General features: G+C 44.1%; 1 protein-coding gene across 1 annotated transcript; it reads right to left on the reverse strand.

The window, feature by feature from the left end:
* Positions 1-12,431: 12,431 nt before the first annotated feature.
* Positions 12,432-45,274, reverse strand: ADTRP (androgen dependent TFPI regulating protein). The gene is made up of 6 exons (XM_050891274.1): positions 45,122-45,274; positions 37,503-37,637; positions 35,937-36,038; positions 23,794-23,909; positions 18,751-18,902; positions 12,432-12,475 (listed from the first exon to the last, which is right to left on the reverse strand). The coding sequence occupies exons 1-6, from the start codon at positions 45,272-45,274 to the stop codon at positions 12,432-12,434; spliced, it is 702 nt and encodes a 233-aa protein (XP_050747231.1).
* Positions 45,275-71,838: the final 26,564 nt, after the last annotated feature.

Below are 71,838 nucleotides of genomic sequence, written 5' to 3' on the forward strand. Positions count from 1 at the left end.
GTGGTGGAAGTTAAAGAACAAAAGCTGGTGTCTGGGAAGAGGCTGTTGTTCCAGAAAGACACCAGTACTCTCTGTGTAGCACCTTTGGGTCACCTGGTTTAATTCCCTTCCAGAGATGCTCAAGGGCTTTAACAACTGCCCTGTGTCACCTGAGTACCCAACCACGCGTGTAGTCTTAGCCTGCCACTAAACTAAGGTCAAACGTGGGCTTACACATCCTTGACTGTGCAAGCATGAGAGCTGATTGCGGGCTGTGTACCAGACTGTTTTTATGGAGTACAACAGCAGTGTTGCAAGCCCCTACTTTTTTTGCTGTGAATCGTGGTGGCAGCTTGGTTTAGGCTCCGCTGTTCTACTGTCACCTAATTATGAGAAAATCTCATTTTTCATAAATAGAGCACAAAAGGCAGAAAAAGAGATTCCAGTCTTCATTTTGCTTCTGAGAAAAGCATAGGACTTAATGGGTCGCTGGGCAGAATACAAACAAAAAGAACCCCGGTTGAAGTACTCTTAATGTCATGGTTTTTCAACATGGCATTTAAAGACAGTGAAAAGCAGAGTGGGGTGGCAAACTACACTTATCAGTAAGCTGAATCTCTAAGAGGCATAATTAAACTGAACCAAGCAAGGCATAAATAGGTAAGATTATCCATACAAAAGTTTCCAGGTATTGAATTAAATCAATTAATAAGCCATTTTAAACTAACCTATTGTAAATTTTGAATATCAGCGTTCATCGCAGTGATCCAAACATAACTACCTCATGCTAATTCCTAAGAACCAAAAAATGACAGGCTGAATATAAAAGTAAAATGGACTCACTCAATGACACAGTCAAGATGGGTGAAATGTAAAAAAGAAAACAGCCATATGGAGTGATGTATCAGGTAATAATCACTTTACGTAGATTATCAGACATAACCTTTTTTACCAGTAGAAGATGAAAGTTCTGTTAAATTGGAGGGGCCAAAATTTTGATGTAGTTTGCACTGGTAATAGTCACGTGTAACTAAGAACAGAATTTGTTCCACAATTTCAGTCTTCTATGTGCACTTTCATTTCAAAATACCTGATTGCGTGCATGTGTGATGAAGCTGTTTGTTTCTTTAGAGTTTGGATGAGAGTGAAAGGGGAAGGACGTCCAAATCCTTTTTTTATCTCTCATTATTGTTTTGGCACAGGAAGAACCCTCAATCAATTACGGTATTTGAATCCACTGGCTAAGAGCAGCCTGGCTTGAGCTTGAAATCAATGCAGCACAGCTACAATGTGCTTTTGTCCATTCAAATGGTGTCTCTTTGCTGTAACATCGTTTACTGCCGTGTCCTTGCCAAGGCACACCCATGTCGCCCCTGTCAAAATGTCAGTTTAGATCAGTACAGTGATAGGACTTAATTCAGCTGTCTACATGATGCAGGGTCACTGCTCACAACAAAGCAATGATACTGCTCCAAGCTGTAAGCTGGCAGTAGGGCTCAGGAGAAGGGAGGGCAGGAGAGGAAGGTGCGTGTGCATGAATAAAACAAATAGGGAGCTGTAATTGCAAAAAATGTGCTTAGCTTGATTATTTGATAACCTTGGTTTTGAGCTCAGTATGACCATGTGAACTTTGTGGCCAAAACTTTACTGAAACAATAGATATAGCTGTGTAACCTTTACTAATTAAAACCATAATAATAGCATGTGACTGTACGGGAATGCATAGTTGAGTGGATGGCCAAAGTTAAAGCCCAGTGGAAACATTTTTTGCATGCATTGATCCAAAGCCCAGTAAAGACAAAGGGAATGAAATGAGGGTCTTGTGCCAGGAGCCAGAAGACCCAGATCCTCTTCTGATAAGTCTGGAGCGTTCTGGCCAGGCCTTTTAGCTTGATGTGTTTTAAAAACAGCTTTTGGTTTATGTGTTTTTTCTATTTGAGGGTAATCCAGTATGAGACCCCTACGACCTGGCCATCAAAAGTACTGTCAGGCAACCATTTCCCCTGACTTCTGTTGTGCTGAACTGTACTGAAAATCCAGTCTAGATGCATTTTCACGTGCACCCAGCCAGAAGCAGTGGATATCATGGATTACCTGGGTCTTGTCTTCTCAAGACTCAGTTTCCCTGCTTGTAAATATGGTATTAAAGTATTTATCCTATTTTTAGGCTTAATTAATATTTTTGGGATACTTAGATTTTCTTAGATGAAAGAGCCACAATACAGTTACGTTATGCCAGGTCAGCAACTCCAGACTTAAACTGACATGATGCCACTAACTTCAGATAGAGCTATTCTGACACTCAACTGAAGTTCCTACCCAAAGTACCTAGAGATCTGTTCAAACAAAAGATTGTTTGACCTTCCTCCTAAGAGGATATTAATCTGCTGAAACAGAATTTCTAATTATTATCCTCTGATATTCACTTTTGCTTAAAGCTACAAGGAAGCCATGGCCCTGGGATATCAAAAACTCTATTAATATATAGCAAACTATGGACCTTTTCCTGAATACCTCTTCAGTATCTGGGGTTAATAATGTTTTATAAAGTTTCCATGTCTGCCTCGGATCAGAAGTTTGGAACAGGAGAATGGAGAGGAACAGTGCTTCTGGGATGCCCTGAGGGGAAGAAGGAGGGAAACTTTGAGAGGGAATATGGCTTTTTGTAGAGGGTGGGTGATTGGCGCCTGCTACGGAGTCAAGTCTGGGATAGAGGAGGAGGAAAGGAGAGAAAAAAGAGGTAGGAAGGCTTCTGTTAACTCAATGTGTTTAAGACAGACATGGAAAATTCGAATGACAGGAGAGAATAGAGGTGGTCCTAATGTTTCCAACCCCTCCAGGGGACAAGGGCATGCCTTGGAGTAGAAATTGAGAACCAGTTACAAAGGCAAAACTTGGATTCAAATTTAAGTGCTTTCTTTAATATTTGGCTTTTAGAAATGCTTTCATGAATGGGCAGAGGGATAGATTGGGTGACAGAGGTTGAAGTGGTGGCAGTGACCTGTCCTTGGACATCAGCAGCCTTGTCATGGAAGAAATTATGAAGTTTCTCATGTAGGAAAGCTGGGGGAACAGAATGGAGAAAAACAAAGTGGAGCAGCTGGAAGCAGATTGTAATACTAATTGGTGACTATTCTGTGTTATATGAAATGTTGTCATACATTTTGAGGTCTAGTAAGGTAAAGGGAATTTTAGCAGGGCATACTTTGGTACAAATATGAGGGGAAAAACAGATGGAGAGGTTTGAGAACAGAACAAAGCTTTTTAGGAGTGAGGATCAGAAAAAGAGAAAAACAGCAGTCATCCTTGGGGTGGCTATACCCATCAAATCGCAAGGCAAAGACCACTCAGATGTATTCTTGTGGCGTGGAACTGGAGCATCATCTGAGATGTCAGAAACTTAGTGGTAGTGAACTGTTACGAAAATCATCCTATGAATAGAAAATATTAAAAAAAAAAAAAAAAAAAAAAGACAAAAAAGAATTGGTTCTCCTGCAAAGAGCGGGTTTCTCCCAGGCAGAAAGCAAGGCCAGTGCTTGCACAGGGGAATGCTATGCAAAATCAATATAAAGTGTGTGCAGAAATAAAAACTATATGCAAGCATGGCGAGGCATTACGGCAGACTGATAGCTGCATTGTAGGAAAGTACAATGCATTTCAGACTTGAAAATTTGAAATAACACACTTCTAAAGCAAGGGACACAAATGGCACCTACTAAATTTCTTTCGCAAGCAAATGCAAGCTGGGTGAAGAACTGCATCCTTTGCGTTATTTTCTCTCCCCTTTAGCAGTCACTGCTGGTGGAGCGCACCCGAGGTGCACAGATCCGCTCCCCATCAGACGGGTGAGCCGTTATTCCTCAAAGCCACGTGCCCAGCCGGGAGTCCGGCGCATAGCAGCACGCTCGTGTCACTTTGGCAGGGATGGAGCAAGCCGCTCTCCTTCCACCTCCACCCCCCCAACTCCGTCCTCTCCTCGCACAGGAATACTCTAATCAGGGAAGTATGCATGGGCTGTTTAGCGAGGGGTCAAATCCATTTGGATGAAATTCCAGGGCTGCAGGGATAACAATGGCAGGAAAAGAGGTCCTTGAGCTGGCCCACGCTGCCCGCCTGTAGCAGCACGTTGTTGACAGATGTGGCTTGCCGCCTGCCGCCCCGTGCTGCCTGCCCTTGGAAAGCCCTGGCTGCTCCCGACACCGCGGAGAACCGAAAGCTCACCACAAGTGGAGTTAAATGGAGGAACTCCTCCGTTAATTATGAAATTATTCTATGACCGTGCCGCTTGCCCAAACCTAAATCTCCTGTTCAACCCTTTGGGAGTTTTAGGTGTTGCGTGGGATGGTATGTTAGCAAGCGGCGAATTCCCCTTTGCCCCTCGCTTCTTTCCCACAGGAAAACCCTCCCATACGAACCCCAGCGTGAGCATGCTTTGCATTACAAGCCCAGGTCTCAGATATTTTCAGTCTGTCTGAGGGAAATCATGCTTTACTGATTGCTCCTCAAAGCGTATGAGGCAATACACAAGTAAGATACAGCGCGTGGGTTTCACGAGCTTGTTACTGATGTTTGATACAATGGCTTATTTTTCATTCCTTCGGCTACTGTTTTTTCTGCTTCGTTGGAACTCCCCATCAGTTAAGGCAGGTGTGCAAATGGACCAGGCCCAGGGCACGAGACCGCATCTGGCATTTGCTACAGCAATGCAAGTGCTGTAGCCTGGGAGATGTTTCTTTATCTGGCTCTGACCCTGAGACGAGGAGGGAGGAGGAGGAACCGGAGGGCTAGTCCAAGTTAGAAAGAGCGTAAGCACATTTTTTCATTTCTAACATGCCATACAGTGCTCCGATTGCCTGATAGCGACTGTATGGGAAAATTCCATCTTATCAATTTGTTAAAAATGTCTTTCTCATCGGGGAATAGGAGACGGCACTCAGGCACAGAGAATGTAAGAGTGCTTTGCGAGTGCTCTGATAATTGGGAATTGAGTAATTAAGCAAAACAAACCAGAAACTCCTAAAAGGCACCACCACCACTAAAAGGAAATGCATTTTTTTTGTCAGCGTAATGACCAGATCAACCTCATTTCCGTTGCGACTGTTTTGTTTGGGGTTTTTTTTCCAGCTGATGACAACAGCGCACTCATGGAACGATGTCCTGCACCATTTCCTCCAGGTTGTTTCCTTTCCTTCAGCTCTGGAAGCAGCTTGCACCGTGTGGACTCGGGTGGTCAGACCTGGACCCACGTGCTTGTTTTTCTAGATGTATAGATGCCAGCTCCCCCGAGGAGGAAGTCTCTACAGCTGTACGTTCAGTGGAACATACTTTTACGATGAGTACATAGACACGCCACTAGGGACAGAGCTTGGGGGATGCATCTCAATGACACATGCTTTGCCTACAGACTGTGCTTTACATTGGTAGTGTTTTTCTCCCTTATAAGGGATGGTCATATTTAAAGAGAGCATAACTAAGTCTCTCCCACAGTCTGGCCTTGCTGGCCACTTGGGGTTTGGGGTTTTTTTCCTTTCTTTTTCACCCCCAGTATTCTTCTGTGACCTTCTAACACCGCAGATCATTTATCAAATAGCCAGTAATGGCTAAACAGAGGCCCATTATAGCAGGCATTTGCAACATTTTGTTAGCAATAAATATGCTGTGGTTAGCAAATATGTTGTAATTGGATAGCATTACATAGAAATACCAGCTTCAGTATTTGCCAGAAATTCAAACTGAACTTTAAAAAATTTTTTTTTTTAGAAATTAGCTTTCATCTGAAATAGTTAAGGTGACTTTTCTTGGCCTGCTTTGTTTTTTCTACACCTGTGATTCAGGACTTAGGTCAAAGTTGAGCTCTAAATTTGTGTCAGTCTAAAACTGAGAGTTAGGATGACTAAGTAACTGATGACGAGAAGTAGAAATGTGAAGGAAAAATTGAAAGTCAAACTTTCATACAATGTACAGTGTGCATGTGGGTTTGTCCTTTCTTTCAAGGCTTTCTTTATCGATAAGATAAATGTACTACTGATGGAAGATGAATGATCTTTATTTTATATCAGGAAATGTACAGCACAGACAACAACAATACGAAGTTCCACTGGTTGACCAAGATACCTCTGCTGTGGCCTGTACTATTGATAGCAGAAAAGCTAGGCTGATCATTCACTGGTATTTTTTGAACTACACATAGGAAATAAATTCAGTTATTATGAAGGCATTTTGAAATAACTCCCTCTTTTCTTTTTTCCTTTTTTTTTTCACTTGTATGCTTTTCTGCAAAGTTTTGAATTCAGTACAGACTGCCCACAAGCCACAGGCTATGTATATTTAGCTGTGTGTCTGTGATCCCTATGATTTCCAGATATTTCAAATAATGTTTTTTTCCCCAGCCAGGAGGGGTAGCCATTTTATGTTCCCTCACAAATAGTCATTCAAACTGGTGTTTTTGTCTTGAGAACCAACACTGGCAAAGTTGTAGTAAAACTTGAAGAAAGGGGAAAAAAAGCTAAAAGAGAAAACTACTTCAGCCTTCTGTACCTTTTTCTCTCTTTGCAACTCATTTTCTTTATAAAATCAGAGCGACGAAAAAGCACCATTTAAGGTGCAATCGCACAACCACCCCACTCAAGAATAATATGCAAGTTTTAGTGCTATGAGTACATGGACAGAGTACTTAAATATTTGTGTTTTGTTTTCACTTACACAACAACATAAAAACAGCTGCTTAAGTTAAACACTTCACCATCTTTAATATAAACTCTTCCTCATAATGTTTTTTTTCTCTTCCATCCGCTACCACTTTCTTATTCCTACTCCACCCACTTCCAATGTTTCTACATGCTTTTCAAGTTGTTCTGCTCCTTTTGGGTTTATTTGTGCTGTAGACCATCCATAAAGTCATCTCTGGAACTTATAAGTACTTTTGAAAAGACAACAGTGGGAAGGCAGTTGCACATCATATTATTTTTGGCTAGATCCTACAGGAACAATGGCTATTGTTTGGCAGCTAGCAACAAGGAGGCTGCTTTAGGGATGTAGCGGTTTAGAGCCTGGGGGTTGTTCCTCAAAAGGTTGTGAGCCATTTTAAGGTATGTGTGATTCAAGGTCAAAACTATTTGGCAACATCTGTTGTTGTTTTTTTTTTTTTTTTTTTTTTTTTTTTTTTAAAAAAAGGCAAAACATCCCCAAACCTGAGACTATGGATAAAAATAATGTGCTCTATTAACTTTTGTTTCTTTCCTCTTCCACGCATTGTTACATGTGTTGACCAAAATGACCAGCTCTCCCTGTGATTTTGACTTAATAACATGGCGTTGGTTGGCTGTGAGATGACACCGTGGGACAGAACGTGGGTTTCCTTTCGGGCTGGTTTGGGCTCGCAGATGCGCAAGCGAAATGATGCCTGTGCCGTAAGTCTCCACCGGTGCTTGAGGAGTAAATGTGAGCATGTCTGTGGCAGGCTCAGGTGGCGCGTCTTGTAATGAAACGTTAATTAGAACTGTTCATAATGTTGAAGCGACCCCCAGTTGCAGCATCCCTGAACGTCAAAGGTAATGTGGAAATAACCCACAACTGCAGCTTTTTCCACAACTGCAGCTTTTTCCACAACTGCAGCTTTTTCCACAACTGCATATAACGCTGCAACGACCTGAAGGGGGGGTGGGGGTGGGGGGGGCGGCTTTCCGGAATGAGACACGGCCCCCCTTGGCGCTCAGGGGCGGGCGAGCAGCCTCGGGACTTTGCCTGGGAGCTCCCACGCCCGTGTGCGCTCCGCGGGGACGCGGGCGGCGGCGGCGGCGGCGCCGGCGCGCCCCGCCAGGTGGCGCTGTGGCGCCTCGGGAGCGCCGGGGCCGGGGCCGCCCTCCGCACCCCCCCGCCCCGCCCTCGGGAAATTAAAAAATTAAAAGGACCAAAATGTCAGAACCTTCGCTCATCGAAGGTTCTGAATTTTGGTCCATTTGTCTGGAGCGTGAGAGCCCGGCGGTAGCGACACCCCCACTTTAAAGCGTATTTCTTCCCTTTCAAAGGCACGCTTCCAAAACTGTCCTCCTCTCTGTCAGCATCCAGAAAAGCCTGACAGAAACAAACGCTGAAGCATGGAGCTCCTCTTCTTATATACACGTGTCCTCGTTTCCCGCTTCGGCACCGATGCTCGGGCCGGCCGAACCCTGCTGCGGCGCACGTGGTAGCCACCCATCACGTCCTCGCAAGGGTGAGAGCTCCGTCAGCGAGGCAGAGGGACGCATGCTGCCCGCTCAGTTGCCTCCGCCATGGGAACGGTCACCTCCGAGCGGGTAAGGCAGGTGCCTGGGGACAGTCGCCCCTCTCTGCGGCACTCAGTTCGTAAACTGGGGGCCTGAACTCTTCACGGATGGACCCTTTCCCTGTGCGCAGGTATGGTGCAGTGTGCCTGTGTGCTGCGTCGGAGCCAGGGGATGCTGCTACCAGAGCTTTTGATCCTGATGTGGAAGAAAAGCAGCAGAAGGAAAAACTGGTGTTTCCAAACACAGGTAGAAGTGGCGGTGCGTTGTAGCACGTGAACTTTTAGTAGACTAGGTGACGAATGTGTCTTTCACCTGCTATCTGGCAATGGCATTGTTGCCAGGTGGTTCCATGCCACAAACTTGAATGAACACCTCAAAACGAAAAGCAGGTATGTGTTGGTATATGCAGGTTTCCATCCCTCCTCCTTGAGGAACATAGTTCTTACCGACAGTGAAACCAGATCGTCCTGCATACTCGGAGGATGTAGTTCTGTTTGTCTCAGGTGTAGAAAAAAGCGATATTTTCTTATGTGTGTGCTGCTCGTCGGGTAGTGAGGGAAATTACACTCTCAAGGTGAAAGGAACTTGAAGGTTTGCTTAAATGTTTTGAGAGTGTTTGATAGAAGGTGACATTTGAAACACCAAGTATTATTATTAAATTTTATAGCTCAGAACTATTATTGGGCCGTATCCTAGAGGTTTTACTCAAACTCATGTTTTTAAACACCGATGTCTGGAAGTTAAACTAAAGTGTATTTACATCAAACAACTTAGGTATTTGGTTAGCTTTTCAGAAACATTGAACTCCTTGCAGTGTAGGGTCTCTGGAGACTTTAAAAAGGCAAAAATTTCACTTTGGAGCTTTCGAGCACTTTTTACAAGGTCTGACCTATTGTAATTGTGTTTGGTTTTTACTTGCTGTTTTTTCCAAATGGTTAATTCAATCACAGACAGTTCTTAGCTGTAAGCAGTAGCTTTAGTTCAAGAGCAGAACTTGATATTGGCGTTATTCATATGAATCTACACAGCCAATAATCTCTTCCTCTGAGGTAACCAGATTATCAGTAAGGTTAAATACTAACAAAAATTATTATGAACCCATCTATGAATGCAATGATTTTTTTCCAATATTTACTGAATAACTTGCCTGAGAAATGGGTCTTAGTTTGGCTCCCATGGTTGATTCTAAGCCTCCACTTACCAATACCCATGAGACTCTCTGGTTAATTTTGTGGCACAAAATATTTAATTATGTGTTCTGCCAAGTGAATACAAGGTCTCAAATTGAATTTCAGCCTCCCTGGGCAACTATTTTAGACACTTTGGTAGAATGTAAATGCATATTTTCTGCATGCCAGATCCTGGCCCCATATCCATCAAAGTAAATCTTCAGTAGTTCCACTGAAGGCTTGGAAAAATCCTAAGTTATGTTATTGAGGTCAGATTGTGACCCTGAAGCTCTGGCAGAGACCCAAACCAAGAAATTTGTGTGGGAAATTGGGGAGGGAATAAATTAGCACTTGCCTATGCTTTTTGTGGGAGTAAACTATTACAAAGGTGTGAACTAAGATGAAAGCTCCTAATCGTGGTGGGTATTGCTTTCCAGCTCTTTCTGCTGGAGATAGCTCTCTGTGTGTGTATGGGATGCGTCCTTATTTTCTGATGGTGCTCTGTCTCAAATAACAACCAATTTTTACTTCCCCTGACTGCTCCCATACCCCTCACTTCCTCCAGGGAAAAAAATCACTTCATCTTGTAAAAAGAAAGTGCAGGGGTAGGTTCTAGTTTGGGGTTTTTTTCTCTGGTGAATTTAAACCTTCATTTTCTCTCTCTGCCAAACAAAAGTGGCAGGTCTAAATAGTATTAGGTAATTGTGGTTGTCATACTGCACATTGTGCTGTGGAAAAAATTAATTGCTGTTTTTTCGCCTGAGGGTTTAAGCAGCAGTCCCTTCGTCTGACTGGGAGCATGTCATTTTCCTCCCGATTGAGACTGCGTACCGTGGAGGAGCATGAAAGGATTCCTGTACAGCTGCGCTGGGTGAGTGGGCGGGCATCTCATTCAGTAATAACATCTAATTTATACAGCCATGAAAATCTACAGCTATAAATAAACAGTTCTGACTGACTTTGCATACTTACTCAAAATAAAATGAGAGAGAGAAACAGACTGGAAAGAGAAATCTAGTGTAAATGTCGTAAAGGCCAGATCCTTACTCGGAGTACCTCAGTAAAGCCTTTTTGAAATCACAGGGAAAATGTTGATTTGTGAACAACGACGCACGCTTTCTTCCTTACAGGGCTTCATGTGCATCAGAGAAAGGAGCAAAGCAAACCCAAGATCACAACAGTTGTGTTTTGGGGACAGGCATTCCTGATTGCTTTCCCAAAGTGCATGACTGGGATCCAGCCTCTCCGTGCAGGATGTAGCAGAGAGCAGTGCCTCTTCTGAGCCCTTTCCAAAGAAAGAAACAATCCCCCCACCACAATTCTCCTCAAACCCCTGTAGTCCAGCAGCACAGTCACCACGCCAGATCCCGAAGGTAATCCCAGCGCAAGCAGGAGCTGAGGATGAGATCTGCTGTTCAGCTCCTCTGGTTGGATGTGGAAAGCACTATCCCTCTGTGTCAGGGCCCAGGCTTTGTTTTGAGTTTCTGACATTTAAACTGTTTGCACTGGACTATCAGTACAAAATAAAATAATAAAAAAAAAAAAAGAGAGAAAGAAAAATACTCAACAAACCTGTACAGGGAGTCTCCTGAACTTTCTCCTCTTCCCTAATTCCCTTCATGGTTATTATTCTGTCTGTCTATCTGAAATATTTCCTTTGACCAGCATCTTTCAGCTGAATTCTTTCCATGTTCTCCTTTAGCTTCAGCAGAAAAGGAGGGAGAGGAGTGTGGGTGTGTAATTGCTTACATTCCCCTTGCAAAGTTAGTTGGAGCAAGTTATCTAGATAAGCTGGGAATTATTGAATGCATGCACGTCTTTCATTGAGTTAACTTAGTTTACAGTCTAGCCCTAGTATGTTAACTTCCCAGACTGGAATTTTATCAGGTGCTTAACACATCAGAAGAACAATCTTATGTATACATGTTATTTTTTTATTGCTCACAGGCAGTTTACAATGTGTTTCGTTTTTACTAAGCTCCAGCAGCACTTGAAAGATGAAAATAACACCCCGGTGAACTGCGTACGCAGTAGCTTTAAGCTAGGGGTTTTGGCAATGAAGACAGAGTTAGACATTTAAGTACGGCAACTAGTTTCAAATCCTCATTTAAATGCAAGGCTAATAACAGAGATCTTTCTTTTTCATGTTGACCATTAAGGAACACTTACACTACTGTTGGTTTTGCCTGTTTATTGGAGTTTGCAAAGCAGATCTCCAGTGTTTTAGATGTTAACAAAATGTTGAGGCTAATAACAGAAATCAACTATATTGAGCAAGATTAGTAAACATGTGAATGGAGTGTAATTATACGGCAGGCAGCTTTATGTTAAACAGTGCTTTAAATTAACATGCTTTCTGTCAAAGCAATCATACAGTCAGTATAATTAGGTTACTTTTGCTGCAAGATTAACTGAAACCAAGAAAAAGGAAGAAAGTGTTGCATTCAGATTTCCTGTTAAAATGGAGGGGAGCTATTATGCATATTAATATTCCAGAAAGTTTCTCATTAGAAGAACTTGGCTTCATGGTGAACTTTCTGAGCAGACATTCCTAATTACAGTCCTTGTTAGCCCAATTTGTTATCTAGCTAGCTTGGAAGTCACAGCACTGTTAAAATTATCCCTCCTCTTAATTTTTTCCAGACTTGATGAAGGGCAATCCAAACAAGAGCTGGCTTGCTTTCACAGGTCTTTTACAGAGTGGTGCCAAGCTCATGAGGGAGTTCGTTTACCAGTGACAAGTTTTAACCATGGACACATCCTCACGTACATTGTGCAAGAGATGAGATATCTGTGTGAACAGATGAACACAATTTTCTTATTCATAACTGTTGCAGAGTTATCATGTAAGAGGCAAATATTTCATATTTTCCACCAGTTTTCCATATGTCTCATGACATAATGGCTTCACCAGAAGCTGCAATGCATTGGAGAAAGGATTTATCACAGCTGCATTTATTTTCCTCTACTTCATCGCTTCAGCATTCATGGAGAGATTGTTTGGCTTGAAGAGGAGGATTCACTTGCCTTTCCGCCTATAGTCCAGTATTACTATTGAATCTCCTGTTGGAGGCAGAGGAGAAGAGATTATTGTGGGGGGGAGGCACAATAGAGAAGTCCTCTCACAGATGAAGCACGCTGTTGGGAGGAGGATGTGAACCTGGCCCCAACCTCCCAACATCCCTGGGGAGCCGAACCTGTCTGGGAGTGGGAGTAAGCCATGAGTGAAGGGCTTGGACCAGTTGCTAATACCGAAGTGCTGCAGAAGTTGAATGAGCCTGGGATGTCCCTAGCACGGAAGGGGTTACTTGACTGCTGAGGAATGATTTGAAATCTACCATGGGCCACATCCCTTGAAAATAATGGTGCTTTGCTAGTGGGGGAAAAAGTATCTGCCACCAAACAAGCCTAGCTTGGTGCAAGAATAAGTGAAAAGCTTTAAAAATAAAGCTCATCTAAAAAGGCAGCAGGTGATTAATCCTGCAGCTAAGATATCTGGAGCATCCTCACGTGTCTGGCCAGGACGGCAGAGGACCTACCAAAGACCCACAGCTTTCTGAAGCACCAGCTAGAGACCAGATGTGCTACCACAGGGCACCAAGTGTGGCAGTCATCAAATATATTTGAGTACCCTTGTCTAAAGCACTGTCTCAGCCTCTCTTCTTCCCTGTTGATGATCATTTACTCACAGAGAACCCTCTTCTAAAGGTGCTTTCCTTGTCCATAGACCTCAGAGGCTCTGAAACACTAATTGCTGAATTTTATTTATCTCCAGCCTGCACAGCATTTAGCAATTGACCTGATATGGAAAAAAATCCTGGCATTTCTTCCTTCCCATATGACTCTAAATATTTTGTACTGACCAAACAGAAATTTTAAAGATGAGGGAGAAAAAACTCCACCAAAAAAAGGACTAGCCTATTAGGCCAGGGACAGCATATTAGCAAGCACCTGTTAACGTCTGGCCTCCAGTGATGAAATCGTAAGCCCTGGGTTGCCAGAGCTTCCGATCCGGTCTGCCTCCAGTGGATCATCAGATAAACTTGTCAGCAAGAGTAGGGCGTGTGACAGATGGTGCAGGTTTCCTTTAAATAGCTAGACTGCTCTACCCGAGGGGTAAACTGCAGCTTGGGGGAGTGACAAATATGAAGGCTATAAATATGCCATCACAGGTTTGTGGCACAACTAGGATGAATGGATGAGACAAAAGTAAATATTCGTATTTAGTTTGCAAACTCTGGGCTGTAAATCCTCTTAAATTTGAGTTCCATTCGTCACTGGCAATATAGTGAAATTGTAGATATAAACATTATTTGTTCACTGAAAGAAATAGATTTAGCCTGGACTCTTATTCTTTGCTCTTAAAGGCATGACAGAACAAATGAAGATATCTTCTAGACAGGAGGCTCAGTTCAAAAATCCCTCTCAGACACTAAAGAAGTAAGAGGGCTGTAATAACGAAGGGTGGAACCTGTGTCTGAATCCATAATTACCTGCAGAACATGAGCATTTTAACATTCATACAAAAACTGCTGTTCACGAGACTGTACCAGTACAACGGTAGAATGACTTTGTACCCCACACAGATGCCCTTTGCACCCCTTCATTTGCCACTCTGGCTTCTGCAATCTCAATAGCTGCCCCAGAGAATGAGAGCATCGAGAATTCAATCATATTACAGTATTGCTTTGTATTGCACAGATTCATGCGCTGTCACATAGGCTGGGTTTCCCAATAGCTGACTACAGGGTATTAAGGGAGCTTGGTTTCACAAGCACATAAATACAGAAATAAAACCTGGGGAAAAAAATCCGTTCCTAAAACATGTTTTACATTTCTGGAAAATGCATTTAACGCAAAAGTACTCCAAAAAGAAGAGGAAAAATACGTTAAAGAGAAGACTGCCGTCTAACTTTAGCTCAGCCTTAGGTGAATACGTTTCAGCAATGTCTTCGCAGGATATTCAAGAGCTTGTGGAAGATCTGGAGGAGCACATCCATCCATGCACTGGGCACGAGGAAGATACTGCACCATAAGTTTCCTCTTTTTCCTGAGAGCAACGGCTCTTATTGTTGCTGCAATGCCTTATCCCTTGCTTTAGAGTATCTTTAATTCTGGCTTTGCCCCCGCAGTGTTCCTCAGCCGCCTGCTGACCACAGCTTTCCCTTCTGGAGGACAGCAAGCATTCAGGCATGGGTCTGTTGGAGCTGCTGCCCGCTCCAACAGCCAGCCTCCCCTTCTGCCCTGTTTCTCTCCCGAAGGACAGTTGCACCACCTGGGGATGAGCATTTCTCTGGACTTGGCAGAGGCCTTATGGCTGTAAAATCTCGCAAGTAGTTTGCCCAGCGTCCCTCGGCAGGCATTTAAATCACTGGTGGAGCAGGTATCTGTTGCTAGCTATAGCTCCTATCCACTTGCATTTCAAAGTATTGAAATGAAGCAGCTGATGAATGTTGGTTTGGGTTTTTTTTCAGGTGTGTTAGATGGAAGACAAATTAATCTGCTCCATCTTCAAATGCTGGTGCCAGAGAAGAGACCTCACCTGAAATGTTACTCTGTCTGATGTGGAGAACTTTGATCTGAATTTCTCCTGAGGATCTGGTTGTCTCACCAGGAGCAAAACCCGAGGGAAAACTGCTTTGCTTTATTTTTGAGGGTTCTAGTTTGGCTGGTCAAAGTAACACGAGATCAGTTGCCTGCGTGATGTTTTCTACCCATTGGGAATGGGAGAAGCTATCGCACGGTTCATCTTTGGTACTCGAACCCTGCAGCCAAATTCTTGGCTGAGGTAAATTTATGGCAGTAAAAGAATCAGCCCATTGTTTCCAATTATCCTCTTTGGAGTCTCTGTATTGCTCAACATTGTCTAGTACTCTAGAAACTCTGGGATTTAAAACAAAAAAAAAGTCATTACTGGTACTATTTTCTGTGCCTCTCCGGCTGTGCAGCTGGGTTGCCTTAGTTACCACCAATCCAACTGTGCAAGGGGAGGGAGAGGCACATGAGAGATAATACATTTTTAAAACCTCCAATACTGTATGAAACAGTTTGTCTATAAATAATAAAACAAATTTAGGGTCTGGCATCTTTTGGTTGTTCTGAAAAGGAAAAACAAGGTTTATTATTCGACAGCCTGGATTTTCCAGCTCTCAGAAATGATACTGCATCTTTTTGGTCAAGCACAGGACATAGCTTTAAAAATTACTTGCTTGAAGCTGAAAGCTGCCGTCCACAGACTTTTGAATAAGTTGGAACTGAACATACCTTTAAGGGTGAAAAAGATTAAATACTTATGTAGCTGGTTTTAGGAAAAGTGATAGTGGCCTGAAGCTACAAAGGAACATGGAAGACAGCCCATATGAAGCATGGTATGCTGTGGGACAAGCTTCATTTGCGACCTACAGTCTGCCACAGGATGTAAGTCCAGAAGGAAACCAGGCTTGCCACTCGTGGGGAGCTGTTTGTTAACCAATTCTTGCACCTTCGAATAAACACAACTTATCTGGGCACAAACTCAGCAAGCTTTCTTCCTTCAAGTGGGAAAGTAAGAAAAAGAAGCAGCTGCCCTGGAGCCTTTCCCTTTGGGGGGAAGCCTGGTCGCAGCAGCCCAGGCAGGGCTCGCTGCCTTGGCAGATGCTGCCAGGATCAGGTCTAATTGCTTGGTGGCTACAGGTGTTATTGGAGAAGTCGTTTCCAGATGTGCCTATAGGAACCCAGTGGACAATCGCATTACTCTGTAACTCAAACTGTGCCTTTAGGGGACTGAGCAGGAAGCAAAAAAAAGGGCAGAAGTGCCCTTCCACGTACCCTTTCTTTTGGGGTAGGGAGGATGTGGGCAGGGTGGAGGATACGGAGAGATGAAGAAGTCTGTCCTCTACCACCACAGATTGTTTTGCTTTGTGTGTGGTTTTTTTTTTTCTGCAGGGTTATTTTAACTGCATCATCTCCCTTATTGTGATGGGAAGGTGAGACAGGAAAGGGTAGGGTGAAAAAAAGTATGTGGAGCCATTATTGCTATGAGAAGAAATGTATCTTGGAATCACGTCTTCATTGAGTTTGCAGCTCTTTTTACTCTTGCAATGCTGAGCCAAAGATTTGTCTCAGTCAGGAACATATTAAGACTCTGGCACACTGTAATTTGGAATAGCTTCCCTCTGGCTGTGTTTCAATGCTTATTGGGACCTTGTTATCAATACTAGCTTAAGGAAGTCCTACCCTTCTCTTGGGTGGACGCAGCTGGAAAATGGATCAGGAAAATGATCTGAGTTGAAAACAGCCCCTGCTTGCAAGAAATGGGTGTGTGTGGTGGAGTAGGAAGGAGTGAGGGGCGGTGGGCGGGAGCTTATTGAGAAGTTATTGCTGCCAAAGGCCCCGTATTATCAAACTGCAGCCTCAGATACCACAGAGTTGCCAGCTATTGGGGTGCAGCTTGCAGCTGCTTTTATCGGTGTACAGCAAATCCCGGGAATGCTGCCAGTCCTGGGGGTGAAAAGCTGAGGATGCACGTGAAGTAGCAAGAGCGTGCACAAACGTGGGGGACTGTAACTCAAGGGGAGTGTCCTGCACGTGGATGAAAATACCATGTAAGTGTTAAGGCCATGAATTTGTGGCTCCTTTGAAAAATACCAAGTATGCATGGAGGGGCAGACCCACCACACACAGGAGGCCTCCATGGATTGCAAGAGCACACTAGATATCAACGGAGGATATTGTGTATGACGTGTTTATATATGTTCTCTGAGGTTACATTCATCCTATCGCAACTGGGGGTGCTTTTCAGCCTTTCTGTTTGCACAGAAAAGAAAGTTGAGTGCTTGCCCCAGTTTCTTTAGAAATCTCTTAAATTAACATCTCTTAAGTGAGTATATTTAGTCAGCTGTTCAAAATGCTTCTAATTTTTGCAGTTAATTTGATCTCTGCTTGGCACGACCTTTCATCTGATCAATTAACACCTTGGAAATCAAATTATTTTAATTCTGATTATCTCCAACTTATGTATCGGGCATACTCTAGGCCTGAAATTACTAATATGTACTCAGTGATGAAAAAATCTGATACCTAGATGTATCAGATATCAGATCGCATATAAAGACCTATACTGTCTTGTAGTGACGATGTGGTCTTTGATTAGTAATAGTTACTATTTATGTGATGCCTCTTAAACCAGAGCTAGTGCAGAAAGGCTGCAGATCTGTTTTCATTTACCAGCAATTCTCATCTCGTATCATGTTTATGCAAGAATAGAATTGGGCCAAAATTTCCAACCATGGACATATAGAGCAGGCATCTTATTTGCAAAGGTATCAAGCGGTGAAGTCGGTTATTCAGCAGATTTGAAAGTCAATCTGCTGCTTTTAGGTAGCTGAGCACGGATGGTGAGAGACTAGCTACAGACACTCTACTTTGGCTTGACAGGCATGTGAGACTTCACAAAATGGATCAGGCATCAAATGTTCCCTGAGAACAGAGGGAGGTTGTCTTATTTATTTTCAGAGGTGTTTTTGCAGCGTTTTTTCTTTCATCAGAAAGCTAGTTTAAGAAATTGCAAATGTTCACACATTTGTCCTAAATAAAATACACACGTTTTCCTGACAGAAACACTTTCATCCTCAAAAACTTAATCTTGAATGAAAACGGAGAGAGGAAACCAGAAGGGAAAATGATAATAATGATAACAATGATATCCCATGCCAAACCCCCAAAGCTGCTTCATCAGCTCGTTCTTTCTTCCACCTGTTGAATGTGTCCTCCTAAACGACACTTTTTTTTTTTTTCTTAACTGCCCATTTGTCCAAGGAAGTTGCCTTTCATTTTCTTTAAATCACTACTGATCATACCACTACCAAAGCAGAAGGGAGGTGTTCTCAACAGTTTGTAAAACTTTCTGAAGTGCTGTTTTACTCACGGAGCTGCTGCGATGCTTTCACTTGGATACACTAATGCCTTCCTATAAATTGTCAGTGCCATTCCCTAGTCTGACAAGCACCACATGACGCAGGTGGAAGAGTTTTAGCCAGAGAGATTTGACGTCTCTGGACCCTTGTTTGAGAAGGAATTCAAAAGCCAGTGATTATGCTGGTAAGAGGTGCTTCCCGAAGCCACATTAGAGAAACCTGGCCCAGTCTTCTCTCTGGTAGGGTTGGGATTCTTGCTCTGATTTGTTCTCTGTTTGTTAGTAACTGGTTAGGACCTGGCAATCTCTATCAGACACCCAAATGCCACCCCCTGGTGTACAAGGGCCCCCTTCCTCTCCCCACCTGCTTCGGCAATCACAGGAATTCATTCTAGATAATTTTTTTTTCATATGGATAGAAGTGAAAAACAAAACTTGGACTGACCCCATATCATACGGTTGAGGAACTCCCCGAAGTTGTAGAAAGAGATGATGACGGCAAGGCTACCGGCGAAAAGGGCTGCTAGCCCGGCCGGGCTGAACAAAGCAAAGAGAGGATATACCCACTCTCCCGTTACAGAATAAATCCACAGGACCCTAGGCAAGGAGAGAAAAGACCTTTGGTTAGGACCATTCAGTTAGAAGAACCACTTCATGATTTCTAACTCCTGAAGGGCCAAGTTATCAAAACAATCTTGATACAGAGAAAATTAGCTCAGCTGTTGACACATCTCCTCGGCATTTGGGCTATTTGCTGTGAAGCATACTTGAGCCACTGCTAAATTAGATGGGTTTCAGCGCAGGTTGAAATGCACACAATGTTCTGCTGTCACCCTGGTGGCATTGGCTATTAACGGCAGTAAAATAACAGTAAAACAGCAAAATGCTCAGAAATAGGGATGTGCACTTGGCTACTCTAAGTGAAACTTATTCAAATAAGCTCTCACATATGTGTTTGCTCTTTAGACCCTATCCAGATCTCGAGGGTCTGTGGAGACAAAGTGCTGTTTCTCACTGTCTCTATCCTGCTGCTGTTAACCACTGTTTTGGGGAGTGGAAAGAAGTTTTCAGGAGGCGAAACAGCAAGGGGAATTCTCCAGCACCTTTTCTCTTGGTCTAAGAGGAGGAGAGGAGGAGCAGGTAGGTAGGAAACAGATATAGCTGCTTTGCTCCTTTGTGCCAGAACCATTTGCGGGGCACTGTTTGGAAAAGGGAAAGAAGGAAAAGGAAGAGGATGAATATGCCTGCTTTATGGGGCTTCTTTTCTTCTACTTAGGCCCTCTCTTTCTGCCTTTTTCTTCTCTCAAAAAAATCTTGTAGTCGCTGTCAGTTCACTGATGTTATTTTCATTGTTTACGGCTCGTAAGAGTGGCTGGTAGCAAATGCCTGGACTTAAGAATATAAAAATAGTCTTTATATGTTAAATATAGGAAAAAATAAATTTTTATGGATAAAATTATATATATTTGTATTGAATATGTAAATAATATAAAAAATAGGGCAGGCCTCCAGTGATCGTTATGGGGATGTGCCATTCTAACAATGGGCAGCACTTCCCTAAAAAGAACCTTTGGGTCCAAAGACTCCTAAAAGGTTTAATTCTGGATTAAAAAAACCCACATCTGAGGAGTATGTGATACTTTCCACCACCAGTGCTAACATGGGAATGCAATCCCACTCTCTCTGATGGCACCCAGCCCGCCACCTTACACTGAGCATCATGTCTCAAAGAGAAGTGACAAACAGGCTGCCCCACCAGCCTGAAACTGTGTCACGAAACTGAGGAATGGGAGAGTGCTAAGGAAAAGGAGGGGGGGGGGGAAGTCTGAAAAGATGATTTCTCCTTTCTCCAGTTAGAGAAGGAAGGGGTAGGGCATAAAAAAGGCGGGTTTTTACCTTGCCTATAAAGAGAGATTCACTAATCCCCACCTAAGGGGTAGAGTGGAGAAACGGAGGGGGTTGGTAGTGGAGCTGTCTGGGCTGAGCATGGAAATGTTAAGGGTAGAGACTCATTGTCATGATTTAAGGTTCTTTCATCAAACAAACAGGGCTGTGAAACAGCTAAGTAATTAAAAAAAAAAAAAAAAAAAAAAAAGGCCACAGAGAGGCTGAGCAGAAATACTGAACCCCGGGTGCTAACTGGAGCCTGTGCAAACGCCAGCATGTGTTCTTCACTGCACAGAGCTACTATTTTCTTAATGTGTCTCAAACAGTAAAACAGAGAGTGACAACCGCCTTTATTTTATATAATGAGGAACTAGATTATCTTGATGCAGTGTGGCCAGCTGGCATGCCTTGTATGAAGCACTCCAACCCATATTTTCAAACCTAAACAAATGACTATGCAGGAGCACTAAAGCACTTTCAGCTTTCTGACTTGGTGGGAGCTGGGTGTTGCCAGGTTTTTTATCTTGGGGCATACCTCCAGATTCCTGAACTTACTCATTTTGATCACAGAATGGTTGACAGTTTTTGGTTTTAGTTTTCTGGTGGGTTTTTTTGCTAGGGATTTCAGAAAATGCACCCCACAACTTGCAAATACATATTGCTCATTTCTCATGGGTAATCACCTGTTAAGTATACATGCAGGATTCAGAGGCTTATTATTCTGAAGATTTCATTTTACCAAATTTCAATTTTTACCAAGATTTTACCTTGGATATGAGTGAGTGAGTCAGAAGCAGACAATGCCCAGAATTATGGGGAGGATAGATTAAGATAACAGCCCTGGGTATAACCAAAGTTGCCAAACTGCTATAGGATAGAGGACAGTATATAGATACCAGGGAGAGGTGATGTGCTGTCATAGTACAGCTGGATGCAACTAGGGGATTTATCCTGTCCTCTTATTACCTGTCCATTAATGTTAATGGGACCACCGCATCCACTGAAGGGAAAAATAAGTATCTCTAGGGAATTATTAAATGGGAAGATCCAGAAAGGAGAAAAGAACATATTGGCCACATATGAGCGCTCTGAGACTGTGGTTAATTCAAAATTAAAAGGTTGTGAACTGAAAATGAGCATGCAGTGAAGGAAAAATACTTTGATTCCTAACAGAGGTGGAATATGGACATATTACAAGAAAGCCATCAGTCTCTAGATTTAATTAATTTTGGGTTTTTTTGTACTTTAGTTTTTTATACAGAGTGCAATCTATAATGATTCATATTCCCTTACAAAGATAGTTTGAACTTTTCTCCGAAGACACATGAAAAATTGTGAAGATTAAGATTTATTTTATACTGATCTATCACCACTGAAATGGGAAAGGGCTATCTATTGTTACCTCCTTTTTAAGGTTTAAAATGCCAGTTCTAAAATTATATATGCTTCACTGTTTTCAATGTGAAGACTCCAGGACTAAGGCGTTACTTAACGCAACCAGGAGATGCCAGATCCATCCTTGCAAGAACTGACTAACATGCCTAACGGTTCTCTTCGCCCTGGTGTCCCGCAGCTGAAAGCTACCTTTCCTTTTTGAACACTATGGGTATTCAAAGCTATAGTGAAGCCCGGCTCAGAGGCAGGCACCTGGTGCAAAGCGTCACTGGCTGCTCGGTTTCTCTACTGCCTTGCAGGGACCAGTCCGTTCTCAGCCCATCGACACTGGGGAAGGGGAAGCGTAGCGATGACAGTGACAGTTCACGGAGAGGCTTTTAGGAAGGACCCTGTTGCTTGTGAAACGTAAGGTGCCCAAACAAATTGCAGCACCAACAGTAAAATGTGTATACCTGTTAAGATTTCAGTGCACAGGTTAAAAAAATTTTCTGTTAGTTGAAAGTTGTTGTCTGTGGTTGCAGGGAACCAAGATAAGGAGGCAAAAAGAAAGCAGACAGGAGGTTCCTTGCTGCCTTGGGAGGAGAGAAAGCAACAGTATTGAAATCCTAATATCTTTTATCCAGTTATCAGGGCCCTGGGACACAGGGGACAGGTGCTCTAAGGGACTACCTTCCACTCAGGACCCTGGCAGCACCATGCAACATCAATTCAGAGAAGATACTGGGAGGGCTCAAATGTGTTGATGCTTGTGTTGATCCTTATCCTTTGATGAGGATTCAGGTCCTGGCATGAGCCATGTCTCCTGTGGGGTGAAATTGCTCAGCTGATAGGGGCTTTAGGGGAAAGCATGGCACACACGACTGCAATAGTTGCCTGGAGAGCCGTCTGGTCTCAAAGACAGTAAAACCACATGCTGTCAGAAGACAAGCAGAACAAAGCTGGCGTTAAGCAACTGGGTGAACCAGAACATTGAAAAGGAATTCAGGAAGCCGTGGTCATAATCCTATTGGGCTCTGGGCTGGATTAGGTTAAATGGCTCCTAACTTGGTTATGTAACATAGCACTGAAGTCCATTGCTTCCACAGCCACTCTGATGGGTTTCAAGTCACAAGAGCGTCTCATCCATGCAGTTTATTTTCTATTCCAGATTCTCATTTGGTGGGCTATAGGTAGTCTCTAGCTGAGAGTGAGAACTGGTGGGTAGGAATGGGAAGGATGGGTTCCCTCATAGTCCCGGTGACTTCTCAGAAATCTTTGCATGAGGATGCAAACCTCCCTGCTGACCAGTTGTTCTGTATCCTCCACCCTAGGGCCCGGGTGTTTCCTGAGCTCTGGAAAGTGATATGGCAGCGTAGCCTGAAACTATACGGACCCATTCCTGAGCTGAGTCTCAACGTAAGGCATCCTCAGAGTGGTTTGAAGAGTTGGCAGCTGCCCATAGTTAGATGGAGCGGGCAGTGCCTCCAGACCCTGGCACTGCAGCTGGGATGCAATGAGCAGGAGCGGATGCAAACCCAGCTCCAGGGGTGCATGACACACACACAAAGGAGGTGGGTGGATGGCTATGGGCTGGGGGGGGGGCCTGGTTAGATATAGTTTATTCTCTCAGGATCACCCTCCAACAGGTTGGAGATAAACTGTGGTACATTGCTGGAAATGTAGGTGGTGTCCACCGGTGGAGTGGGAGGTGGTAGTGGGGCAGATGCCTCCTTGCTACCCGTCAGTTTGCACCTGGCTCTGAGTATCATTTTCTATCTCAAGTTTCTAAACCCAGCCATGTGTCCCTGCCAAATACCAAACTGAGTTTTACTCCTCTTCTGCTCCTGTGACCCCCAGACCTTTGAGATCTGGCGTTTTTGCAGTGAGCAAGACAGCGAGCGGAGGTAAATTTGAGGGTACTGGGAGAAACAAAAACTCCAGCCCAGCAGAAATAACTCAAAGTACCCTGGAGCTTATGGCTATTTAGTTGCTTTTCTATAAGAGGCCTTAGAAGAGCAGGAGATACTATGTATGGTCTCAGGACCTGTACTGTGTTTGAAGAAATCTGCTCTGCCTACGTCTGGAAATAGTTTTCATGGGTCTCAGCCGAAGTTTAAATGACTTCTCCACAGAACAGCCTGCTGTCTCCCAGAACTTAGATTTAAGTATTTGACCTTGTTTTACAAAGTAGATCACTTGAAAATGTTTTAAAGTACATAGTTCTTACCAACTGATATACAGAAAAGCGACAAATCCTAATAGGATCAATCCCTTCTTCTTTGCTGGGTAGCGGTGCGGCGTGGCAAGGATTTCCAGGACAGCAAATGGCAATACAGCCGTGTGCTGAGGAGAAAAGAGAGTCCGTCACTGACCGGTCACAGTGCCTCGCCTTCGGTCATTGCTGCTCATGAAGCTCAAGAGCCTGCCCATGAGCAAAGGATTATTTAACAATCCTGAATGTAATTGTATACAAATGCGCATACTTCATTTTTTTTGTAGCGAAGAAGTACTGCTCTGCAGTAACGAGCATGGAAATTTTCTTGTTAGTATGCTGTAGAAAGTACTGTAATGAGGTCTGCCTGTAGAATGATCTGCGTTATTTTATCATAGGTGAGCTTTCCTTTTACATTTGGTAATTCCCATTAGAGTACAACAGATACTGAAGTCTATCGCTATGTGCGCTTGAGGATGTCAAAAGTCTTCTCCTTGAACTCATTAAGCAATTGCTGAATTGCCTTCATGTTTTCTTCAAGCCGTTACTGTATTTTATATATTGTCATTTACTATTTACTCCAGTGCAATGCAGTGTGTTGTGATTCTCTTTGTAAACTGAAAAATGTGGTGGCAAACATAGGGAGGACTTAAGTTAGCTGTGATTCAAGATGATGAACAACTTCAAACAAGCTTAACCAAGGGTTAGTAAAGAGTTAGCTTGCTGGAGAAGTTTTTTTTTCTTCTCTCTTTTTGTCAAAGGGTTTGAATTGTATTAAGCAGCTTCAGTTTCAAGGACTTTTATGATGATAACTGTCTGAGCACAGAGGATTTTCAGCACAGGGCAGACAGCTTGGTGGCACTGACTGCTTTGTGGTAGGGAGCTGCCTCCAAGAGGGATGCTCCTCACTGTGGCGAGGTTGGGAGCACAGCAGAAGCCCTTCCGGGCTCGGATGTTAAACGGGCAACGCAGGGCTCTTGGGATGCTAACGCCTCAACTTGTTGGCTGATTTGTGGCAACTTCAGAAAATAACTTGTTGGGGTGAAATTTCCCCACTAAGAGTTTTGTAATATTCCCTGTCCAAGCAAATGATAGTTTTAAGTTGCAATACCTAGGACAGAAGGCCTAAACATCGCTGGGGAACAACACAGCAAAAACAGTCAATGAGGTGCAACAGGAGAAAACCATAGCAACAACTGTAGCTGACTGGTTGGTTAAATTCCTATTAATTAAGCAAATAGTTTAACGGGTAGATGGGGGAGGAAGGGAGGGAGGGCAGCAGAGAAAGATAGATAGACTTTTAAACAGAAAAACCCACCAAATTAATGATTTTTTTTGTTTTTCCCTAAAGGCAAAACCTGCTGGGTATATGGTATGAAGTTTCCTCTTGTCCCAAGGAAGCGGTTCTAGTACCTTCAATGTACATATTTGTCAGAAGCTGTGCTGAGTATCTGATATGGTAGTATGGTGTCAAAGTTTTATTGCTGTATATTTATAGTATAAGTTGCCACAAATAAACATGAAATTCTTTAAATGCATATTGAGCTACATACAGCATGCATGAAAACATTCTTTACCTATTTGTTTAAGAGGCAGACATCCATTTTTGTGGGCCGCTGCCAAGTGAAAGCTCACTAGAAGCTGCATGTCCTCCCTCAGGCTGCCCAGTGCACCCCAGGAGCTGCTATTCATACCTGGCTGTCCTACTACCAAAACAACCCTTCCATCCCAGTTATCATTTTTCAGAGGAAAGAGATAAAAAAGATTCATTTGATGTTCCAGTTCTTCTCACTCATTGGCACTGAGATTTTCCTCTGTTCTGTTTTACAAAGATATTCTTCAGCTCTACAACCCACTTGGTTGATAGCAGAGGTCTTGTTGTATTAGTACAAGTAATTCCTGGATTCATTTAACCAGAAAAATGTCTTTGGTGCACACAGTTGTCAGATATAATCCCTGTAACTGTCTTCTGGTCAGAAATCTATGTGTTAAGCTGCTTTTAGAATGATTTTTAAAAAGTTTATTTTCCATAGGTGGTCAATAGTTTGAATAAAACCAAAATGCTCATGCAAGACAGCAATGATGGAAAACTTGCACTTTGTCCTCACTTTTAGGCTTTAGACTTTCGCAGTGGATTTGTCCATTATGCGAAGTGGATATAAATCCTGGTTTTCATCTGACATCCAGTGGGCTACAGAAGTCCTTTGGGATACATGAAACGTCCTTGCTAGCCTTTTAATTAATTTAAACACTTTTAACAACTCTAAGCTGTTTCTTCCAGCTGTATTATTGCTGTCCTAAGAGGGATTTAGTAGGTGAAATACCTGGTGAAATAATCCTTTGTTGAAGTGAACAGTTTTTAGGTGGGGGTTATTTTATATACTTATTTCCTTAGTTTGAGGCTTTTTGTTCTGAGTGAATGTTAAATAACTACAAGTCAGCAGTATGATGCTGCTTTAATAGAAAAAGCGCGTGGCGTTCTGGGATGGTATTAACAGGAATATTGTGTGCAAGAAAGACCTGGGAAGTAACTATGCTGCTCCACTTGAATTGATGAGGTTTTGGCTGGCACTCTGTCTTGATTTAGGGCACCCCATTTTGACAGGTGCAGAGAATTTGGAGCATGTCCAGAAAAGGACAGCACAAACAGCAAGAAAGTATGAACAGGAACGCAGTCCAAAGACAGGCATAGAAATCAGGACTGAATGTGGTGTTGTGTCTAGAGAGAAAAGGAAAACGAGAGAGGTTTCAAAGGCTTGAGAGGTTGATACAGTGATGACTGCGATGGGAGAGTTCTCCATGTCCATCACGGGTAGGACCAAGGGCAATTGGCTCAGTTTTCCTCAAGAGAGATGTAGCTTTATACTGGGAAATAAGTAGCAAGAGCAAGTAGGGAAATGACCACCTAGGGGAGCTGGGCAAGCCCTTTACAGGAGAAGCTAGACAAGAAGTTGAGTATGATTCTGCCAAGCACCCTCTGGGCATCTCTGACCCAGCCTCAGTTTTCCTCTGAACCAGCTACCAAGGGCCATGCAGATGCCAGAGCCGGTGCAAGTGCATGCCTCCAGAAGCAGAGGATGAAAGCATGGAGAAATGGGGGCTCTCCTCTTCTGACGGGAGCAAGCTACCATGACTAAGACCACCAACGTCTCCACTCGCTTAGCCAACTTCTTCTCTTTCTCGGTTCATACGTCTTTGCGCTGCCTTACAGTACGTGAATCCCGCAGGAAAGGGGGAAGAGGAGAGAAAAGCAGAGCTTTGCACCTCATTTACAATTTCTCATTTGCCTCACGGGAGTGAGCGGCACCGCACTGGGTGATGGCCGGAGGCACCCTGCAGCAGCGCCCTAACAATGCGTGGACAGCATGATACAGTCACAGGGAGCAACAAGCTGGGGGTGGTGAGGGGGAGCCCACTGCTCTAACACAGGCATTGGCACTGCAGATGAGTAGCAAACCAGTAGCGGTTGTGAAAGACAGTTGGGAGCTCTTCTTTTTATTCTGTGTTGATTTAGAAAATGCTGATTTGCTTAACTAGTCATTTTTTGGCGGGCTCCTCCACTTATGGAGAAGTTACATACTCAGGGGCCCATAAATCAAAAGAAGTTTGAAAGTCACTGGCAAAGCTGGAAAATCTGGCTGCTTTTGGAGAGTTTAGTGGAAGGGGTAGGTTCAAATTTCTGCTCTGCCTGATTCACAGGGGCTTGAAGCCGAGATTCCCACTGCCTGGAAGAGTGCTTCCACCTCCAAGAGCAGTGAAAGCATCCAGGAGTGGGGCTGCCTGCCTCTTGTTTTGTGAACAGTTTGTTAAAGGTCTTGGATCTATCCTGATTTGGAAAAAGGGGAAAAAAAAAGAAAGAAATCTGTTGTGGCATAGGAAAGCTGCTTTCTTCCCAAGTCCAATGACGACACCGGCACACGCCTTATTAAAGTGTGTGCTGTGTCTTCTGTACAAATAACTGTATCTTTTAAAAAATATTTTGCCATATATGAATCCAATTTTGTTTATTAATAGATTATTAGCCTATTCCTAGTTAGAGAGAATCACTGTCTATATTAACTAGACATGAATTTTGTAGGGCCATTTAAACTTGCCATGCAAACGCCTTCTTGAGACAGATTTCCGCAACAGTTCTCAGCTACTTCATGCATGCCCAGGATGAAAATTTTTTGGTTTAGCATTTTTCCTTTGTGGATATAAAGCTTCTTTTTTTGCCCCTCCACTTCCTTCTCATGTACACATACACCCCAGGCCCAATAAACACGTGGGAAAATCTTCCCTTGCACTTCTGCTATCCCAGAGTTTACTGGCGACTTCACGTATTTCTGCCAAGCCTCGTTTGTCCATTACAGTAAAATCACGGTGGAATTTCTACCGAATAACCGAGCATGTTTACGAGAGCAGATGCGTATTTATACAGCAGACACCAGAAGAATGCGTGGCTGGCTACGGGGTGCAAAGCCTGCCCTTTGCCTACAACATGCAGTTGGCTTTCCAAATGATTTCCCTCTCACAGCCGATAGACGTTGACTTTGGCAGCATCGTTAGTGATAGACCATATATCATGGTTAATCATATCTGCTGAAAGGCTTTAAAGACTCCTCGTATCCTTCTCAATAAAAAAGATGTATTTTCTCATTCGAGTTATTTTTACCATAGGTCTCTAGTGCATGGTCATTAAATATACTTTCAACCCTATTTAGCTGCGCTTTATATCCTTAAACTGACGTATGTCTGAAGAGTGCAGTATTTGTACGGGGCCAAATTCAAATATACAGTTTTGCCTCTTGCTTTAAAGAAAACTTAATGATTAAGCTCAGATTGACACAGATCAAAACATTGGCAAAAATTGCTGGAAACAGTGACTCATTTTTTATTTCAATTAACAGTTTCTCAGTTTCACATATAAACAGTGAAACTGTCAAAAATAATTATCACAGAGGGAGAAAAAAGCTATTTCACTCCAAGGTAAGGAAAATGGGCTAAAACAATAGCTGTGTGTACTGATCGGGCTGTCAATGAACCGAACTGAATCAGAGAGCTCTTTTCTTCTCTTGGCAGGAATCCTGTTAGTACTTATTTTTATGTTCTTTGAAATACTAATATATTTATTTGTTTAATAACCTCTGTTGAGGAAAGCTTTCAGCTTACAAATTTTTTAATGACAGAAGTATTTTAAATGCCTTTTTTAAAATTTATTTGTACAGTGGAAAGATAAAAGTTATGGGACTTTCAAAATTATCAGAGACATTTTGTTAACTAATCACACTTATAATCTGAATTCTGATTCCAAACATTTGATTTAAAAATGCTCTGTGGCTCTTTTTGGCACTTATGATTTTTAACTTGAGTTTGGTTTCTTTGCTTTTTTCCTGACAAACTCAGGTGAATCTGAACTAGTTTTAAAATTGCAAAATTCTTTTTGTTGCTCATAAACTCTGGCATATGAATACAGGGGGAAGGAAGTTTCTTAAACGTATGCTGAACTTTATCCGAAATATTGGCATGTTAACTCATCTCCTGCGGAGAAGAATGAAATTATAACATTCTCCTGCTTCTTTATTTTTTGTTTCCTACCCTATGTTGTATGTTTCCCAGGATACGTTTCAGGTTCAGGAGTTTAAACTGAGATAAATAGTCCTCTCTGGATATTATTTCCACTGTTTGGTAAGACCATACGGAATTTTTACTTCCCATATTTTGAGTAATTTGTGTATTTATTCAATGTTATACCCTCGTTTTGCTGTTGAGAATATAAGTAAAAGCAAGTTTCCTGGGGCTGAGAAGATGGGATTGGGTAGAGTTTGTGTTCAGCTGCATGCTCCAGCCTAGGCTGAGTTTTAAGACCATGAATAATCTCCCCAGAGCTGCTGAGATCACTCGTACGCCTAACGTGTGCGTCACAGTTTGACTCCGTTTGACCCTGTTTGACTCCAGAGCGAAGGAAATGATGCCTCGGTTGACCATAGCTGTTTGTTTCTAATTCGTCTGCATTTACATACCCTCCGTGTCTGCTTTCCATTAACATGTGAGACTTTAGCGGAGGGATTTTTCACAAACAGTTACCACTGGCCAAACTAAACTCCACTGGGCACAGTTGGACACCATCGAGTGCTTTTGAAAAACTGCCCGTGTTTCTCCTTTCAGACAAATTCCCCGCAGAGCTTGTGTGCTGACAACCACTCGTGGCCAATACTCATGCTTGTATCTTCTCCATCGGTATGTTTACCGCAAAGAAAAAGTAAAAACCCACTTCGGTGCTCTCTTATGAGGCTCATGAAGCCAGTGTTCATTGGTTGACCCTTGAGGTGTTTACTCAGTTATTCAGCTCTTTGTTGGGAAACGTCCTCTTGTCTGTGGAAATTTTCTTGGGTTGGATGCTTTCATGAACAATTACAGCCTGTGTTATCTGAGCATAATAAAACTAAATGGCTTCCTGTCACCATAACCTCTATTTAGTTTTATACTCCTCATAATTTTCTGAATCTCTGTATGGTCTCTCCTTTCTTGGCTTCATTTTGGAACAAATTCCCTCTTTTTATTTATTTTGCTATGATACTGCCTTCATTCAAACGCCTCCTTTAAAATTTTCTTTTGTAATCTGTCCTTACACATTTTTCTTGCTCTCTTAACCTCTCTCTGTTTTTCAGGATGGGAGGGGCTTAAGCATTATTGTTCATTTTATTTCTTTAACTAGTACATTGCCATATTTAGTTAAAGAAATAATTCTCTCTTAGAGTTACTACCTGTCTTTTATACTCTTAGCCGTCAGTGCATTTTCAGGGAACCACAGATTTATTTTATGGAGAGAGCGGGAGGCACAAGGAGTCCTGTTACTGAGCAGGTGTGGTGACAAATTAGTCAGGAAGCTATTGCTCAATTTAAGTCCAGCAGCACTCCTCTCTGAACTGTCAGCTACTCTCTGTTTCTGCCCTTTCCAGGTCCGTTCATGCTCATCTGAAAAGCAACAATTTGTTTTTTTCCTACATTTTCTGAGATGTGTAGGTAGTTTGGGAGCATTATTGTGAAAAATGGATGAAACGTCAGACCAATTGTGTGATCAAAGGTAAAAGAGCTTCAGAGAGAACATATCTTGCATGCACGCATGCATTTTTGAAAATAAGGCCCTGGCTGAATATCCTGTTGCTTACTAGCAAATGTTTTGTCTCCGTGTCAATGCCAGAATTTTAATTGCATTTCTCCCTGACATGAGATACGTAGTCTAAGAAACTGATGTTGCGCTGCAGCTGGAAGCTGGCATGAGACTGAAGTGACACATCCTTCGCTGTGGAATATTTGTCTCCAGCTGTTCCTTCGCGGGGTGGGTTACGGAGACTGCACCTGTGCACGCCGGGGTAGCAGCAGCCAGGGAGGATTCCCTGCCATAATATTTGTCTGTGAAACACATACTTTCTCCCTGAGGAAATGGGCTTATGTCAACAAAAATGGAAACTTCAAAAAAAAAATATATGTAATGCTGGGAAAAGCTGAGCATCTTTGCTCTTAAACATGTGGGGTGATTAATTTCATGTGCCATATCCCTCACACACACATTCTTCTTCTTTGCCAAAAGCTGAATGTAATTGGAAGCCTATGAATGTCCATAGTTGCCAGACAGCTTAAAATTGAGATACTGTGAAATGCAAACAAATGGAAATGTTTCTCTCTTGTGTAAATATGCAAGAGTTATTAAGCATTAAATACCAATTGCAAGGAGAATCATTTAAGATGGTCCGAGATGAGCCTGAGGCGGTTCTTGTGTACACACTTGGAGCAGAAGTCCAGTTAGAGTGGCCTGGACAAGCGGGTTCGGCTCCACACACTGATTTTGCACCCCCTTGGTTGGTTAGTGTTGTACCACTATTAGCTATTTAACCTAAAATAGCTGTAGGAAGATATAATCCTTCACATAGATGCCCTCACATAGGAGTAAGAGTAATTTGTACTCATAGAACTTATTTTCTTTTCTAGATGGAAGTAAATCATACTGATCCAAAATAACATTTCTGTTGATGTAGTTGTGTCCACACTAGGGAAGGTAATGGTTTAGCTAGGTGGGCAGAACACAAGCAGCGGGCAGATACCAAGAAGCTCCAAGATGAGAGGGGACGTGGCGAGTTTTGCTGGTATTCTTACTCTCAGGGCATCGGTGGCTTGCTTCAGTGAAGGAAAATTACTTATATGCACCCACATTGTTCTTTCACTCCCTTGCATTTTCTTTTTACAGTCAGATACTGCTTAGCTTCATCGAGGCAAAGTGCAAAGGCGCTTGAGAGGCTCAGGCCATGTGGGGTCTGTTGTCACCTTTGCTGAAAGTCTGCCAGGTAAGTCATTTTTCTTCTGTGCCTCCATTTACCATCCCTCTGTTTTTTGTCCTTACTTATTTAGCTTACAAGGTCTTCAGAACATGCACAGTTCATAACTGTGTGTCAGTAAAGTGCCCAGGACACTAAAATGCTGATTTTTGTCAAGGCGAGAGGATAACATGGCTACAGAATAAATTAGGAAAAGAGGTGGCTAAACTAAACTTAGCTCTAGCCTGAAAATAAATATAATTGTGCTTTTTACAAGAAAATTTGCTTTTTATGAGAACTGTGCCTTACAGACTGAAAATATAAACCTCCTTTACAAAAAGGCAATTGTACCATTACCATTTTTGTGAACACATCTGGTCAACGTTGATGTATATCTTTTCTTTTGTTATAGATTAAAATGTTTTTGAGTGATCTCTTCTGACCCACCGTTGCCCCTCTTTGTTTAGCGTTCAATTCTGCCAGCCCCTTCAAAATGTAGTGTTCCCCACACTGCCATTGAGTTGATTAATAAATGCATATGATTTAATCCAGGCTGTTCCCAGCAGTTAGTCGCCTTCTGGAGAGTATCCAGGTGTTGCTTGAAAAGAGATGACTGGGAAAGAAATAAACAATTTCACTTGACGAATTGGCCAGCGTATCTTTTGTCTGAGCCATCTTCCACTTCGAAAATCTTGTTCAAATAAAATAATTGTGCTTGAGATATAAGTAGGGTGGTTTTTTTCATCTATGAAGCTCAAAGTTTTGTATAAAGATGGTAAAACATAATTACCCCAGGCAAACAGAAGTGGAAACTGAGGCGTAGCCCTTGGGTTAAATGCAGTAGAAATGCAAAGAGAGAAACACAGATAGTCTGGAGTATTTGGCCTCCTTCAAATTTTAGCAAGATTCCCTTCTGCATTAGCCATCCTTTCTGCAAAACAGAAAATGTTTCTGCTCAGAGTGCAAAAATATGCCTAAAATGTAATGCTCTCTGTACGACTCTGGGTTACCAGGTGGGCAATGACACTTTCCCGCTGTAAGAGCAGTAAATGTGAGAAAAATAAATGGCTAGTTCATTTTTGCAAGGAAGGTGCTGCAGCATCACCGTGAACTCAAGGAGCTTGGTATTCCTGAAGTGTTTTTGCATGGTTATTTTTTAGGTTCACTCTTCAGTTACATAACAACATATGCTTTCCCTATTTACAACGTTAAAATAGACTGAGATAAAAAAAAATACTCCCACTGCAAATGATACGGCACTGACGTCTACTACTGATACACCGACGTCTTTTTCCACCAAAGCCAGCTAGATGCTGCCTCAATCTGCCACGAAAAGTCTGTAATCTCAGAGCCATAAAGTATAGCAATGTGCAAGGAAATGAACCCAAAGAAAAAGCGTCGGCTTGGCAATCAGAACTGGGAGATTGTCCCTTACAGTGTCAGTAGCTCCCTGGATCTTCCTGGCGTTCCCAGCGGATATTTTGGGTTGGAAGAAATGCACGCCTCAGCTAAGCCTGAAGGCACCTGTTGGAAGGTGTCCCAAAACATGGGGATCGTCAATAGCGGGGATCAGTCTACGCTGGTAGCAGATGTTTTACACTCAATAGTGACTGGAAGGAAAATTTCCCACCCAGGAACTGTCAAGCACAAGATGTCTGCAGTGTATTAAGAGCTTTAGAAATAAAATACTAGGTTGTGATAAAGGTTCGCTTTATGTGAAGTTTCTCTCTCGTCAAAATAATTTTGAGGAAGAATTGTTTTCCTTCTTTAACACCTGTTTTTGACATTTCTGAAATGGAAAAGCTTTTTGTTGTTGTCAGAATGACTCTGTTATGAAATGTAGATGTAGGCAGGGTAAGAAAGAAGTTACAACGAATATGTGTGAGGGATTCCTGCAAAGAGTTCTTGCACATGAAATAAAAATGTACGTTCTACCACCTCTCAACCTTCCCATGTCATAAACAAATGTGGAAATGGAAAGGGCAAATTCTCAGCTGTGCGCCGGGATTAAAACAAGCAGCAAAGCCCATCTCCTCTCAGCTCCACCCTGTGCCCTCCCCTTCCCCAGCACATCCACTACCGTGAAGACTTTAAACTGCAACCAGTCGCCCATACCAAATCCCGGACCTGAAACCAGCGTGATGCTGAGGACACAGGGAATCTTTCTTGTTGGTGGACGACGGTTTTGAGAGAGAGTGGTGCCCGTTTGCGTCTGTGCGGAGGTTTGGACAGCCATGTAAAGGCCCTGGTGGAGATAAATTAGTGGGCAGAGAGCAGGTGATAAGGTTAAAAGTGCACGATGGCTGCAGTTTATCACTCGGATATCAGTAATGCGGACATGCCTATGTGTGTTTGGATTCCAGGCACACGTATCTGAATACGCCTGTCTAAACCAAGTGGCTGCTCAAAACCTTTAGCAAGTGTCCTCAGCCAGAAACCCCAAAGCCTCCCGCATTTACCTTCAACACGCATTGGGAACTGCTGCAGCGGGTTGCAAAGCGTTGTACTTTAGAAATGAAGTCTGGAGAGAAATGAGTCTTCTGTGTGATTATTTCATACTTTCTGGCTTCTCTGATTCAGTCTAGTGCTGAACCTCTCCCTTCTCTCCCCCTTCCCATTAGCCCCACGAGGCCTCCTTGACCTTACAATCCACCCACGGTTTCCATGTTACTGTCAGCCTCCTTACACTTGACTGATGAGAAATATGTGATTATTCAACGCATCATAAAAACAGCCAGAGCAAATGAAGGAGAAATCTGGAAAGTATTTATAGAAAATCTGTAAAAAATCATTGCAATTCAGCTATTCAAAGCTGTGCACACATTAGCTTATTAGCTGTAGAGCTGTCAGATGTGCTTTGGTTCTTTCACCTTTTTTAAAAATTTGGAACTGCTTTGTTATACTCCCAGCCATTTTGTATTTCATAGACTTCTGTTTGCAGAAACAATTTCTTTTTTGAGCTACAATAACCGAGAAGAGATTTTCTTTTTTTTCCTTATGACTACACATAATTTCATTGATGTCCTGGTTTCGGCTGGGATAGAGTTAATTTTCTTCCTAGTAGCTGGTACAGTGCTGTGTTTTGGATTTATTGTGAGAATAATGTTGATAACACACTGATGTGTTAGTTGTTGCTAAGTAGCGCTTATCCTAAATTCAGGACTTTTTAGTTTCCCATGCTCTGCCAGCAAGCGGGTGTGCAAGAAGCTGGGAGGGAGCACAGCCAGGACAGCTGACCCGAACTAGCCAGAGGGATATTCCATACAATAGAACGTCATGCCCAGTATATAAACTGGGGGAGTTGGCCGGGAGGGGTGGATCACTGCTTGGGCATCGGTCAGCGGGTGGTGAGCAATTGCATTGTGCACCACTTGTCTTTTCTTGGGTTTTATTTCTCTCTTTTTGTTACATTCCTTTTCATTACAATTAGTATTGTTGTTATTGTATTTGTATTATCATTATTGTTATTATTTTAAATTTTAGTTACTAAACTGCTCTTATCTCAACCCACGAGTTTTACTTTTTTCCCCGATTCTCCTCCCCGCCCCACTGGGAGGGGCGAGGGGTGAGCGGCTGCGTGGTGCTCAGTTGCTGGCTGGGGTTAAACCACGACAATTGACTTCAGAGGTTTGACAAGCACTGATTCACTGACATTCCTTGTGTGCTGAAAGGCTTCTTGAGACGACTTCAAGCACATGCATCTATTTGCTGCATACAGCTCACCATCAGATTCAGATAAGTAGGAAGGAGGAGGTGAGAAAGAAGAAGCCATGAAACTCTTCTGGAAAGGGACACAATGCAACGGTGGGACATGCATTGCGAAGTCTCTCTTCTCTGTGAGAGGCAGGGGTGTTTCTTACTCACCATAGCATGATTTAACCAGAGCGGGATGATTCCGTCAAGGCTTTTGGGGTAAACCAGCTCTCGGTTGTAGGTATACAGTGTCCAAAAGGACATAGACACAAACTGGAACCAAAATACAAAATGAAAGAAATTTCAAAATGAAAGACAAACATAATTGATGGGATTTGGCTAGTGCTTTCATTTCTGAGAAGGCAAAACATCTCCTACACAAAAAATGGTGATATTGCCAGATAAACTCACATATCTCACATGTTACAACATAAAGAAAAGAATTTACTCTGAGGTGCAGTTTTCTGTGTTGATACTGCGAGAAAAACCTCTTTTATAAACTGTTAACACCGACATTTTCTGTGGAATACCAGATTAGCTTTAAACTTTTCTTCCCCCCCCCCCCCTTTGCAGATGGGATCTTTTGATGGTCCAGAAGTTTTCCTCGAGGGATTCGCTGTCAAGCCACAGCATTTGTTCTGCTCAGTAACAAAGTAAAAACAGATCTTGGTAAGACAGTTCACATAAAACTTACCCTTATCTTCACAATTCATAAGCCTAATTCCTAAACTGCAGAGCAAGCTGCACTGTCGGCACCCATTATTTTCCCAACAGAGGAGGATTTACAGTGGGAGAACTTAACTGGAGGAAATGAACCCTGGTATCGGTTACTGATACCTGGAAGCTGATTTGCACTTTTTTGGGCCTGGCTTTGTATTTGAGCACACTTTGTGCTTGGGGTTGGAAATCAGGGGTGTGAGATGCTGGAAGAATGGGACTACCCTGTGCCTCTGTCCTGCGGGCACGGTGAGGATGCCTGGGGGGGATATGACAGCAGCATCGTGAATACTGCTGTGCAGGGAAGATAAATTAGCCAGTCTCTCTGCCTCCATCCCCGGCAGGACTTTTTAAGTGAGCCAGCTGGTTGAGCTGCTTGTGGACCAGATTTAAGCAGCACTTCTCAGCCCTTTGAGATTCAGAGGTGGCTGCAGGCTTCACTCACACAGAGAGGTACCTACATGTATAACCCATCGGTTCCTGTCCAACCCACAGCCCCAGATAAACAGCATTTCAATAAACAGCATTGTCTGTGAGGGAGTAGGTGATCCATGGTGAATCTGATGTAGGCTGTGACTATAATTATTGTCCTGTGAATCCGTTTCTCTCCAGCACTTATTTAAAGCCACACTGGAGTCAGAGAAGGAGATGTGAGAGTTTGCTGCCTCTTAGGTACCCTCCCATGTCCTCCTGGCCCACGCTGCCCTTTAGAGAAATGCCCTAAATCGATAAATCCACAGCTATGTGGACCATGAGATTAACGGAGACGTTACACCTCATTCATCCTTTGGGGTCAGTCTGTGTTCACTCAGGGACAGCAACCCTAAAGTTTGTGCAAGAGGCTTGGCATTCAACCATGACAGGCTCAGCACTGTTTCTTCTTCTAAACGGTCCAAATCCATTTTCAAATGGTAAAAGAAAGCCTACAGTTCTTATCTATTTTATACATGTGCATGTTATGCTGCTATACACCCCTAATCATTTATGCAAACATCATTTTTACATACAGAGGTTACTTACTGTGGACACTGGGAAAGCCAGGACACTGAAAAGAAGGTCTCTGCTGGAAATTACGCACTTAGCACATCGCAGTTTCTTAATTAGTCTCAACACATCAGCCAGGAAGGACACCCCATAGAAGACAGCCTGCAAAACCTAAAGTAATTACACCTAATGAGGGAAACTCATCCAGCTTTCATTAGCACGTTCCTCAATGAACTCTGTTCTTGCTCTTCAGGGAGCTGTTTTGTTTGTGAGCTGCAAGCCTGCGTGAGGGAAATAGCTGTTGGCTAAATCTTTTTTACTAACTGAAACTGATTAAATAAAGTTGTTCAGGAGATAACTTTAACAGTATCTCGTTTAATAGACTAAACAGAGATGTGTGATGTGATTCAGATGGGAGAGGTGGAAGGAGATGTTGAAAGCCAGCTCCCTCACACTTCCCGTGTTAATTGTTAACGTTCAAAGTATCTGAGCAGAAGCAGGAGAGAACAAAATATGCCAGGAAATGTTTTCTGTAAAGCAATTGCCGGATAGCTTCTCCCACCATTTAGCCAACACAGGGCCTTCTTTCTGGGGACTCACGGTGCAGCTGATCGCAGTGTCAAGTAGCTCAAAATGCTCTAACATGAGAATTAGGTGCAGAAGTTACCAAAACCAGAACCTCTTTTGCTGAACTCAGAGGGATTCAAGAAAGGATTTCAAGTGCGTAGAAGCAGAGATCCAGACTTCAGTAACTAAAACTGAGTAAGTTAAACTATTTATAACTAATGAATTTTGGAGTTGGGGGGGGGGGGTGTTTTGTTTTGTGGGTTTTTTTCTTTCTTTAATTCATTTACAAGTAATGAGGGTGGGGTTGTTTGGGGAGGGTGCTAGGAGGATTTGGTAAAGAATTAGGTAAGTGCACAGTGACAAAACAGAATTCTGCAAACTGTATATCAAATTGTCACAATATTGTGGTTTAAGCCAATATTGCTTTTCTGATTACTTCGTTTTCTCTCCTAACCCTACACAGCAGATCATGCTGAACCAGATTTGTCAGACGCACAAAGGCAAAGCCGATCAAAAAAATACTTCTCCCGCTACCTTGCATTCAGCACCGAGCCCAGTTCAGCTCTGTTAACTCATGGGGTGGCCTCTTCTTTTGAAGGGTAGGTTGTACCAGAGTGATGCAATGTGGGAAATGCAGCCTACTGCAAATGCTGGACCTGCTAGCGATGCTTAAATGGAAAGAGGCTGTGTTACACACAGCTTTCAGGATGAGATCTCTTTTGCCATGATCTTACTCTGAATCAGATATTTATTTAGAGCAAAGTGTCTGAAATTGTGGCCAGTTACTTCATCAGTTTCTGAAGGAGCCGAGAAGGGTGGTACTTGGGAGGGGACAGAATTAGCGCAATGCTTTTCCACCAGAAATTCCTTTATTATCAAAATATCTGAGGGAAGGAGGGGACTATGATTTCACCATGCCCACTGTCAAACAAGGGTTTCTGCAAGCTTTAGTTTGCAGAGACTGAGTCTTCCTGGGGAGCAAAATGACCGTAGTTTGCATGACCAAAGTATCCTTGCAGTTTTCCACAACCATCCCCATCCATTTTGAGGCTTCCTAGCAAAGGGAAAAGATACATCCTTCCTTCCCTATCCTTTCCGCAGTCCAGATGGTCGCCACAGTAGACTGCAGCCAGGTGCCACTGGTGGAATGTCCCCCCTCCCTGCGCAGACCCATAGCGGCGGAGGTAGGGAGGTGCTGACGCAGGCTGGGTGACTGGCCCAGGGTCACCCAGGACAAGGTATCGGAGGTCATGCACCACCCGGTTCAGCTGCAAAGCCTCGTGTTTCCTCTCAAGAGCATGGGGTGAACTGCCACATTTTTACATAAAAAAACCCCAAGCAGCTTCATCAGAACCCACATATGGTTTTGTTCAATTCTGAGGCACCCAAACCAGCTCTTTTAAATGTGGTTTTCTCTCTCTCTCTCTCCCCATTATCACAATCAGCCTCTGTAACTGCAGGCACAATTTCAGTCAGCAGGGATTCACCCCTCCAAGTCACAGGTCTAGTTTAGAAAAGTCCGTGCCGGGTCGCAGCGTACTTAGACCCAAGCACATGTTCAACCCAAACATCTGCCCCAGTCCTTGGCCTCACCGGGACACCAAAACCAAGTCCCTGAAGAGCTAAGAAAAGCCTGGTAATAAACAGAAGCTCTTGTTACACCCTGTAGAGTCCGCAGTAACTTTCTGTAAAAAGCATGAAAAATGAACATCAGGGTGGTGACAGTCTGGTGACACATGGTGACTAATCGCCAATAAAGCAATTAGGGAGAGGCCTGGTTCCCAGAGGATGGGGCTATTATTATCTTGTTCACGGTCAGCCTTATATTAATCATGGGACAGGGATTGGTTGCTGCTTCCCCCCCTTCAAAATTAACTAAAACAAACATTTCTGAAAAGAAACAGTCCCAAAACGGCCACATTCTCAGCCTGGTAAATATTCTGTTGTATGAGGGGAGGACAATGTTGTCTTCCATATGGAAAATGCTTATCTGAATGCGTAACCTGGCCCATTTCTCTGGCTGGACATGGAGAAGAACAACTCCTGAAGAAGTTTGAACTGAGTCTCGGGAGCTTGTTTTTGCACTGCTCATAGCTCTACCCTTGTCCATCACCGTGGGTTCAAAGGGGTTTCAGTCAGTTTGTGATTACCCTGTATTTCCAGGAGCAATGGAAGAACACACAAGCAATTTTCAAGCCAGAATACTGAACCTAGCTAGAACCATCCCTAGTAACGCTCATTCTGGCAGGGTGCACCACCGGTAGACTCAAGTCAGAGCTCCAAACCCGTGCTCTTCCAGGCTTATTCCTGTAAGAAAGGAGCATCCAAATCTGCAGACCTTCACGATGGGAAAATGTTGACATTAAAAAAAAAAAAAAAATGGACATGAAAACATCAAATTATTCCAGATGTCCTGTGAATTTCCCAAACAGCAGTGCTGGCGCTCACAAATCCATTGCAGCCGCTCATGGAATATAAATCCGCAGGCTGTAAATAAAGAGGATCCCCTAAAGTATTCCCACATGAACAGAAGGAAGACTGGAAGCATTCAGAAAGCTAACGATTAACCCAAAGAAAGAGGAGAATATGGATATGATTATCCCTGTTGGAGAGCTGCTGCTTTCCTCTCTAGACCCCGCAGAGCTCCATGGCGCTAGGTGCTGCAGAAATGCTTAATTTGGCCAGATCGATTTTCCAAACTGAGAGTCATCATGACAAAGACAAACCTTAATTTTTATCTGCTGCAGTGATCAAAGGGGTGTTTCTGTTTAACTAACCTGACATGATTTACTTTTGCGTATAAGATCTAGCCATATGTGTATATTGAAATCTCCAACTAGTACAAATAAATCGGGCTCCAAGGTCTGCCTTTAACGGGGGATAAATCCAATATTCTGAGTAGGCTATTAGACAAAACAGTCAACATTTAGTGTAGACACACATCCATTCACATGACAGCGACCTGGAAAATATGTATACTAAATACTGGGTCTATTTTGAAATAAATAAAAAACAGCTTTCAGGAGAATTGAAAAGCATTTCAATTATGAGAGACAAAAGCATAAGGAATAAAATGGGGCAGTAATGTAATTAATAGTTTTTAAAGGTGCAGTGTGCTCATTACGCAATGATTTACTAATAGATTTACAGCAGTGAGCAGATTTTTATGAGCTCGGATATTTCAGGCAATGAATGATTCAGCTTGTACTGTTTTGTGTGACAGACAAATGAACACAGAACTGTTTTTATCTGTCATTTCTGCTTGTTCAATAATTGGCCAATGAACTCCTTTGATACAAAACCCACTTATCTTTTTTTTTTTCCCCCTACAAAAATATTTCCTTTCTGAATCTTGATTGCTATGATCATTAACTAGATAAATGAATCCGAAGTAACGTCAGAGCTGTAGCTCTCTTGGGAGAGCCGCATGACTAGTGAGGAATTGAATGAGGTGATAAAAGAGGGTCATATCTAGAAGAAATTCTTCCAGCATCCCTCCAGCAGAGCTAGGAGTCAAGCTGCCTTTCCATCCCCGGAAAATGTCACATTTCCCAGTATTTCCATTTCAGATCAGAGCGAGCCGGCCACAGCAGCTTTCCACAAAAGGAAATTTTTACATGCAATTCCAAAGAGCTAAGAGGAATTTTGGGGGGGAAATTTCCAAGCAATTCAGCCAGCCAGTGCCAGAAGCCAGGCAATCGCAGTTTGGGAGGAGACAGGCAGAAGAGCTGGACAAGCGCTCTGCGTGCCTGGCACTGGGGAAGCCTCCAAGGCACGGCCCAGCCCTGCCCAGCGTGGCGGCTCCGCTGAACCAGCACAGCCCAGTGGGAAGCATTTGCCTGCTCTTCTTCCCTGGGACTGTACCTCCCGGCACCCCGAGGCGTTTCCTGGGACTACTTCCAAAGGTGCAGAAACGTAATGCGTCGGGTGTGCACCTGATGGACGTCTGTGGTTGACAGCCACCTCTTGTTCCTTGATGTCCCTCAGCAGCAACAGGGAGTGGTGTAATGCCAAACCATGGGATGACTCTTCTAGCTCCGTGGAGCTCCACAGGGAGCTCCATGGCCCCCTGGGCCATATTGTCTTCTCACCGTCTTCCTCTCTTATACAGTGGCTCAGGAAACTTTTGCCACCTGGAGATACCAACAAACGCTGTCCAGATCAACAGGAGAAAGGGGGATGAGGGCATTTCTCTCGCTGGGCTCCTTTCCCTTTTTGGCAATCCTTTCTTGAAAAAACCCACGTCTGTAGAAGGACTACCAGCCATGAAGCAGTAATTTTGCACACCCTGCCCCATTGCCACATTTTCTGCGTGAGAGACAGGCAACATCTTCAGCCCAAACCATCTACCCATTGGCTGACAGCTCTGTTCTAGCGTCGGGATCGGATCAATAAGTGGTTAAAAGATGGGAGACAAAGGACTGGAGAAGTGGAGCAAGGGCCCCTGTTCACGGAGATTTAATGAGACCTGAGCTGTTCAGCAGATCTGTAAATGAGCTGGGGAAGGGAGCAAACACTGAGGTGGCAAAGCTTTGTAAATCTTTTTTTTTTTTTTTTTTTCCCTGTCAAAGCAAAGCCTGACTGCAAAATTGCCAAAGAATCTCAGGATACTGAGTGCCTGAGAGATCAAATAGCAGGCAAAAATCAGTGTTGGTAAATGCAATATGTAATGCATTTCAGAAAAAAAAGCAACTTCAACTGTATATTTTACAACAGTGGGTCCTAAATTAACTATCACCATCCAGGAAAGAAATGTTAGACTTGCTGTGGATAGCTCTCTCAAATTGCCAGCTCCTTGCTCACCAGTAATCAAAAAAGACAAATAGAGAGTTAAGAATTGTTAAGAAGAGATAAACAATAGACAAGGAAACACCTTTAGGCCACTGTATAAATCCATGCTGTGCTCGTAGCTCGACCACTGCAGCCTGCCCTACTTATCCCTTCCTGAAACTAGAAAAACTACTGCAAAGGGCGACAAGGATGCTTTAATGAAAGAAGCAGCCGTTTGTGAAGAGAGATGAAAAAGGCTCAGACTTCTAGCTTGCAGAAAAGCATAACTGAGGGGAAAAGCTGGTAGAGGTCTCTAATGAGTGGCAAAGAAATGTGAACAGGGGCGGACGATCAAATTATAACACAGAAGTAGAGTGGCATCCAGTTCAGTTGTCAGGAAGCAGGTTTACACCAACAAAATGAACTGCTCTTTCACACAAGGCACACTTGCCTTGTGGCACTCATTGCCACAGGATAGAGAAGGTACCAGGTTTTTCCTTTAGATAGATGAAGGGAAGGCTTTGAATGGGTATTAGCTACCTTCGCCTGGATTTATTTTCTGGCTAAGTCAGTATGCCAGCGTGAGGGTAGAGCCATGGAAAGTTCATTTTACGCTTACACATGCTCTTGTCTTGTGCAGCCTTTCCCTGATCATCCACTGCTGGTCCCTAAGGAAAGCTGGATGATAATTTCAATGAGTATTTCTGCATCCCAGAATACTGGGAGATGTGTTACTTACTTACTTTCTCCTCTTGATCTCATGCTTTAGAGCTGTGTCATATACTGGGTGATAGATCTCATATTATAATGGTGCCAGGGGATGGGGGTGGAGATACTGTTTTGCCTGAAAGTATGGCTGATACTTTAATAGGGCCAGCTTTCCCCAAAAAACAAAGGAGAGCAGCTGGGCACACAGTCCCTTGCCTGGGATTTGGCTGGTGGTGTTTCAGTCTACTGACATATGTCCCAGCAGGACAAACTGAATATCCTTAAGGTTGTTGAATCCTGACCGTTTGATTGCTGGCATTTCAGAAAAATTAATTTTTAAAACATCACAAAAAGCCTAGATGTACTGATACAAAGACAACGTAGCAACAAACCACACATATGCCATCCTGACTGCAGCAATTTATGTGCCCTCATCCTTCCACAGCCGGCTTGGCCACTGAGAAGCGCGCTGTGGCTCCCTGAAGCCTGGGCAGTTGTAGCCACCTCACGTGCCATTCACCTCCTCTTGGTTGCAAATATTTCACAGTCACAGAATGGCTGAGGTTGGAAGGGACCCAAATTTCCCGACCCCCTGGGGGTCTCTAAAGGCCCCACTTGGAGCTGGGGAGCCTTTAGGCTTCCATTGATCTCCAGCATGGGCTGTCTCCTGCTGAAGAGTAGAAGTAGACTCAAACATACCCCGGGCCAGACCTCCCACTGATATTTAACTCTGACAGTCACACAGAATGGATGAAAGGCTACGGAGGTCCCTGTGGTCATCCTTCAGATTAGCAAGTGTCCCTGAAATTTGTCCCTTGTAGGAACCCTCTCCACACGCCCAGTCTTTCCACCCCACTGCCACCACTGCCATGAGTCACTGATGAACTGCTTGGACTGTGAGCAAGCCTTCTCCACCAGGGTATCTCACATGCTTTCATTTTGATTGCTATCTTGTGAAACGTTATCATATTAGGAGAACCAGAACACATTACGGCCTACGTTTTTCTGCGTACCTTTAGGAAATGCAGCAAGCAGTTGATAGCACTGTTAAAACACATCTAATAATGTCACAAGCACCTCTCTCTGCAGACTGGAATTTCTTTCCCTCGTGCTCCCAACTGATTGTCAAACTAAGCATGTACTGTGAATGGCTAAATTAACACCGTGCTATGCTTTGTTTTACCTTTTCTGTAATTTCCAGGACATAAAAGCCTATTAAAAAATGGAAGTAAAACTCCAAGCAGCATTATAATGTGTATTGAATTAAGGGTTAGATAACATGCATCAAACTTGCACGTGTCCTGCCTGGACATACCCTACCTTTCTGTCCCTCTCCTCACTGATAGCTTGTCTCTTTTACAAGAAGGCAGCTAGCTTCAGAGTACATTCTGAAAGCCAAGCAGCTCGCCAGCCAATATTCTTTGTGCATAAAACCTGTCAATACATTTCACAGCACAAGCATGGATCCCTCCTTAGTTTCCTTTGGAGTATAAACCATTAAAGGAAGCAGTTTAACAGCAGCAAATATACCAGCTGCATATGTCTTGAGGCACAGATGGCAGACAAACAAATAGACAAATTGGTATCACTGTACAACACGATTTGCTTACCAGATTGAGGACTGTCAAATATTTCCACTGCCCACCGTAAAGGAACACTTCAGATGGCCGCTCTTCTGTTCTTATGTGTGTGATTGAATAGGTAACAAAAAAATACCAGACAAAAGCAAGGCAATGGTACATTGCGAGAGTAGAGATTTCCATGCTTTAGCTAAGAGCAAGTGATAATCGGGACAAAAGCAGCTTTTCTCTTAAGGTCTCGGTCGCTGTGCATGGGAAATGGCAGGGCAGGAGGGTTTACTTCGGAGCAGACTCGGGACACATTGCCACTTTGCTCTCTTTGAAAGGAATAATCACAAGGCTGTGAACTTTGCTTCTATTTGTTTCCTTTTTCACTGTATAGATAGGCTGGGGGCGGGGGGGGGTGGGCAAGAAGAATAGGCTTATTCCCCAGATTTAAATGCCTTGCTTAAGATTAGCAAAGATTAGTTGCAGAGTTACATAAGTTTTTTGGTTTTTTTTTTTGCAAAAGTGGGGGGAGCTTTGCTGCTGATTTTGTGTAACAGGCTGTCGTGCTTTGGGTAGTGAGTGAAAACAAGCAGCGTTTTCCTCACTCGTAGCTGTGGGTGCAGCCATGTCTCCAGCTCAGCTCGGGAAGCCTCTGCGACTGTTTTTTCCTTGTGCCAAAGGAAGAAGTGGGAAGCATAATTGTCTGTGAAAGAAAAACTGAGTTGATTTGTTGATAGGCTATGGAGGTGGCAAGGAAACTGAGAGGATTCGTAGGCAAAGGTCCTTGGGGTTGAAAATCACTGCGAGCATTGACATTTTTTTTGTGGGAAAAGGCTCTGCCTCCTTTATGCCGCTCCACACAGCTGGGATCCATCACAACCATGCATGGCAGGTCGGCCAAACCCTGAGTTGCTTTGAAGCTCTGGCAGGGATGGAGACACAGGGCAAAGGCCTTGGGTGACAAACCCTAAGCACCGAGCAGGGCATCTCGCCTACCTGCTTCTTTACTTGCTGCCGTTCAACTTCAGACAGCCCTTTTTCCCTGGTGCGACGTTATCGCACCGTCAGGGGTGGGGTAAAGAAGAGAAGAACTAGTACTCACACAATGACCCTAAAATGAAGCAATCCAAAAAGTTCCCATGGAAATGCTCATTTTTCCCTCCCCTCCTGCCTCGCCAAGCAGCCCTAATTAGCACTGGAAAACACACAGGGCCTTTGCTACTTGGGCCAGAGTCTCTGTAATTGCAGAGCTGTCAGCAGTAATTGCCACCTGAGTGTTTCACGGGGGCCTTGCCGGGGAGCGGGTATCATGCCCCAGCCCACGCCCGGACCTTCCCCACGCAGGACGGGGAGAGGGGGTGCTCTTCTCGCCCCTGCGGAGGCTGTCCCCGTGAGCAGGGCTGGGCTTCAGCCAAGCAGACTGCATTAAGGGATCTCTGTTTTTTTGCCCTTCGAACTGGCCTACAGGCAGCATTGAGCAATCATCTGCTGTGTTTTGGTTTGTTTTGGTTTTTCTCTTGCATTTTTTTTCCCCCTTGGTACCAGACGTAAGGCTCCATGTGGGATGATTTCCTCTGAACTCAGACAGCAATGCGCATGCATGTTGGGAAACAGCCCTTGCACTGAGGCACTTCAGTATCCTCCTGTGTTTCATTGACTTCTCCCCTAATTCAGATTACCCGCATCCAGATTCCCCAGGCATTCCAGCCATCACAATCCCAATGAAATATTTCTGCCTCACTTAGGAAAAATAAAGATGTAGATCCTTTTGCGGTATTTTGAGGTTGGAGGAGAAAACCCCTTGCCAAGGAAAAAAAAAAAAAAGAGAAAGAGATGGTAATATGTTTTTTGGACTCCGACAATGTCACCGGTCTTCTAGGAAATCCAGCAGAATAGAGTTTTCAATTGCCTTTACAGACTTTCTGGGGAGAAGCAGTGCTGTCATGAGCTCCTTCCTCTGCTCTTCCGTGTTAAGACTCATGCCTGTGACAAAAGGCAGGAACAGAACAGGACTATGGCATGGAAGGACCCTTTTTATTAGTGATTTGCATATCAAAGGCACCAAGCAGTCAGCACTTAATAAGTTATCTTCACACCAGTCTTTCTGAGGTTTTGCTATAGAGCAACTTTAAAAATGGGAAGGCATGTGCTTCTGCTCAGTAGGTGCCCGGATGCATGCAAATGAATGTAAATCTATGCAAAATGGCAAGGTGTGTTTTTTATTTTCGGGAGGATCTTGGCCAGTATGGCTGGGAAGGTGTCAAGTACGGTGACAGTTTTCTGATGTGGACACCTGTCCCACAGACTGAGACCATCTGCTTTGTTTTCCCATATACAAGAAGCAAGATACATATCCTTCAGCCTAGATAAGGGATGAAGTTCGGATGTAGAAAAATGGCAAAGAAAGCATAAGCGCCAGATAGGATCTGAAGTCTCACACCCCACAGTTCATGGAGTCTTTCTTATTTCACTGCAGTGAGAAAATACACCGGAAAGGTCACACCTTATGCCTTCTCTCCATGGTGATGAACATCTACTCAAGGTTCAGTGGAACAGGAAATTCAGCCCCAAAGTTTTTGCAGGGGGCGGAGAGGAGGAAGAAAGGAGCACATCAGGGCACAGGCAGATGTGCTGCTGCAGATCTAGCAGGATGGTTTAGGGAAATACCATTTTCCATCTGCTTGGTACCACACCCCAGCTCACATCTGCTGCTCCCCTGGAGCTGAGCCACATTCATGCACTCTGCCAATGCTCCCAGTCTGCTTCAGGGGCTCACCTGATTTGAGCAGCGACAGCTGACTTTGTACTGAAGCAAACTGGGAGCCCCCACTTAGTCCATTAATATGGTTCAGCTGAAGAATAGTAACAAGTAACTGGAGCTGTAAATCACCTTGTACACATAAAATGTCCTCTGCTCATGCCATCTTCTAGGGGAGTGTGTTAGGCCAGCTTGCCTGACTTTGCACCAAAATGGGCTTGACTCACTCATATTATTAATATGGTTCAGATACAGAGATGACAGCAAACAGTGTAAACTGGTAGTATCTTAGACAAACATGTCTGTAATGTCATTGTGTGTCTCCACTGGTGGGCATGGTATTTCCAGGCTATCAAGCAGTCCCCCGTAAGTCCATCATTACCATGTAGTGCTTAGTTACCACCTCAGCCTGTCGCTAATGAGGCAGCTGGTAGAAACAAATATTCCTGCTTCCTCATGGGCTGGCAATTCGTTTAGAGACCAGTTAGGCACCTTTCAAATATTCTTCAATATTTTTGCACTGGCAAGGTTTTCTCTCTGTCAGGGCAGCATCCAGTGATGGCAGACCAAGCAAGAGCAAGGCAGGAAATTACCGGTAGGTGACAGCAATTAAGGCCAGGTGGGAGGAAAGGATTCAAAGTCAAGCAAAGCCCTAGGAAAGGTTTGGGGGCCTAAAAAGCAAAACTGGGACTTTGTGCCTAGCTCTCTTTTCTAGGCACAATCTAAGAACAAGGGACTGATATGCAACTGGGACGTGCCTTTGTCAGAGGGATTTTATAGGGCGAAGAAAACACAAGGAGCTGGGTAAGTACATTTTTCTTCTAGTTTTCTGACATTTGTTTCTATCCTCAATGCAGTTCTGTAATCTTATGTGTGGATTTCATAATTTATTTATTTTTAATTTACTGCTATTTTAAGCTGGCTTCCATTAAGAGCGGCATTCCTTGAGAGCGGGGCCCTGGGGCTGTTCTTGTACATCCTCCACGTGTTATGTGAGCATGTCCACAGTTAACAGACTCTATCTCTGCTATGTTCTGGTTTAGTTGCAAGTAATGCAGGGGTCTGTGCAGAAGAAGCATTTTCTGATAAGCATTAGCCAAGAAAGCTTTTTAGCATGTAGTGCGAGGCTGCCTGAGCTCTATGTCCCCGGTGGCATCTGTAATAATGATTCGTTCTGTGACGTTCCTGATGTATGACATGAAACATAATTGACAAAATTGCAAGCCTAGCATAGCCTGCTCCAGGCATCCTCAAATCCTGAGGCAAACTCCCCAAAATCATGTGGTTAGTATAATTCACAAGATTTAATTCTCTCTGGTTTTATTTGTCTTGGGCTTTAGTAGCTTCTAGGGGTCTGAGTTTTGCAACTCTTCTTCACAGCTGTGTGAGCGACAAGTGTAAAAATGTTTTAACTGCTAATAAAAGCTGAGGGCCTTGTCCAGCGATGCAGCAGGGATAGTGACAATTAATGAAGATCAATAAAAATATCCTGAGACATTTCACTAAAAACCTGAGAATGGGCAATGCTGCAACGTCTACCTGCTGTGTACGGCAAGCAGGAAAGTTATACAGTTGAAAGGCAGCTTATGCATCCTCCTGCATGGGCCTCTCCTCTAATCTTGTGTGAGTTTGTTTTTTTTTTTTTTAATGTATTTTTAAGGAGAAGACAGGAAGCAGCTTATCTCATCTTGATATGTTTGTTCTGAATTGTTTTTAAAGAGTTGTTCCAAAATGCCAAAATCCAGAGGGATTTTTCAGTCCCAAAGCGATGACTGGTGTACAAGCAGAAACTGGATTCAGTAGTTGGAAGTACTCGCTCAGATTTCAGTTTTTCTCCTTCCCATTGAGTTCCATTGGCTTTTACACTATATGTTTATTCAGACTGCTAAATGAAATGTCACTTTGATCCAGAAACAAAACTTCCTGTGTAACAATGATTTGACATTTCTGACTCTTTTAAATGAATTAAAATGATGACATTAATCAAAACAAAACCTTTTCAGCTAACAGCTTGGGTTCTAAAAGTAGGTATGTTGAAATTAAGAAACATTTGATTGGAAAAATGCTTGCCTGTCTCATTATGTCCAACTTGTAGTGGAAATTAGTAATTGTTTGCCTTATCACCAAACCCGATAGTGTCTTCTCTCTTGGCAAGGTGAATATTGGTTAGAAATAAAAGGCATGGTTTTCATTGATTCTCAACAGCTTCCAAGAACTTACATACTTTTTGAAGAGATGTATAACATTGCTTCTCAATTTTATTATTTCCCTTCTCTGTCAGAGATGCAAAATTAATCTTTGAACATTTAGAAAGATTGTGCACAAACAACCTAAAGTTCAGATCAAAACAAACACACCACAGTGTACTAGGGAAGAAATGCCAGGGTATTTTTTAGATCTTGGATACACAAGGTATGACTGGTTCTCATTAGACTCCTTACTGCTAGATAATTGTGGTGGGGAAGCTAAGAAATGTGTTTATGTTAATTTTTTTTCTTTGCCCTTTCTAGAGGGGGCCAAGAATGTACCAACTGGTCTTGCAAATAGATGTGTGCTTGATAACATACTGCATATCAAAATGTTTTGATTTGTGTGGGGTTTCTTCATCTACCACTGAAACTCAGCAACTTCTAGGGCAGGAATAATAAGAGACACAGTAAGTCTCTGACAGAAAAGTTTCATAAAGATTTATGAGATAAGAATTGCAGGTGGCAGAGTAGGAAAACCAGGGAAGTCACTCTTCTTTCATGACTATAAGAAGACATCACTTGTGGCTTTTCTCCACTTGCTGTTCACAAGATTAGCAGATCTAGTGTATATTACTCTTGACTTTCTGTGGTCTATGTACAATTGTAAATAACTATTCTATATACAAGGCAATAGAGAATCATCCAACACTGACCCCACGAGTCAGTGCTTGCTGAAATGGTGCAGTTTATGTGCAAATCTACCTTAAAGAGCAGATATTGTTAGAAATGGGTATTAGATAATAAAATAAAGGCCTATATATAGCCCCTATTAGTGTAGTACCTAAATCTGTTGTCACAACCTTTGGTACTTAGATTGCAAAAAATGCTGAGCAGAGGATGGAACTGCTTATCGTCACCGTATGCATGGAGAAGGGCAACCCAAGGCAGTGAAATGGTGTGTCCAAGGTCACACTGAAAGCCTCTGTCAAAACACAAATTAATGATCGTTCTCCTGAAGTCCTGATAACATCTAAAGCATGTTGGAGGAAAGGGTGTAATTCTGCAAGACGTGTTGAAGAGGTGCTGGTTCACTCCCCACCACTGGTATCATCTTGACAGATGACTCAACAGGTTATAAAACATGCCACAACCCCAAGAGCCTCCCAAACCCTGCTAGATGCTGGGGACCTTGCAAGTTGGCTGAAGTGGCAAGTACAAGGATCCCCTCTCCTTGGGGACACTAATGTCCTTTGTACACCAAACCCATGTCCAGGTCCTGCTCATTACCAGACACCAAAGAACAAAGTAAATTTTTCAGTCTGTCAAAGGCAAGGGTAAAACAAAATTGCAATGTTTTAATGATGCTAACAACATGATGTCAACAACATAACGAAGTTCGAACCATTGGGTTGGTCAGACTGCCTGTCTAGCAATGGGGACAGAAAGTGGGTTTCCTACCTAAGAGCAGTCACGCCATTGCTGCGGTCTTCACATAAGATATCAGCAGGGTCTGACACAGCTTGTGGCTCTGGACCCTACTTGTGTAATGAGCAGTCAGCTGCCAGTGGTTCCTTACTGGAACAGGGATTACGTAGAGGGCTGTGCAGGCTCAGGTGCAGCCTGCACACCCCTGCACAGCCCTCAGGGTGAGGCATTGCCTGGGCAATCAGGCTTTAATGGGGCACTGTCAGCAGGCAAGTGTCCAGTTTACCAAGTGAATGCTGCTTGGTAATCTCCTCCTTCTCAAACGAAAAAGCAAATCCTGCAGCAGGAGCTGTGTGGGATACCAATGGTATCTCTGTGTCTTAGCTACTGTTCTTCAGCAGCAATGTATGAGTACTCCTACTACCATGAAGAGCTGGCAAATTGCTCCCTATTACCCAGCCCCTTTGCCCTGGGAAGATCTCTGAATTTTCTTGCCTCTTTGTTGAAGATGGGATGGGAAAGGGTCATGTTCAGAGCAAGCTTCTGTGCACATCATGCCCTGCTTCCCCAAGCTGAAGTGGCCTACTGCCTCCCCTCCATTTCTTCTCATCCTGATCACCAGGACTGACCCCAACATAAAGATGTTCCCCGACACCAACATCTTTGTGAGCGGGTCAGTCCATCTCCCCCAGCTTCCTATTAGCTCTCACGCATATGCCTGCTCATTGTAGTCCTTAATCTGCACAGATCTTCCTGTCTGGGTGGCTTTTCCTTTTCCTACCTCCCCAAATTACTGTGGTAAATCATGTATTAATTATCCAAACAGCTGTGCTAGGTAGTACCCAGTTCTGACACATAGCACCTATCTGCAATCTGTGTGTGCTGTAGCAGTGCTATAGGTGATGGACATGGCATTAAGAGAGCTTTCTGTCTGCTCCTCAGCCCTGCTCTCTCTGTTTGCAGGCTGTGCTTGGGGCACAGCTTCGGCTCACCCTCTGCGAGGGAGTGAGATGCTACAGGGAGCCCTGTGCTTCCCGCAGCAGCTGTGGTTTACCTTTGCGTCTGCAGCCAGGGCCTCTTTACCTGATGTAGCATGTTGCGATCTCGTGGACTGGGTTGATTTAGTGGTGGCTTCTTGCAGAGCGTTTTGCCGTAGCTGTTTGTAAGACAGGCTGTCTCCTATAACAAAAAGTTATCCCTCAAAAGTTATCCTATGTAGAAATGAACTTGGGTGAGGGGAAGAGGAAAAAAAAACCAAACAAAACCAACACCACAGAACCCTCAATGTTTTTTTTTTTTCATCCTTCTTGACAAAATCCACCTTAACTTTCCTTCTGCCACTGTCAGTTCCGTTATATGACGCGCGTTGGCATGTTTCCTTTCCTTACAGCTCTTTTCAGTGGTGAGGAAAAGTGCCTCCAGTTTTTGCAACACTTCATTTGGTTATTGGTCAGATAATCAGATGTATTTGTGAGGAATTTGAGTTTGGAATAAGGCCATTTGCTACAAAACTCTTGTGCTGACCGCTTCCTTCTCACTGCCCTCTGAAAACATGTTGTGTTTCATTACTGCTAAATGCGTTTGAGAGATCTGAACTTTCTCGGTCATGTGCTTTAGCTGCTTAGTGAAAACATAGGTGGTTTGTATACCTTTATGTTTCTGGGATCAGCTGGTGGGGGGAAGCGGTATTTGCTGTTAGCTTCCCATCTCAAAGGCTTGGAGTTTTCTTGCATTCTTGCTTCCTAAAAGTGGGGGTGGAAAAGAAACCTGCCCTTGCCAAATTCAAGATGCTGGTTATCAGCTAATTCTACTGTTTACTGTTCACACAGCTAAACAACTGCTTGTGTTTGGCAGCAAGCTCAAGTTCATCTGCAGCGTGCAGGACAGAGCTGCCTGCTTGTTTTAAACAACAGCAGAAAGCTTCTGATGAATTGTAACGCTCAGTGGCAATCTGCAGTACTGCTTTCTACTTGTGCATTTCAAGACATTTTAAAAAGGGGAGGGTATCATCACCCTTGCTTTGAAGAGGAAACCTGAGCTTCTAGACAAGCTGTGCAGGGGTGCTGTCCCCATACGTTAGATGGAAGTTGGTGAAAAGACAAAGAACAGTTAGGAGTTCCGAGAGTCCTGTTTCTTCCCAAATTTTGCCCCACATTAATGGCATTGCCCACGCTAACGCACACTGATGCTGAGTGGTGCTGCTGCAGGTGGCTGCGAGGGGAAGTCTGACTTGTGATGACTCCTTTTGGTGCTGGTGATCAAGGCAGGAAAATACATGGGGGGTGGGGGAAAGGGCAAGACTGAAAAAATAATCCAAAGGACCCCAGACTTGGGTGAGGCTTTTCCTGCGTACCACCAGCACCAGCCTCACGTAAGCCGAGCTGGAGTTTTGCTGGGATGCTAAGGCAGAAGCTTTTCTTGCAGCCAAATGTGTCTGGGTCTGGGTAGTGCTGCCTTCCAGCAGTGCCACTCTGGCATGGAGAGGAGTGCTGGTGCCACCTAAGGAGGTGCCAGCACCACCTCTCTCTGCACCCTGGGCTGCCAAGAGGAAATATCGGCCTCTGCGTCATTAGCGACAGCTTCATGTTGTTGAACTAGTCTTTGATCCCTTCCTCCTCTGCAAAACTGCACAGTGGGTGGTAAATTAATCCCTGGAGTTCAGCCCAGCACGTATGCAGAAAGCACAGGGGGGGAAAAAGTAGGTGATCCTGCCCTGATACTAAGAGCCCGGAGCTTGCCTGTGCCCTTGATTTTAGCTTGGTGTTATTCCACTGACTTCAGTGGCAGAAGCTCTCATTTGCACAGATGTACATAAGCACAGTCCATGTTTCTTTCCTCATGTCTGCTGATGGGATCATGCAATAAGCATGAATCTAGATGCCACTGTTCTTCTAATTAAACGTGTAGTCGCTGTGGAATAAAACGACCTGGTTCAGTCTACAATGGCTGCAAGGAAAGGTGATGTTGTCAGCTAAGCGGGCTTCCTGTTAGGAAACTGGACAGTATTTTATGCATGCTTCATGATGAAACCAGGAGCAAAACAGAGGAGAATCCAGGCTGTCTGTAGTAACAAATGAAAACTAAGGAATAACCAAATAGCAAATGTAGTTAGTTAAAGGAAGGGCCCTAAAGTTGATACCAGAATGGCAGGGACAGAGACTGCCACATGAAAAGGATGATTGTTCCCAGTTTCACTTATTTTGCTCTCTTACCCTTTTCTCTCTCTGTTGCTCTCCCCTCCATTGGGAGGTAAATTTCCAAGCTCAAAAGCTAACATTATTTTATGATACTAAAAGGGGAAAGAAGTTTTGTGTTGTATGTGACTGGGAAACAGAAAAATACACTCTTACCATATAAAAGGTTGTAAGTTTTGTAATCAGCTAGCCAGCTTGGTGTTGGAGCTGAAGGAAGCTGATGCTATGCTAGAAGAAAGGCTTTGCTGAGAAGCCCAGTGACTGGATCAAACTACTGTCTGCTGAAAATGCCTAGTTCAATCCCCCTAGCTGTAGCTAGGATGTGGCACATGACTGCAGCACATGCTGAGGATGCTTTGAACTGCCTTTTTTGCCTTTTTTTGCCCTTTTTTTTTTTTTAAACTGAGCTGTAAAGCATGCAGTTCAGGAAGGCCAAGTATCACATGTCAGTATTGCTGACTGTACAGCACAGTGAAGGTCTGTGCTGAATGAAGTTGGGCCTCTCTGGTTCTTTGCAGATATTTAGTAACGACCTCGAGCAGAGCATCTTTGCTTTCCACAACAGTTCTTCTAGTTCAGCAAACGCATATTCCTTTCAAAGAGCAATCTATATACCCTGGCAGCTATTTTCGAGTAAAGCTGTATTTCACTTATTAAAGCATAGAAGTTAGGCTGCGTACATTTTCAGAGAGCCTTGTTCAAGGCAGAATAGCTACTCTAAAGACGGCGCCATGGGATAATGACTTCCAGACTGTCCAAAGCTGCATTCCTTCAAGCTTCTCCATCAATGCAGTAATAAAGACTCTGTGAGCCACCTGGGCTGCATCTGTACTGTGTGGGAGGTAGAAGCCGTGGTGCACCCCACAGCCCTGCTCCCCTAGCTATCCAGATGAGGCTTGCTGTTGAACTTCCCTCCTGCCGCATGCCTGAGTCTCCTTCCAGTGGAGCCAGGAAATGCAGCATGATGGGGTGTGCACACACACACGCAGAACAGACAAAACATGACCTGTGGAAGCAGCAAGGGCTGGACCATGCAGGACGTGGTTTCCATGAGCACAGCAGAAGTCAGTTAAGAGAGGTCCTGCAAAGGACTAGAAGGGCTCCTGCCCAGGACAGCTTGCAGGTTTAGGACCCGAAGCTGGCAGAGGGATTTACTACTGCAGCTTTGCATTGCTTTGCTGGAAGCCTGTTGCAGAGGAGATCTTCTTGACCAGAGTGAAATTAATGTGTAAAGTATTGAGCAGATCTGCCTTACACCAAAGATGACGTGCACCTCATGAGATTGTTTCCCAACAACAGAAAAGTCAGGGCATGCAAGGGCTTTGCTATAGATTACTGAAAACATTATCTGTGTGGAGTAACCAGCTAATTAAAAAAAAAAAAAAAAAGCTAAGCTGCATGACATTAAAACCCCAAATCTGTTTCTTCCACAAAACTAGTTTTTGTGGCTCCCCAGTGACTCCACAGATTTCATGGCTACGCTGGACTTGCAGAAGCCACTCCAATACTGACTCCAGCTTACAGGAGAGAGAAGATAACAGATTTCATCAGCAAGCCTTGTACAGTGGGAAGAAGCCAACAAGCTCTGAGAACAAAAGCCCTTCTTTAGGTCTGCAACAGGAGCCTTGCACTTCAATGTACAGGGACTTTGAATACATACAGTTAACAGCAAATGGGATATCTTGTTTACTCTTAGGTCTTTTGTTCTAGATATGTAGTGAAAATATGAAATAATGCCAGAAACACCATGTGGAAACATGTAGGAGAATATAGATTTAAGTGAGCTCTTTGAACTGACTCAGTAATGCAGTGGTCTGGGCATCTTTAAATGATGGGTTCGAGGGTTGCTGTTGCAAATCTGAAGCTAGCCACATAATTCTGTGGGACACGTACAGACTTTTAAAAATTTATTTGAAGTGTATTTCTGCAGTAGAGAAAAAAGCCCTTCATTCTGTGTAATTGGTCTCACTGAGTGCACCTTCTCTTTCAATGAGCCTCGATGGTTAGCTTTGCATTTAGGCCATGGAGAGAAGTTTGGCAGGCAAAAAAGGTGAAGTCAAGGAATGAAAAATATCATGAGAACTACAGGAAGAAAGTAGGAGGGCAAGGGGGAAAGCAGCCTAAAGGAATGGAAAGAGGAAACGGCAAATCGTCTCCAGGAAGCTGGAGTATAATTTTTTCCAAACTGTTTTCCTTTTCAAATGTAGAAGATCACCTGTGCAAGTAGGTAGCTATGTCAGGAGCAGCAGTTCAGAGTGGCCTTGTTACCTTTGGGTATTGATTCCTTAAAGGAGGATTTACTGCTAAGGCTGTTGCTTTAGAATCAAAAAATGGCTTGGTGAAGTAAAAGGGGGGATTCTGTCTTCTGGATCCCCTGTATTTATTTTATATATATATAGAGTGTGTGTGTGTGTGTATACATATATATAAAAAACTATTGTGACGACATGCTGAATGGCCTTACATGGGTTGCTTCATTTCTATCAGAACAGTGCTATGATGGAAGAAGGAGTCTTTCTGGATTGGACTTCTGTATGAGACCATGGTGTTAACCACTCTTCAGTCAGAAGTCACATTTAACTTGTAGGTTACGTATTCTGTGATTAAGCCTCTACCTAAAGCAGGGTGAATTGAAAGCTTGAGTAAGTCCAGTATATTTCCAGTGTGCTGCTTAGTATCTGTAGCTGTAACTGGTAACTCTTAGACATTAATGAAAATGACAAATCATACACCTATCAGCCTCATCCCCAAACCCAGGGCCCTAGGTGACTTCAGCAACTGGTTCAAACTAAGATGAAGGCACACAGAATGAGCAGAGAAGCAATGCACAAGACCTGGGGTTGCAGCTGCCCCTGTCGAGTTTCTGCTGCCCCCAGCAGATTCACACAGAACCAGCTGAAAGTCCCTGCAGAGGCCACATGCCCCTTCTAGTTGGGGAGATGCATTGATTGAACGTGCGCTTGTTTGCACAAAGTTGCATCCTTCTCCAGGGGCCATACACTAGCCTTACGGAAAACTAGCCTTAGTCACCTGGCCCTCACCCTCTTCCTTTTTTTCCCCACCTGGGCTGCCATGGGCTCCGCACCCAGCCAAGCACGCTCATTCCTGCCCATTTCATCCCCTTCCCTGGGGACGCTTTGGGCTGCACCACAGCTGTGGCCTGGAGAGGACCATCCTCAGGAGATGCCGGGCTGGGGCTGGACTCAGGCTGAGATCTCCAGTTCAGCTCTAGCACCCCGGGCCCCATTGCTGCCACCTGTTAGAGGAAACTCCTGGGGCTGCCCCAGTTCGCAGGGGGTGGAACAGGCCTGCACAGCCCCCGGGGTTGGCAGCGTGGGCGTTGAGATCACTCAGCAGCCTCAGAGCTACTTAAAAAGGAGGTTTCTTGTGTTTTGGTTTTTGTTCCCCACCCCCTGGTCCCCAAATATCTCTTTTTCTTTTCCCGCTTTCAATGTTTCAGTGGCCAGAGTTCATCTAACCATGTGCACATGTGGTCAGCAAACACAGTTTTATATGAAGGGTGTAACTGTTGAGTTTGACAGCTCTTAACAGCTACTGTTGCTTTATGCTGGTTAAATGGAACCCATGCGATGTATTGCCCTTTCTCTGGCAGTTCAGCTTTTTGGCGTTACACAATTCTTGCAGAAATGGCGTGCTTCAAGGAAACCAGTGGAGGAGACGGATTTCACACATCCCTTCTCCACTGGTGCACATCATGTCCTCTGCGGATGGGTGTCTGCCCACTGCCAGTGTGGGCTATTTTGTCAAAAAGTTGTGGGAGATCACTAGCAGACCTCCTCCTTCTCGCCTTGTTCATTTTCCACCCAGTTAGGTTTTTTTGGGGTAGGAGGGAGAAGTTTCCAATGCTAGTTGTCTCCTGTGAAGGAACAGAGGCATAGCCCAGCAACTTTAAATTCAAGTGAAACACTGGAGGGAAGGGATCTGGGCTCCTTAGGGATGCCATACAGTGTAAAGGACTGCCATGCAAGTCACTGAACTGTCCTGTCACCTCCTGACCTGCCCCCAAAGTCAGGTCATCCTAGCAGCTGCCTGTGTGGATGCTTGCTCTGCATTAAGGTGTTAATTCCTTCTCCCTCGCTCACTACGGTTTTGTCCCAGGGACCTCACGGGAAGGTCTCCTGCTGCTGCTCCCCGGAACCTGCTAAGGTCTGTGTGTCCTCAACAGCAAAACTAACTCATTTCCCTTCTTGTTGTCGCTCAACTGTTGAGGTGAAATGGCAGCTAATAGTAATCAGACTCTTCCTCTCTCTTAATAGAAATACACCACCCCCCCCCCCCCATGAAGGAGGCTTTGTTCTCTCCATGTAATCCTATCTCTCCTCTACTGCTGGTGGAATTTTCCATCGAGGACAAACCTGTTTTATTCCTGTAGCGGGGGGGAAGCAGAAAGTAGGCATGCTTTTTCACATTTATTTTGTTTCTGTTTTGGTAAGCCTTGTTTGAAAGTCGCTTGAAGCTCACTGGGCCAACATGTTTATTTTGGAGAGAATATGTTCCCTATTAAGCAACAGTGGTAATTGTATGTAATATGTATTTTTTTAAGTGGATAAGTTATCCACAAGTCCCAGATGACGATATGTCCTGCAAAGAAGATGCTGGAGTGGGCCAAGATTGCCTCACAAAGTGAGAAAGTGTCATCGGAGGGTGAACAAAATGGAAATGTTTGCTCAGGGGAAAGAAACGACCATCTGACCTTGTCTTCATGCACCTCTTCTTACTGTAGCTTTGAGCCCTTGTCAAGCACTTGTTACAGACTTCCCTCTGAGACTTGAATGCATTTATCTTGCTCACCATTTGTGGTGGGGAGAGTGAGGAAAGGCGAGGTGATGTGACCTGCGTGTGGTGGGGCCAGTGCCTCACCTGCAACCTCCGGCTACCCATGTCCCAGCTGTGCTGCGGGGCGATGCCACCCTGTCCTGAGCTTCCCATCCCAGGTATTGCTGAGGCGCTGCCCCACCTCTCGGGCTCTTCTGGGATGGTTGAATTTGGGATGCCCAAATGATGGTGTCGATTGAAATGCATGAGGAGAGGAGCTGTGCGTGGATGTGTTGCTGGGGTATGGTGTTAAGTGCCCGCTCCATGGAGCTGTGCAGGCAGCGAAGGCAATGACTGCTGCTGCCATATTGGGAAAGTGATCTTTAAAATAGAGAGGGCTAGGTGGGGCTTCTCCTTCTGTTTTCTTTTTTTTTTTTTTTAATGAATAAATACAAAGTTTTGAAAGTCTGCATCTGCCTGGAGTCTCTCTAAGCCATCATTTCTCAGGAGTCACCATTTTCATTCTGGGAATGATTGTTGCTGGTTTAATCCTGCTTCTTGTCCCTCCCAACCTCCTTGGGTTTTCAGGCTCTGTTGCATCCCTCCCCACCACCTTCTTTTTATCCCTTTCAGACAAACTGCAGTACAGCTCGCCTCAGTTAAGAAAAATCGGGCTAGACAGGATTGGGCAAGGCTCCCGACTTGTCACATAAAGGGTGGTGAGGAGGAAATGTGGCCGCAGCTGAGTCTATTTTGGAGACAGCCCACTTGTGCCCTGCCCTTTGCCCGGGCCCTGCCGCAGGCTCCAGCTGTGCCGGCGAGACCGGCAGTGTCAAGGGGCTGGTCCTCACAGAGGAAGGAAGAGCCTGGAAATCCCCACTGCAAAATAGCAAACACATTATTTTATTTCAACCTGGGAAATGCAAGCTATGTGCTTTTTTTTTTTTTTTCCTTTTCCTTCTCTATTTTTTATTTAGAGCAGAAGAGAATCTCCAGATCCAAGTAAAAAAACCCAAACATTTGCATTCCTTTCATTTTCACACATATGTCATGATTTGGATATTCCTGCCGTTCTAAAATAGTGGTTTTGAATGTGCACAAGCTGAGGAAAGCCAGTAACAACTGGGACGGTTCAGCGGGAGGACTGGGTTTCCCAGAGCTATGCCCTCCTTAGAGCTTTGTTTTTCCCTTGCCCTCCCCTCCCCTCGGTGCTGTGAAGGGGCTGATGCCTCCAAAGGCTGGCAGTCTTGTGTGACAGCTGCAAATCATCTTGTAAATCCATCCTCGGGGCAGCGAACTCCGGGACGGAGCGGAGGGATGCGTGTGGCTTGTTTTTCTTTTGCTTTCCCCAAGCGTTGCGCAGGCTGCGGTCTGCTGGCCGAGGCGCCGAGCCCCGGCAGCTCGTGACTCAGGGCACTGGTGATGCTCCAGGGCAGGAGGAGGGCTACCCATGGCCCAGCCTGGCCGGGGAACCACGCTCCTACGTAGTCGCTGAGCTTGGGGCTGGGGACGTTCCTTCTCCCGCCACGGAGGAGCCGGGAAGATCCCCGTCACCACTGACAGCGGTTAGGCACAAGGCATACATATTTACAGAGGTCTTCGGGAATACAGCTGAAAAACAAACTGCCTTCCCTTTTTTTTTTTTCCCCTTTTTTTTTTTTTTCTCCTGCAACACTTAAAAGTCCCCTGGTGCTTCGCCCTCCCTCGTAACACTCCCACAGCTCCTCTGCCAGCATCTCCCTTAAAACCACAGCCGAGCAATTACCGCCACTGTTCCCAGGGTGCTGGCTCCCAGAGGACGGTCCCGGGGAGACCTCCTTGCTTGCCTGCTGGTTAGGTTTAGCAAGGATGCTACGCCAGGGAAATCCCACGTGGCTCCTCTACGAGGGTAAATCAGCCAGGCACTCCATCAGCCTTTGGCTGAAAGGCGCTATATGCTCTCTGTGTGTGTGTATATATATATGCGTGTATAGAAAAGATATTATTATTTAGTGGCATAAGCCCTCGTTAACGGCAATGGGATTTGTGTGGCTTACAGCCCCTAGGAAGCTATTTGATAGCTTACTCCTATTTTGCAAATCTTTGAAGCCAATCGCCGTACCTGGTGATTAAGGGTTTTTTTGCAATAATCCGGTGCAGAGAAAACAGAGGCCTCTTGATGGCTTGCATGAAAAGGCTGCTGAGCGAGTCCTGTGATTCATGGGCCAAAAATAATGTGCTCTGTTTAAACAACGTTAGCTCTGTGATACAAACTGACAAAAGCCAGTGAAATTTAAAGGGACCCTGTCAAAGTGGGTCTAAAAATAACTCCAGCCAGCTGTGTTTTGGTGAGTAGGCGCATGTGCTCACGTGGTACGCTCCCTCTGCTCTGCCAGTTTTGTCTTGGGTTGGGGTTTTTTTTTTCTGAAACAGGCTAGCACAACATTTGAGCTTTGCCATCTGGTCGCTCAGTGTATGAAATGACCCTGTCCTGGGAGAAAGGGTCTGGCTTTGGCGTGGGAGAGAGCACACACCCCCTCCCCATCATGTCCCCCCCCCCGGTCCCCCGTCCCCATCCCCATCCCTGGCCACAGCATAGCCCCCTCCCTCTGAGGGAGGTGAAAAGTTGCTGGTTTGGGATTTAGCATCCTAAAAGGGTGTCGCAGCAACACTGCTGGGCACCATCCTTTAACGCAGTGCGATGGTGGCAGCGCAGGGTCCCATCCATGCCCGCTCACGCTGGACGGGTTGTCCTCGTCGTGCCTGTGCGTTTCTAGGTAAGGGAGGGCTCCAACGACTGGGATGCGTTGGGGTGTTTCTGCGGGGCTGGGAGAAGGCTGGAGTCGGAGCTGCTCGGCACACCGTACCCTGTCACCAGTGACTCCCAGGCAGCTGTCCTCTGTGGTACACCACAGCCTGTCTGCCTGCAGGCGCGCTGCACAAGTGCAGTGTTTGTTAGGAAGCCTCAAGATGGAGCGGACCCCCTTCTTCTCGTCCCACCTCTCTGGGTTTTGGAGGCATCTCTCTTTCCTGGGGAGTCGTGTGAATCTCCCTTCCCTGCAAGCGCCCGTGAGATGGGCTCCTCGTCATAAGGTAGCTCCTGTTTGTAGGACAAGGCTCACTTTGAAACTGGGATTCCCCCTCGGAGCTGCCAAAAATACCCTGCAGCATAAACAGGCACAGCTCTGCCGACTAGCACCTTGTCTGACCTTGCCTTGCTCTTCTCGGGGAAACAAATCTAGGCTTTATCTCTCTGTAAATGGAATCGTTCCCCTCGCCCTGTCCTCCACCTGGGCACAGGAAAAAAGATGTGTAAAATGTCTAAATGTGTGTGATGCAGCTGCTTTGAGGAGCAGAAGCAGGCTTCAGCTAGTTTCCTCATCTGAAGCAGAAATGGGAGATGGAGAGTTGGGTATTTCTCAGTGCCATTTACCCATGTGCTGAATTTCCCCAAGTCCTGTTTTTTCAGTCGGAAATGGTAATAAATAGCTGCTGGGGAATTCCCTCCTGCAGAAACCTCAGTAAAACACCTTTGCCCTATCTCCAGAAGCAGCTGTCCTGTTCACCCTTCCCCCTCCCACATACCCACCAACTTTCGTGCTACCCTTTCTGCCCTCTTGAGGTTTCTATCACTGAAGTCCCTGCCCTGAGGTTGCTCCGTTGCTGGCAGTAGGAGGTTGAGCATCTCCTTCCCCTTTGGGCAGAAGCTGCAAAACCCAAAAGATCCTTAGACCTTCCCTTCCAGGCAAAGGAAAGAGCTTGAACGTGTGGAGCATCTGAACAACTCTCCCCTTGCTGTCGCACCAGGAGCTTGGTGCAGGATAGAGGTGCTCTTTTACCATCACTTCTGAATTTTTTTCCAGGTATGATTTCATGCTGATTCAAAATAACATCCCCAAATTGCAATATTCTTGACCAAAATAATTACAATAATAAAAATGACCCCAAATCCTCCTCCCAGCATGCTTCATAGTAACTGAAGCATTTCCATCCCACTCTTTTTCTTGAGGGTATAGGTAGGGATTGTACCTATTGAATGATTGCACCTGATTGATTGACTGAAAACTGAAGCAAAGGTGGTTTTGAAATTAAGTTAAACAACTTAATTTTAGCACACTGAAACTGTAAATACTACTATCAGATTCCTTTTTGGTATTGACAACATTTACTTTTTGATGTTATTTCCAAAACAAAATGTCAGTGAAATTTGACGTCTTGGTATGACTTTGTGCTTCTCTGATTTTGCTGGAAGGCTGTTTTCCAAGGAAACTTGTGCTCTTCCCATGGTGGTGTTCCTTTACTGGATACTTACCACTTCTGTCGTCTCCCACATGTAGGTGATTTGTGTATTTTGCTGTAACAATATAATACAGTTGATTGCAAATGAAGCTGGTAATAAGATATTTATACTGATGTTTGCATTCTAGTAGTTGAATTTTTTTGTCTAGAGCATTCTTCCTTGGCTCTGGGCTTATAAGTGTAGTAAAGGACAGCAGTGTCCAAGGATGAAGAGAACATCTGCCACCAGAGGAAACGTGGCAGATACTCTGAATATCAGATAGGCTCTGATATTCTCCCAGGTGTACACTGAGGGGGGGAAGTAAGAAACCCTTCATTTTGATCTCATTACTGGCGCTGAAGTGACAATGGAGTTCAAAAGGACTTTTCATCTTAAGAAGGAGAAAGGAAACTTTGAACATGTTCCGCTGAAAATAGTTAAATGGAAGACACCCAGTCTATGGTATTTCACATCCATTGATCTGATCCTAGGCAAGAAAGGATCAGAGCAGGAGGAAGAAAATCATTCTAAAGCACTTTGACTTGGTGCCAGCAAATTGTCTGCTGTTCATCAGCATGAATTCATTATTTGTCTGAAAAATCAGGGGTCAGAGCAAGTGTTGCAGAAAACTTTTGTAAAAGTAAATTCCAAATTTCTACAAGAATCCCCTGGAATATATCCACCTTTTCTGTTTACTTTCTGCAGATGGGTTTACTAGTGAGAATGCTGTGGAATTAAAAAAAAAGGGGGGGGGAGGGGGCAAAAACCCAAGCAAATATCAGTCATATCGGTCATCCCAAAAAAGCAGATTCTGAGTTCATCATAAACATGAGTGGTTTTTTTCCCCCCAATAAATGGAGTTAATCATTCAAATACAGCAAGACACTGGCTGATTTGTGTGTTCAATCAAGACTAATCACCACAGCTTGAATTTTGAATATTAAATACTTGTGGAGTCTTCTCACAAATTATCTGCATAATTTTTGTCATGTAGATTAAGTTATTTGATGAATTACGTCAGACAACACATATGTCTAAAAGTTGGGATATGCTCATGGACAATCTGCAAACAGCAGAAGAGACAGGTGTGAAGGAATACACGATATAATTTCCTATAAATAGTTTATTCATTTCTGAGTTGTTTGATTCCAAGATCTACAGGTTTTAATTTTTCAGCAGTATCCATTGATGTACGACTGAGTTTTTACTGGGTAATGTTTATGGGGGAGCCATCTCCCTTCAAAGTTAAGGCATCAGAAGCTGATATCTGCTGCTACGTTGCAGAGCTTCTTCCTAGGAGCTGCGTAGCTACAGCCTATTTGGTCTGCTTGTGTCTTGCATCTCCTTCTCATGTTGCTGCTGACTGCAGCCCGGTGAGGTAGGCAGAGCTAGTAAAAGTGTCATTGGCATCTTGAACCTACAGGAATAAACCAAACAGCCTTAACTATATAACGCTGATGGTTAATCAAGTGGAACTAGGAATTAGAAACCGGCTCACTCAATCAGAGAGAAGCACTGGCCTGATTAAAGAAATCAAAGTGAGCCGGTAGGTGAGAGACAGTAAAATGCAGGACTTCATCAGCATGTGAAACCAAATAAACTAAAAGTAGTGAATGACAGAGCGAGTGTGAATGTGAAAGCACTGTGTCCTCAGGCAAAAGATGCGAACTGTATGGTGCTGCACCCAGGGCGTGTGTGTTGGGTTAAAAGGTGCGTTTTCTTAAAGTGTGGTTGAGGTGCTCTCAGCGTGTTGTGCAAACAGGGCAAGCTGTGTTTTAACGGAGTCTGGCTGACTGGTGCCCTTCCCTGGGATGTCCTGGCCGTTCCTTGGAGCAACGCATTTTAGCACCCCTGAGATTTGCTTGTAGATATTGTTCCCAGTAGAGGCAGGCAAGTTCTGCGCCTGCCCCTTACTGTGTTTACCACCCATGCACGCATGGCTGTCATCTTGTTGGCTAGTGCCCACGGCTGGGTGGCATCGCGCAGGAGGGATATTTTGTATGTGATACCAATGTATCACAGCCCAAGCCCATCTAGGGTATGAGCTAATTTGAAACATGTGAATTCAGACTTTCTAATGCATTTTATAGGGTTAAGGACAAGAGTAACGATGTGTTTTGGACTTGGATTGCTTACACAATAGACTGCACAGTTAATTGAGAATTTCATATTTCGGCACAATTTGTGTTTGTGGAAAAAGCCTGAAAACAACTTGACATAGCAATCAAATGTATATGGTAGGAATGATAACATACACAGTATCTTTGCCAAAACATTAATTTGACGTAGTTTTGTCAAATTAAATTTCACCCTACATTCCTGTTAAGGACAAATCCTAAAAACACTAGAAATCTCTTTGCAGGGGGACCCCGGGTCCTCCCATTGCCATCGACTTCCTGTGACCTCCAGAACAATGAGAGTCTTCTGACACTGTCATCATCTGCATCTGTAGGAATGTGTTTGTGATTTGCCACAAATTAGGCAACGATAGGCAAAGAAATGCAGAAAATGTCTCTCACTTTTTTGAAAAATTCCAGTGTCAGCAGCTGGTTTTCATACAGGGCTCTGTCCCCTCCCTGCTTCAGCCTTTGCAATTGAATCCACCAGTGAAACTTAACTGTAAATATAAATGAAATCAACTTGATTATCCAATCTGAGATACAAACAAATTGAAAAGTATAAGCTGACACAAGCCAAATGGATCATGCTTTTTTTTTTCATTAATAGGATTTTCAGTTATCAACCTGAGCAAGTACATTTATTATTAGCCCATTTATTTGGGCTGTTAAAGTCACACCAGCTTTCTAGTGAAGAATTAACTATGATAACAATTGGGATAAACAAACCTGTAGTACAACGCAAGATCATTTAAAAAGTGCAGGCACTGCAGTGCCACAGTACTAGATCTCCCTGCTAGAGGTAAGAGCAGGAGGCTTCAGTCCTGCAAGAGAAACTTGCAATTTCAGCCTCCTGCTGCCCCAGCCACCTTCTCGAATAAGACTTGCTCACACCACAGGGCAGCTCGTTGTGGTATGCTTTTATAAAAAGTCTCACACAGCAAATTGGAGGCTTCATTCCCAGCCTGTTGAAGCTCAGAGAGATGGCTTCTAATTATTTCAACTGGTACTGGAGCCCAGATATTATTGCACCTAACAGGAAAATGAGAAAGTTCTGGGGAATCCATGCTAGCTTCCAAAAAGTACATTGTTGTGCATATGGTGAAGAAGGTTTCCTACGTAAGGGACAATTGTCTGCAAAGCTTGTTACTGCCACAAGTCAGCAAAGTGAGCTTCAATTTAAAAGAAAAAACCAACAAAACACCCAACCAAACACCAAAACCACACCACCCCCCAAAAAAACAGCCACAGGGTGGTTACCTGGATAACGAAAATATGCAGAACTGCACTAGTGTATGTTAGCAAAGTTCAGAAATGCATGCATCAGTGGCTGAAGGAATCCCCAAATATTGAAGACCGGCGAGAGATCTGGTCAGGTAACCCCATATTTGATCACTTCTTAATTCATACATGAGAGTTGTATTTCCCCAGGGAAAGAGCAGCAAGCTAGCTGAACTGAAACTTGCTTAGTTGCTCCTTTGTCCACAAAACCACCCATCTGACCCACGTAAAATTTCCAGGTTTGTCGCCCCTGCTGCCCCTCGTGATGGGAGAAGATGATCAGAAAGTTGGCTGTGCCATTCTTGGGGGCCTCGGAAAAAGGATCCCTCCATCTCGGTAATCCCCTTTGAAGGCCCAGTGCCATAGGCAAAGTGTGGGTGTGTGAAGGGGCAAAAAGACAAAGGGCAGAGGAAAGCGGGATTATTTGTTTCTCACATAAGCAGTGAAAGGATTGATTGGTGTCATGGGAGAAATTAATCCTATATCTGCCATATCTGCAGGCTTGCTTGATCACTTAAAATGGAACCTATCCATCATCTATGGGATTTATTTCTTGTGGAAGGATGGTTTGGGTAAAATAAGGCACTTCATGCATTTACATGAGGAAAACAAGTGCTTTTAAGTGCATAATCTCCATCTTCAGAGATACTCAAAAGTCTTCTGGACGTGGTCCTGGGCAACCACTTCTGGGTGACCCTGCTTGAGCAGAGGGGTTTGACCAGATGATCTCCGCAGGTCCCTTCCCACCTCAACCACGCTGATGTAGTCCACCTCCAGTGTTTTCACTGAAAGCTTGCAAGGAGTCCATGTCTTCGTCAGGAAATGGTGGGTGCCAGTTTCCAATAGCTTAATATTGGCAAGAGAAAGAATAATAAGAGAAGAATGGCAGAGCCTTTTCAATGCCTCAGGGTAACGAAAAGTAAACTCCCTTTGTTTTAGACCATGCTGTAGTAATTGTGTGTGTGCTTTCTCTATTGATAAATGTCTCCCTAACTCTGGCTGCAACTTCTCATAACAGGAATATCAGGGGAAAAGATTAAATACATGTCTAGCAGCACAACTAAACTAACAAAAAAACCCACCCTCAATGCAGCCTTTTCCAACCCAAAGCTTGGAACACAAAAGGGGAAAACATGCCAGAATCCACTTTGTGCCTTTAAAAGCTGTCCTTTCTCTACAATTTCACCCACTCTGGAGCAGCTACAGGAAGAACAGGACCTTGACTTTTTTTTTTTTTTTTTTTTAAAAGCTCTTTTTCAATGTCAGGTACTGTCTGTCTAGGGTTTCTCTGACCCTTGCAATGCACACAGTGTTCATTAAGTTAGAAAAAGATGTGATGTCAGCCCCCTTACGTCTGACAAGAGCGACGGCTGAAGTAGGTAATTAATGGGTACCTGCTGGTATCAGCTGCTTCTGTGTTTGCTGCTGAACAAATTGCTGAAGGCCCAGGAGACATTAGAGTAGGCTGTGCCAAACACAGCGCGGGGCAGGCACTATATTTTGGAGAGAAGTGACACGTAAGCTGAGAACTAGTTGGAGAAAATATCTGAAGCGTGGATGAAAAGTTGAAACCCCACTAAAAGCAGAGCATTCTTGGCTCTCACAGTTCTGCAAAGAAGTGTTTTTGCGGAAGTCTAGAACTGCAACATCACAAACTCTCCTGTAACCCTATATATGGCCCATTTCCTCCTCCCCCCCTCCGCCCCCCCCAAAAAAAGAAAAAAAAAAAAAAGAAAATGTTTTTAATCTGTCATTTAAGGATAGTGGGGAGTTTGGTGGCATCTTTGCTTTGTTGCCGGGGAAGTATGAGATATGGCAACAGGGAACAATGTTGTGGAGTGACTAATGGAAAGGGAGGTACTGTAATTTGGCATCTTCTATGGCACATGAGCAGTCATTTTAGAGATGCTTTTTCCATAGGGATGAATGTCAGCATTGCTAGCAGTTTCTTCTTCTCTGGTTGTAATCAGCGCTGTGAACAAGACCCAAAACTGTATTCTCAACTGACTATACATATAAGCATGGCATACAATAGATGTGCAGGCTTGAAAATTAAATTCAAAGAACAAATCGTCTTTGTGATTGTTCTTGTTATAAAACAATTTTATGATGATTCCAGTATTTTACTGAAGGCATGATGTGTTGTTTCCCAAGCTGAAAAAACAAAAAGCTGCTCTGTCGCTGTTTCATTTCCCCTGGAAATGAAATGTAGAATTTTCCACCTGGCAGATCAATAGCTTTTCAACATCTTCCTTTTTCTTGTGTTTCCCAAATGAATGCCTGTTATTTGGAAGCGTAACAGAAATAAGACAGAAAATGACTGCAGGAAGATTTGAAGTGAAGTCTTTCATTTAAGCAACCATAATACACAAAGAAGCGGTGAAATCTGATTTTTTTTCTTGTTTTTTGTTTGCAGTGAACAATGCTGTATTACTGCACCACACTCTTGATTTGTGGCTGTTGGGCTGAGCAGGCCCTTTTCTAATGGCAGGCAAATAGGCAGAGTCAGTGTCTTGAGGAGCATGCTCCACAGTGTCATTTCCAAAACATTTAACACAGATGTCCCCAGCTTTTGCTAGGTGCCTGGCACTGAATGCTTTGGGTAGGTTTTGGTGGTGTTTTTACATGGACACCTGAGTGCATGCAAAGAGATCCCAGTAACGCTTAAGCATTGCCAAAAAAATAGGCTTTACCCATGGCTGCAGAGAGTTCTCCAGGAAAGTCTGAGTTGGGCTCAGAGGGAGGAAGAGAATCTGGCAGAGTTGTTTAAGCAATAATGCAAGGGCATTTGTTATTTTAAAACTTCAAAATCTGCCAGTGAACTTGATCCTTTTGGGGGAGCAGAGTTACCTACATGTTTTTTTCTTTTCCTTCTTTCTACTAATCTATGGCGTTGCATCTCTAACCTGAAACATTCATTTTTCTCCTGCAGCCTCCCTGCTTGCGTGCAACCCTGCTTTGCTGGTGATGCTCAGAAATGCACTGACGTTAGCAGAATAGCCTTGCGCAAAAGTGCATCTGCCAACGACGCTGAGCAGGGTTGTTATAGTGACATGGTGTTTTCAGTGAGTTAACATAGCAATGTTGATGTGTGTTTCAACAGCAGCTGTTAGGGATCATTTAATGGGGCTACACAGAAGTGGAAACAAATTTGAAAGTGTGGCCAAGTCCAATACTCCTGCCCTACCAGATCTTAGAGCAGCCATAGCAGGGTGGTTTCTTTGCTGAGTGGATGGGAGGGAGGTTGTTGGATGCTCTGAAAGTAGGTTTTGGAGTGAGGGGGTGACTCTGCCTGGCCTCACCTGATGGCTAAGGAGATGCCAGCAGAGCACTCGCAATTCTAGTGGTCGCATGCACATCGGGTCGCCTTGCCTCACCACCCGCTGGGCCTTCGGTAGGGGAGCATTTGCGAGGAAGAGGGATCCAGTCGCCAAAGTGTACGTGGTGCAAGGGCAGCACCTCAGCACTGCTTGTTTCCCGGGGCAAGTGGTTCATTTCCATACGCAAGCGCGGACCAGTATCTAAGACAGGGCTGCAAAAAGCTGCCAGCTGCCTGGAAACCCCTGAGATCATCAGGAAGGCTGGGTCTGTCCCTGATGCCACGGGACAGAGACTGGCCGTTATATTATTCACTCTCAGCCTCTCTCTTTGGGAGAAGGGAGTTGCTACCCTATGGCGCCAGGGGCTGCCTTAACATTCATGGCGTGAGCACTAGGAGAGGACCCGAGAAGACCTGGACAAATGACCAAGCACCAGCTGTAGCAGGCAACTGCAGCCCTCCCCGGCCAAATCTGGCAGAGCCACTGCAGAAAGATTCTGGTCCTGGAGGGCATCCTTGGTGCAGGAGCAAAAGGAGCCACTCCCCAGGAAGCACAGCTCCACAGCCGGCTGCCTGGACGCAGTTTGCTTAGGGAGGCACGTGCTGCTCGGAATGCCAGGGCTATTTTTACATCGCCTTTCCCCATCACCTGCTCTGTGCTGACCCCACTATCCAGAGGGGGAAGGAAAACAAAAGAGCCAAGGGCTGGAGTGGGGAATGCGTGAGGAAGGTATAGAAATCTGGGAAGGATGAGGAGGAGCTTGGGTGAGCACTGTAGAGCACAGATGGGCTGTGGCAGCATCCTCCAGTGGGTAGGGATCTCTTGCAGGGCCAGATAAGACTGGTCTAGGGGACAAGCAGGACGGCTTCATGCAGACCCTACTCACCCTTCAGGCTCCTTCCATAAGCTATTCCCCTTAACCTTCCCTCAAGGCACAGTGGTATCTGGTCAACCCTGGGGCAGAGGAGGGCTCAAATCGTCCATCAGTCCTCCTATCCTCAGTTTGTGGTCACAGTCATCTAGTATATATTTGGTATTTGCACCCCCTTCTGATTTTATTTTATTTTAAAACCTCTGAGGAGCAACAAGTTTTGCCTGTCTCTGGTGGGTGTGGTCCCAAAGCCACAAAGGAGGGTGAGGAGACTGTTGCAGGGGGGAAAGCAATGGGTCTGGGTTTCTCAAACATCTAGTGGGTGGTTTTGAGGACTCAAAAGGGAGCTGATTTAAGGAGCAATGGTTTTCAGTAGGCTCTAGGCCACTTTGGCTATATAAGGCTCATCAGGCAAGACTTGAAGCACTCCAGAGCACTAAAGTTTGTATGTCCAATCTTGGCTATGTTTTATACTAGCCATCACCCTGAATGTTGCCTTTCATTCAGGACAAGTTGTCTTTTCAGCAGTGTTTAAATGTATTCTTAATGTGAATTATCGTGTTTTATGGT

The sequence above is a fragment of the Gymnogyps californianus genome, chromosome 2 (genome assembly GCF_018139145.2).
Source record: "Gymnogyps californianus isolate 813 chromosome 2, ASM1813914v2, whole genome shotgun sequence".
In the NCBI taxonomy this organism is placed as follows: domain Eukaryota; kingdom Metazoa; phylum Chordata; class Aves; order Accipitriformes; family Cathartidae; genus Gymnogyps; species Gymnogyps californianus.

What these genes read in the sequence shown, in the direction of transcription:
- ADTRP (XM_050891274.1), bottom strand. Translation starts at nt 45,274, where the DNA reads ATGGAAATCTCTACTCTCGCAATGTACCATTGCCTTGCTTTTGTCTGG. An exon ending in ATTTGACAGTCCTCAATCTG is followed by an intron (nt 37,638 to 45,121) that starts GTAAGCAAATCG and finishes TAATTACTTTAG; the next exon opens with GTTTTGCAGGCTGTCTTCTA. An exon ending in GCTTTTCTGTATATCAGTTG is followed by an intron (nt 18,903 to 23,793) that starts GTAAGAACTATG and finishes CTCCTTGCCTAG; the next exon opens with GGTCCTGTGGATTTATTCTG.